This window comes from Benincasa hispida, chromosome 1 (assembly GCF_009727055.1).
Source record: "Benincasa hispida cultivar B227 chromosome 1, ASM972705v1, whole genome shotgun sequence".
Taxonomy (NCBI): domain Eukaryota; kingdom Viridiplantae; phylum Streptophyta; class Magnoliopsida; order Cucurbitales; family Cucurbitaceae; genus Benincasa; species Benincasa hispida.
The window spans coordinates 93,623,648-93,691,643 of NC_052349.1; the positions used below are offsets into that span (position 1 = coordinate 93,623,648).

Consider the following 67,996-nt stretch of genomic DNA (forward strand, 5'->3'; position numbering starts at 1 on the left):
AGGAAGCCCGTAAGCAAGACCAGAGAGATGAGGTAAACGTCGTACCAAGAAAGTTTGCCTCTGTTGTTCTAAAACCTAGATTATGTTGAGACTAGTGTCTTAAATCTCTTGTATTCTCATAGTTTGTAAACCTCTGTAAACAAATTGTTATGAATAAAATAATTTTTAATTTATGTGTATATACTCAATCCAATAAACTAAGATCACAAGTGGATCATATTTAAGTAATAACCTAAATAATCTGTAGTAGATGGATAAGGCTACGTACCTTATCCTGGTGATACTACGGACACGACCCACTTTGTAGTTATTACAAGTGGTATAAATTACTATAAATGATTTGATCCTAATCATTCATGTGGAGACATGTGAACGGGAGTATCCTATATAAAGAGTTTTATAAGACAAGACCACAAAATGAATAGTCTCTCTTTATAATACCATTGCTAGAAGAGACTTACATTTCACCAAGATGACCATAGATGACTTGACCTGAATTTTGAGTGAGTTGCGAACTCCTGCTTATGAAGGCAGTCATTTGATTTGTATAAGTGAGAGTAGCCAGTTTCGTTGACTCAATTTTCCTAACATTTTAGGGATTCGTCTGATTGGGGAGCTGAAACGCAACCATACAAAAAGGAATTCACTCATTCTCTATTGTTAAGGTAAGTAGAGAAATTACTCCTTTAAGGGCTGATTTCGAAACTTGAACAATGTGATGTCACACCCTCTCCTGATCAGAGAGGGGTTCAGTTATAGTCGGACTATAACTAATTATTCATCAGGGGAATCGGTGGTACTTAAGAAGTTAGATATAACTATAAGGGCAAAATAGTAATTTTGGCCTAACTGTACTTACTAGCAATTTATGAAGAGTCAACGTACTATTGATTCATTATATCTAATGGATGTAGAAATATATCTATAATGTGAAGGGTGTAGTTGTCGATCTTTAGTGGAGTGACCAACAGTTAATAGAAATTAATTAATTTAATTAAAGAGTTTAACTAATTAATCAAGTACCATTGAAGCTTCAATCTATAGATTCATATGATCTCCTCGTTAGCTCACTTAGGATTAATGAGAATCAAATTAATTTTGGATTAATTTGAATTTTTCAAATTAATTAAAGGAAATTAATTACATATGATATAATTAATATAATGTATATGATACATTATAACATAAAGTTTTAACGAGAGAAATGAATATTTAAATATGATTCAAATATTAATTATATGAATATGATTCATATAAGATATAATTAATATGATGTATATGATACTTTATAATGGATTCATATAAAAACTATAGGTTAAAATTAATATGAATGTGAATCATACTAGTTCTATAGGTTATATGAGAGATTAATAAACTTTAGGTTATATTATATGTGATATAGTATAAACTATAGATTATGTGTTATATGTGATATAATATATAATTTTATTAATATATAATAAAGTTTGTTATTATATATTTAGTTTAAAATTATTTTTTTTTAATTTTAGATAATTTGTGAGGAAGTTATTTTGATAACTTCCCCACCTTTTAATCTCTCGACCGATCTCTCTACGTGGGCAGTTCTACGTTTTTATAGAGAGAGGAAAATCTTCTTCTTGTTCCTACTTTTTCTCCTTAAAAAATCTCTCTGTGAAAAATTCAAAATGTGATTTCCATCATCACAAAATTCTTTTTCTCCCAAATTAATCAAAGCGAGCTCACAACTCTACTTTTGATTCTCATCCTAGAGAATAACAAGGAAGTCCTTGTGGTGGTGTCTGGTTCGTTACTGTGTCTTGTGCGTTCGTGGTGATGAGACGAGAACGTGACAGTTCATGAGATCGAGAGAGGAAAATTGAAGATGGTATATTTTACAAGGGTAAGTAGAATTTCTTTCTCTTCTCCTTTTAGCATGTTGTTTAGAGATTGTTTATCTTGTAAAATACATGTTTTCTCTGTATTTTCTATTTGGCTTCAAATTAAAATTAAAATTATACGACGTTCATGCGTTTCTGCTTGGGACTCAATTCATTCAATTGGTATCAGAGCCAAATCGTATGATTTTCATTTTTCAATGTGTTTGAAAATCAAAGTTTAGGTGGGATTTTCATTCTGCATTATGAATATATTAGAATGGTTCTATGTTTTTTTTAAGATTGTTTGTAATTCGACGTTTTTTAGTCTTTGCACCATAGATTTATCACTTTAATTTGATCAAATATGTAAAGGCCCATTGTTTTTTGACATATTTATTATTGCTATCGAGTCTGTAAAGTTCGTATCTCGAGTTTGGCAAGAGTTGTTGATCAAGATGAAAAATTGAGGATTTCAGTGCAAATTCGAAGTTGTTCCAGTGTATTATGTGATGCAGCGTCGCAATGCTATACCTTAGCGTCGCGACGCGAAGCAGAACGAAGAATTTTTTCCGTAGTGTTACAACGCTAGGGTACAGCGTCGCTACGCTCCGAAGTTGAGGGGTGCGTGCGTGGTTTTTGTTGATGAGGTGCGTGTTTAAGCCTTTCTTCTATCTTTTTGGCTGTAGTTTTCTTGTATTTTGTAATTTTATTTTGTTTTCATTAATTAGAATAATAAAAATTAGTTAGGTTAATTTAATTAATTTTAGGAATGCTTGGTCCAGTTTGTTGTTTTAATTTAATTTTTATATATGATGTATGGTTAAATTAAGCACATGTCATATTGTATGCCTTGTATGCCACATAGTAAATCTCACCTTAGGATAAACACTATTCATGCATCATATTTAATATAAGTGTTATATTATATGTTTGCATGAATTTTCAACATGTTCATATTTTTTTAATATAAGAGTTATATTATAAATGCTTGTTTTATATAGTTTCATTAATATAATATAAGAGTTATATTATTAATGAAAAGCATGATCATGCATAATTTATATAATAGTTATATGATATGATATCATGCATTAATAATATGTCCATGCATCATGTATATTATAAATGTTATAATATATAGTTTAGATGAATGGATGGATGTTATTTATTTTTCATTACTATATGATATAATTGTATGTATGTAGTAATTAAAATGGAAATGCAAGAAGCATAACACCACTTTAGTAAATTATAATTGTTATAATTTTAAAGTATATCATTAGATGCTTGTATAGGTTTTAGTTGTTTCATTAAACTTTATAATTGTTATAAGTTAAGTGAAATTAGAATTAAAATCTATGTAAAGAGTTGGATGCAAATATAGGTTAAATCATTTTAAATGGTTTAAAATTGGTTTCACCGTTAGACCTATGTTCACAATATTTCTAATATGATTAGAAATAAGTTTAATCTTTTAATTCCGTTTAACAGAATTAAATAGGATTCAAATAAAAGTTTAAATTTATAACAAATTTATCTGTAAGGGACCTTTGTCTAAGGAATGTCCTATCTAGGTTGGGGTTTTTAAGCTGACGGAAACGGAACACCCTTACCTGGGAACTAACCTGGAAGATGAATTAGATAAATTTATTATAAGTTTGCAATGAGTGATTAATGTTTACTAAAGTATTTAATAAACATAAATCAATGTTGTTAAACTGTCTAACGTAAATGTTACATTGGGTAAAGTTAACAATCACTTGGATAAATTAATTAGCCGAATTTACCTAAGTATTAAACCCTAGTTCTTTTAAATACTCAGTGGGAGGAAATAGATATATGTGATACGTCAATTTTCCATTCACTTTCTCCCTTAATATTCACACCGTGAGACTCATGCTTCGCCTTGAGGTGCCTTGAGAGTGTCCCCCTTCGGATGGTGTTTACATGGGTTAATATCAAGGTGAACAGAGAGAGTATTTATAGTAAGTGGGAGAGGTATGTGTGTCAACATGTCCTACGATCTTCTTCATTGGTTTGCATCGTGAGAACTTCTTGCACCCTTGAGGCGCCCTACGAGTGTCCCCCTTTGAATGGTTTGTGCATTAAGTCAATATCAGGGCAAACTCCAGACATGGATAAGATCACTTTAGTTTTTACCCTAATTGGTTTTTACCTTTAGTTGACTTATTAGGGTGGAACTCTAGGGTCTAAAATGGAGGGTCACACTTACAAGAAATTGTTAAGCAAGTTAATGGTTTCTTGACCAAATCAATGGTGACTAGTTGTTATAGGAATAAGAATTATTCTGATGTAATGGTTGGTTGAGAGTGTCTCAGTTCAATGAAGAGGTAACTGACTACCTTTGGTGACTTTTGTCATAAATTACTGAAGCATCATTGCAAAATTAGATGTTAAATAGGGTTTAATAAAATTTTGCTAAAATTGATTGGAATTATTAGAGTTTTGCTAAAATCTAATATAGATCAATTTGCTTCATTTCAACAATATATCATTTTCTATTTTTCCAATGTTTGCCACTACTTTTTTTTTATTGAAACTAATTATACAACTGTGAAAGATTCAATTAAAACTATCTTCGTGGTTGACGACCTTAGTTTTGTCTTAATTGAGAAATGTCCTCTAGTCCCAACCCCTGATGCAACACGAAGTATTCATGGTGCATATGAAAGGTGGACAAAGGCCAATGATAAGGCTCGATTTTACATTTTAGCAAGCATACCTGATATCTTAGTCAAAATATTGAGAGCATGGTTATTGTACTTTAGATCATGCAATCATTGCAAGAATTGTTTGAACGAGAATCCGCACAATTCAAGCAGGATGGGGTTGATTATAAAGAAACGAGTAATGTCAAGTCCCTAAATAAACTTCGGTTCATATTGAATGACAAGAGACTGGTAGAGGAGGAAAATGTTGCCAACTCTAATGAAGTTTATCAAAGAGGTTCGTTCTCTGAGATAAAACTTGGAGTTTGTGAAGAGGGGTTTCAATCTGATTCTACTACTCTCCAGAAAAGGAAGAAATCCAATGACAGTAAATCTAATCTAATTGTCTCGGAGACATTCTTAGTAGAGAATGATGATTCTACCTGGATACTTGATTCAAAGGCTACTAATCACACACGTTCTTCCCATAAGGGATTTAATTCATGGAGACAATTAGAAGATGGAGAGATGACTCTCCAAGTCGGTACTAGTGAAGTTGTTACAGTTATTGTCATAGGCAAATTCAAGTTATTTGTTAACAAGAAACAATATATGTTATTCGATAATGTATATGTAGTTCCTAATATCAAGAGGAATTTAATCTTTGTTTCTTGTTTGATTGAACAAAAGTATTCTCTTTCCTTCTTTAAAATAAGTGTTTGTTTTTAAGAAAGAAATGAAGATAGCCTTTGCTTCAATGAAAAGTAACTTATATGTACTAAGACCGTCAGTTACAAAGGCTACCTAAATACTGAAACGTTCAGAACGGCAACAACTACTAACAAACCAAGAGTTTCTCCTAAAGAAAATGTCCACCTTTGGCATCTAAGGTTAGATCACATTAATCTCAATAGGATTGAGAGGTTGGTTAAAATTGGACTTCTAAGTGGTTAAGGAAATTTTTTTACCTGTATGTGAGTCATGCCTTGAAGACAAAAGGACAAAACGACCTTTTATTGGAAAAATTTATAAACCCAATGAGACCTTGGAGCATATACATTCAGACCTCTATGGTTCGATGAATATAAGAGTAAGAGAAGGGTATGAATATATCATCTCTTTCATAGATGATTATTCAAGATTTGGGTATCTTTATCTAATGCAACATAAGTCTGAAGCACTTGAAAAGTTCAAGGAGTATAAGCTTGAGGTTGAAAACTTTAAGATAAAAACACTACGATCTAGTCATGGTGGAGAGTATATTGTCACACCCTCTCCCGAGACTTATTACCCAGACTGAAAGAGGATGTGAAGACAACCAACACCACCCTTTTATGATATCAACTATCCGACCTTATCAGTTTAAAAGCTAGGTTATTATAACTCATCAATGATTGTAAATAATTAAACATACTGTCTTACGTGCTTTAACCTAACTATCTAATGACTTCCAATTAACATGATCCGAGTCCCACCCTATAAGATAAAATTAATTCAGACCTCTAGTGGCTTTCCTAACTAATCCACTTCCACAACCTAGGGAGGGAAAAGAAAACAATACATGGAAAACGTGAGCTATAAGCCCAGTGAGTGGTGCCTTTATAAGGAATCAAACTTTGACTTCAGAAATTCATTTTTTGGGAAATACAATTCCAGAAACAAACATGAATTACATAATATAAAATGTAACCTCCTCAGCCTATCAGTTGGATATTCCTGGCATGATCATGTAACCCCAACCCTTGGGTATTCTCCATGAATAACCCACAATGACCAGTGTGGAATCAACCTCAGCACCTTATAACCTGTTGAATGTGTACATGTCGACATTTCCTATTAGACATGTTGGGTACACTAACAATCCTAGCCAGATACCCTGGAAATCCCAGCCAAGCGATCACAAAGCATGCTAACAATATCCCAGGTACAAATCCAGTTTCCAATACAACTACACATGTATTATGACAACAACATAACAACAAACAAATTCAGACAAAACACATTTTCCGATCATGCCATCATTTCAATTATAACCTATATATATATACTGTCTCTTATACACATCTAGATGTGTATAAGAGACAGTTGTAGTATAGTGGTAAGTATTCCTGCTTGTCACGCGGGTGACCCGGGTTCGATCCCCAGCAACGATGCCAAAAACTTGTTGATTGAAATTGCGGCGGACAAAACGTAATGTGATGCAATGTAATGCCTGCCACAAAGATGAAAAATGGAATGATGGTGATGACGTGTGGATGATGTGTATGCGGTGATGAATCACACTTCTCGATAATAAATGTGATACTACGTTCTAAAATAATGTATACGATGCTGATCTACGTGCATGTCACAAGTTTTCTTGCGCTGGAACCAAGTATAATTCCACCACAAGTTTCTCAGAGTGATCTGAGGTCGAACATGGGGATTGTGATGATCAATGCGATATTAATGTGATATATGCGACCGAAAACAAAATAATAATGAACTGTATTAGAAAAGTAAATGGGTTGAGGGAAAGACAACTAAGGTTCTGGTTTTCCTTGGCTTACACCTCTCAGTGATCGGCCGCATTCCCATATCTCTATGGTGAACAGGGATGAACGTGGTGAACACAAGGTGTTTCCATCTCTGGAAATACTTCTTGTTTTAGTTAAAGCACTCTATCAACCTTCTTTCGAGAGGAGGATTAACATCTTCACTTCTGCTTTCACAAGTGAAGATGTCGTTGAGCATGCGTTAGCTAAACTTAGCTAACTTCTTCAACATGGATTAACTTACTTTCTTAATCCTTCCCCCTTACCGTGGAGGATTAGTTACACATGATGAGAGAAATGGACGATGAATGTATGGTGGAGAACAGAGAGATGACGATGAATATGATAATGATATTAAAAGCTAAAGATCAGCGTTTGTTACAGATAAATTAATGGAAGATTAGAAATGAACACAGTTGATGAATAGAAAGTGAGAACAAATAAGGAAAGCGTGTCAATGTCTTGACACGGATCTCGATCGAAGTTGATTTGCTTGCCGACGTGTAGGAGGAGTGTGGTGGAAAACTTCCTTCTCAGGATAGTTTCCCAGGTAGAGATGATCTTTGCACAAAGCTTTCCTCCAGGATTGTGAATGAATTTCTGGCTCCCGAGACTTCCCTTTTGGACTTGTCTTGTCTTTCTCCTGGATTTTCTCTAAATGTCTCTTCAGACTAGCGTACTGCGAATTCTCTCTCAATGTCTCTTTATACCAGCCTTTTTTTTTTTTCTGGAATTGATATAGCTATTTATAGACCTTAGCACCTCCTTCGTCAGTGGTCTCGCTCTGAAAAGCTACTTTTTCTGCCATGGCTTGGTGGAAACGTCTGCTCTGCTCCACATTCAATTTGTCAGATCGTACAGCATGAAAGATGTACAATTTCAGAAATCCCTACAAATGCGTCGCTCTTTTCATCTATGATCAATCACCGCATGCGATGCAAATACGTTGATCGTTTGCGTCCATGATCGATCGTCGTATTCGGTGTGAATGCGTTGCTCTTTTGCGTCCACGATTGACCGTCGCATTCGTTGCGAATGCGTTGCTCTTTTTGTTCACGATCGACCGTCATATTCAGTGTGAATGCATTGATCTTTTTGTCCTCGAGCGATCGTTGCATGCGGTGACTTATTTACTACAAAACAAAGACTTAGACATCCCTTTTTTTGCCATCGCAATGGGGTTAGTAGGTGTGCTTCCGACACTTTATAACTTTTGCGTTTCTAAGCCAATTTCTATATGTTTGACGCAACTTTTTCCTTCTTTTTGCCGCATATTCTAAATAGATGATATAAATAACTTGTATTTCTACAAGTTATCACAACTTTTTGCCCCATTCCTTGGACTTTTCCTTTTTCCAAGAATTTCAAGTTAATACATTATTTCTTCAATAATCCTAATCTATCCACAATTAACCTTGAAAATCATAAAAACCAGTTTACCCACTTAAAATAGCCCAAAAATAGGTTGAGCTATTCCAAAATAGCCGTTTATAGGTTATTTTGGCAAGTTGGGAAGTGTTGGACAACAAGTGGACGCGTCTGTGCACATAGGTGGGTAAAGGGACACATTGGGCAGTTACTCCTGCACAGGAAGCAACGGGCGCTTGGACGTGCGTCTAGCTGATCGCGTGGGTAATGCGGCATGTACGATCACACTAGCGTGCGTCTGCCCGGTGATGCGTCTAGCAGAGCGCGCGCTGGGTTGGTGGGAAAGTGTGACAAGGTTATTGGGCGACAGCCTATGCGTTCAGCTAGACTACTTTACCTCTAAGGTAGGTTCCCTCTTCTTCAGCACCCCAAACTCAGTGGAAGCCCAATAACCCTCACTACACTCTTTTCTGAGTATTTTTGCTCTGATTTCACTCAAATGGCCCAACTGAGTTGTGAGAGTTCTTCATCCCATGCCTCCTATTTATAAGCGTCCAAAGTCTCCCCCAGCCCGACACCTTCTGCTTGGCTACATGACTAGTCGTCCTCTCTTCCTGTTGCCAACGCAGCTTCTTACCATAACGACACTGAAGTGTCTTCCTTCCCCTTAGCCAACGTACAAGTCCCTCCTTGCATGCCTTCTCGGCCATTCACCTCAATTGCATGAGATCTCCGACTTCCCTAGTTCGCCACATGTCCAGACGAGCTGGTACTTCCGACTTGTCCTCCAAGTTCTACTTAATCAACGTATACACCCCTTAACTTGGTCGCATGCTTGCTTGGCCGCACGGCTTTAGCCATTTATCAGCCTATAGCTCTCTTATCAACATATCACTTATGCCATACTAACCCTTAAGGCATCGCAAGTTTTTTCTTGGCCATATACCTTTCTTCTCTCGTGTGGCTTACCCTTGGCACATGCACTCAACTAGGCCTATGACTATCATAATTTTCCAACACACACTGCTTGCTCCAGCCTCGTCCTATATGCCCACATGCCCTCAGATGTCCTTGGCACATAGCATATCACTAACGCATACCAACCTTTGGGTGAAGCTAGGTCAGAACTTAACGCCTCATGTTTTATCTTAACATTGCCTGCTTCTTGCTAATACATACTTCATGGCTAATGCCCGTATGCCCTTGGTGCTTGCCAACACCTTTAGTCTTTCACTTAAGACCAACACAATCTAACCTTGCAAGCCTTATGTACCACCAGCCCCATCAACGAATGAACACTTCACTATGCGTCCACCATGGATTAGCTCATCATCTAGTTCATCGTGTAGCTCTTCCGCTCATCGCCTAACTCATCATCTAATAATCTCTCGCTCTTGCTCATCATCCAGCCCTCTCGCTGTTGCTTATCATCTAATGCATAGTCCAAATCGTATAGCACTTACGCCCCATCGTATAGCCCCATCATCTAGTGATCTCTCGTTGCTAACAATCTCGTTGTCGTTCATCATGTATCTCTCGTTGTCGCTCATCGTGTAGTGCTAACGCCTACCGTCTAATGCATCATGCCCATCGTCTAGCGCTCACGCCTATCGTATAATGCCATTGTGTAACACCTACATCTATTGCCTAATGCAACGCCCATTGTCTAGTGTGTCCGTTGATCGTCTAGTGCCCAAGCTCATCGTTTAGCGCTATCGTCCAGTGCTATCGTCTAGCACTTATGCTGATCGTGTAGCATCATCATCTATCATGTAGTGCTATCGTCTAGCACATTGTTTAGCACCGCATATGTTACACTATCGCCCGCGTGCGTGCAACACTTCAATGCACAGTGCCACAATTGCGGGCATTCTTGCTTGTGTCTATGCCATCCCTTGATGGTCTTCCTTGTTGCTTGCTTACGCACTTCTTGCCATCCCCATGCATGCGTCTTCACAAGCTTAACGCATGGTCGCTCTTGTCTTCCACACCTAACCCCCTTATAACCTTTACCAACTTGGCCAACTACAACAAGCGTACAACATAATCCTTATGTCCGCCTAGCCATTTCTCATGCATCCCTCATGGCTTTGGTTAGTCCTAATGGTTGGCCGCATGCTCCAATATTCAATCAAATTTTTTTATTGCCTACCATTTTACTTAACCCAAGCTTCAAGTTTAGTCCTTAAATTTTTTTTTTTTAAAAATTCTTAAGGAGTTCTTCTCTTCTTAACTTTACTTCTAAGTTACTTAACCACTCAAGCTTTAACTCAAGTTACCTAGATTAGGTTCAGGGTTTCACATATATGGACTTAGAATTTCATAACTATTTGATAGAACATGGAATTACGTCCCAACTCTCAGCCTCTAGTACATCTCAGCAGAATGGTGTATCAGACAGAAGAAATTGAACCCTATTGGACATGGTTCGGTCTATGATGAGCTATGCTCAACTTCCTAACTCGTTTTGGAGATATGTAGTAGAGATTGTTGTTTATATCTTGAACAACGGTTCCTTAAAGAATGTCTTTGGAACACCTTTTGAGTTATGGAGAGGTTGTAAAGGTAGTTTATGCCACTTCAGGATTTGGGGATGTCTAGCTCATGTGCTTATGAAAAACACCAAAAAGTTGGAACCTCGATTGAGAGTATGCCTATTTGTAGGCTACCCCAATGAAATGAGATGTGGGTACTTCTTTGATCCAAATGAGAATAAAATGCTTGTATTGAAAAATGCTATCTTTTTGGAAGAAGACCACATGAAGGACCACAAACCACAAAGCAAAATAGTTTTAAGTGAGATTTCTAATGATATTACTTAGGCTTTAACAAGAGTTGTTGAAGAGGCTAGTACATCAACAAGGGTTGTTAATGTCTGTTCATCTAGTAAAGCACATCCATCTCAAGAGTTGAGATTGCCTCGACGTAGTATGAGGGATATGAACCCACCTGTTCGCTACATGGGTTTAACAAAAGCCTAAGACATCAGATCTAATGATGGTATTGAGGATCCATTGTCTTACAAGCAAGCAATGGAAGATGTTGACAAGGTTGAATGGATTAAAGTCATGAATCAAGAAATGGAGTCTATGTACTTCAATTTTGTCTGGGAGCTTGTAGATCAACCTTATGGGATAAAATCTATAGGTTGCAAGTTGATCTATAAGAGAAAAAGGGTATAGATGGAAAGGTACAAACCTTTAAAGTTAGACTCGTGACAAAGGGTTATACCCAAGTCGAGGGAGTGGACTATAAAGAAACTTTTTCACCCATTGTCATGTTAAATTCTATACGAATTCTCTTTTCCATAGCCACATAGTATGATTATGAGATATGGCAAATGGACGTCAAGACAGTTTTTTTTAATGGTAATCTTGAAGAAACCATCTACATGAATCAACCAGAGGGATTCATTAAGCAAGGTCATGAGCAAAACATTTGCAAGCTTATCCATTTATAGACTAAAACAAGCATCTCAATCTTGGAATATAAGATTTGATATTGCGATCAAATCTTATGGCTTTGATCAAAATGTTGATGAGTCTTGTGTGTACAAGAAAATCATTAACAATTCAGTAGCTTTCCTTGGGTTGTATGTGAATGATATCCTATTCATTGGGAATGATGTAGCCTTTCTAACAGATGTAAAGAAATGGCTAGCCGCCCAGTTCCAAATGAAAGATTTGGATGAGGCACAATTTGTTCTAGGGATCCAGATCATCAGATATCGTAAGAACAAAACGCTAGCCTTGTCTTAGACATCGTATATTGACAAGTTTCTTGTCATATATTCGATGCACAATTCCAAGAAGGATTTATTTCCTTTCAGGCATGGAATTTTTTTGTCTAAAGAAAGTGTCCTAAGACTCCTAGAGAGGTTGAGGAAATGAGACAAGTTCCTTATGCATCAGTTGCTGGCAGCTTTATGTATCCAATGTTATGTACCAAACCTGACATTTTCTATGTAGTAAGAATTGTCAGTAGATATCAATCCAATCCAGGATTAGATCATTGGATAGCGATAAAAAAATCCTCAAGTATCTATGAAGAACGAGGGATTATATGCTTGTATATGGAGCTAAGAATTTGGTCCTTGCAAGCTAAAAAATTGGTCCTTACAGAATACACGAACTCTGGCTTTCAAACTGATCGGGATTGTAGCAAATCCACATGAGGGTCAGTGTTTACAATAAACAAAGTAACTATAGTCTGGCGAAGCATCAAGCAAAGATGCATCGCTGACTCCACTATAGAAGTTGAATATGTAGCTGCTTGCGATGCTACTAAAGAGGTTGTTTGTCTAAAGAATTTCCTAATTGATTTGGAAGTTGTTCCAAATATGTCTTTACCCATCACACTTTATTGTAATAATAGTGGTGTTGTAGCAAATTCTAAGGAGCCTAGGAGTCATAAAAAAGGAAAAAACATTGAGCGAAAATATCACTTGATTTGGGAGATTGTTCAACGAGGTGACGTGATTGTCATGAAGATTGCTTCAGAGCACAACATTGCTAATCCGTTTATCAAGGCTCTCACAATTAAAGTGTTAGAAGGTCATCTAAAAAGTTTGGATCTACAGGATATGCAACATATTGTCTAGGACAAGTGATAACTGGTAGAAATACAAGTTATTAAAGCTCAAATTATTAAAATAATGGGAGAAAGCGATGGTAAAATAGGCAATATTACGATTGAATGCGACTAACTAAAAGAAAGTTGCGATCGCTAACACTCATCGCATAAAAACAGTTAAATTGCGTTATTTTGTGCAGGTACAATGCGATGGCGCGTTTGAGTTTGCGATTCAAGGGCACAATTGGATGGTGCATTTGAGTTTCAATCCAAGGGTACCTCAAAGATGATCACGTAAAAACCTTACATAAAGGCGACAGCATAATAAAACATGATGGGACGTAAAGCTGATAACGGTCAAATCGGAAATACAGTTGACGACTGTTGAAAGACCATACCATTGCAAATACATTGAACTTTCGGTGACTATCAGACGGTGCAACAGTGTATGGAAATTAATGTTGCCCATCCACGCAATCATTAGTGAGAAGAACTGCTTTTCCTAGAAGTCTATAAATACCCAATGCTACCAAACCAAAAAAGAGAATGCGAGAGGAGGCAAGGCGAAGCCGAGGGAAGGGAATTTTTTAGAGGAAATTAATTTTCGGAGAAGTCGAGAGACTGTTGAAAACAACAAGAAGGAGAGACACCCAACCCTTACGAGAGCAAGATTCTACAATTCAAGAAAGAGTTGGAGTGATAAGAGCAGTGTAAAAAGCCAGAGGAAGTAAGACATTGCTTACCTGGCTTAATACTTCTTACACCATTTATTGCTTTGTACTCAACACTTTGTTTGCAAAAATGGAAACTTCATTTCAATTTATGATCAATCTCTCCTCACCATGCATGAGTAACTAAATTTGTGAATAGGTTGAGAAGTACTTAGTTGGCATGACTTAAGCTATGTATTTTATGCGATCATCTTGTCTTATGTATGCTTCATTCATTATTTAGAGTACTTGAGAGAGTAGTCTAAAGACAGAATCTAGGCTTGAGAGAGTCGGATTAGATCGCATAAGCAAGAGTAGAGATTTAGAAATAAGTTCTATCTGCTACATTCCATACAAATTGCATGCATCCTAGAAATAAGAAATCTAGCATTATGCATTGAGAAATGTAGTGCTTAATATTTGTGTATAGCATGATCGCATGACTTGTACAGAATCTTAAGAAATGCTAGCTAAATCTCTTCTCAAGCCCTTCATCGCATACTTATTACAACACCACCCTTTCATCGCTCCGCATTTAATTCCATCGCATTAGAAAATCTAAGTTAAATCACCATCTACTTCTTTATCACCATCGCAATAGGATCAGAGAGTCTACTGCATATCTATTTAGTAATCCCTACATTCGATCCTGGACTTACCAAGACCCTAAGAAGGCTTATACTTGGGCTTTTTTTACGAAAACTTGCATGATCCTCGCATCCACACATCCTTACATCGCATGATAAATCAACACATCAAGTTTTTGGCACCGTTGTCGGGGATTCAGTATAGATTGCGCTAACATCAAACCTCTTTGATCTTTGTAGCTTTCGACCTTTTTTGTATTGTCATTCCACCTATGAAGGAAGAAGCAAGCGTTGTATGAGCGAAGGACATACTCTTGAGATCAAGTACGACCCAGAGACCCAGAGATCGAAAGAACTTTTTGCAAAAGGCAGAGAAACAGACATAAACGGCAAGGAAGAGTTAACAAAATGGATGAACGACTTGAGGAACAAGTAGCAAATGAAAACAACATGATGGAAAATCCTATCCTACTGGCAAATGATCACAATAGACCAATCCAGGACTATACGTCACCAAACTTGTATGATTTCTCCCCAGGAACCATGAGACCAGCATTGGATGGATCAAGGTTCGAGATGAAGCTAGTAATGTTACAAATGATACAAACAACAGGACAGTTCGGAGGACGGCGTGGTGAAGATCCGCACACCCATCTATGAAGCTTCATTGAAATTTGAAACAATTTCGTGTTCCCTAATATTTACCCAGAAGAGGTTCGACTCACGTTATTTCCATTTGCACTATGCGATAAAGCAAGAAAATGGGTTTACTCTCTCGAACCAGGAGAGATAATGTCATGGGAGCAAGTTGTGGAGAAGTTTATGAAGAAATATTTTCCTCCCACAGAAAATGCCAGAAGAAGGAAATAGATCACCAATTTTGAACAAGAAGAAGATGAATCGCTCAGTGACGCATGGGCAAGGTTCAAGAGACTAGTACGCAATTGCCCACACAATGGATTGCTGGATTGCCTCCAAATGGAGATTTTTTCTCATGGACTCAACTCTGCATTGCAGACAGCTGCCAATGCGGCAGCAGCAGAAGATCTGCTAGATAAAACATATGATGAAGCAAAGAATACTCTTGATCGCATCTCGAAAAACCATGAAGATTGGCAAGAAAGCAATCAAAGAACGAAGCCCAGAAAAGGTAATGCGAGAAATGGTGCCATCGCATCATTACAAATCAGATGAATGCGATGATAAACTTAATGCAAGGCATCACAATAAATAATTCAGGAACTCGAAATGGGCAAGTCAATGCGATAGAGCAAACAAGCACCAGTTGTGTCGTATGTGAAGAATCACATTCTTTTGAGGAATGTCCACGAAATCCTCAATTAGTTTACTTTGTCAAAAATAATCCCTTTTCAAACACTTACAATCCAGGGTGGCAAAATCACCCTAATTTTTCTTAAAAGAACAACCAACAGTAAGGCAATCAGCCTGTAGCTCAAAGAGAGGGACCGTCAGGGTTTTTCCATAAAACTAATGGAAAACAGCAAGCTAACAGCTCTCAAACACCATCCCCATCATCCCTGGAAAACTTGTTGAAGGAATACATCGAAAAGAATGAAACAGTCCTTCAAAACCAAGCTACATCCATCTATAATTTGGAAATTCAAATGGGACAAATTACAGAAGAGCTAAAGAACAGACCCCAAGGGACATTGCCTAACTCAACCGAGCTTCCACGCAATCCAGGGAATATAGGGAAAGAACACTTCCAAGCAATCACCCTAAGAAATGGAAAGGCGGCGATAGAAATCAGAAAGAAGCCTCGCAAAACCAAGTCAAAAGAGCAACCTGTGATTGAATCAAAGAAACCTCTATCGCAGACAAAATTAAAGGAGTCCGAAACTAGGGAACCAGAAGATGCGATCACTCTAAGCCTCCACCATGAAACATTGAAAGTACAGCTAACTCCATTTCCTTAAAGATTGAAAAAGAAACAAAACGATGAAGGCTAGTATCAGCGCTTCCTGAAAATATTGAAACAATTGCACAATATTCCATTCATAGAAGCGATAGAGCAGTTGTCGGTGTATGTGAAATTTTTTAAGGACATTTTCTCGAAGAAGAAAAGTACGGGAAGATTCAACCCGGTAGCTTTGACACAAGAATCCAATACTATAATCCCACCAAAGATGCGCGGTCCAGGCGGTTTCACAATACCCTGCTCAATAGTAGGAATCTATATTGGTCAAGCATTATGCGATCTTGGGGCAAGCATAAACTTAATGCCCCTTTCAATCTTCAAAAGATTGAATGTAGGACCGCTAACGCTGATGACTTGTAGAAATACAAGTTATTTATACTGTTTTATTTAGATATTGCGGCCAAAAGAAAGGAAAGTTGCGTCGATTGTATAGAAATTGGCTAAGAAATGCGAGAATTATAAATTGTCGTCAATACACCCACTAACATCATTGTGATGGTAGAAAAGATATTTCAAGTCTGTTTTGCAGGAAATCAAGTCACCGCATGCGTTCATGGCTCAAGATAAAAGAACAACGCATCTACGTCGCATTGCCCCCATTATTCAGAAATGAATAGACGATTAATGCAATGACGGCGCATGCGACAATCGATCAAGAGTTTTATGATCAACGCAACTTCAACCGCATGCGGTAATAAAAAACAACATCACATGCGGGAAAATGATCGAAGATGTAAAGAGCAACGCAAATGCGGAGGATTCTGACGCGTGTACAGCTGATTGTTGTACATTTTGAACGGGATTGATTGCGTAACAGAAGGAATATTCACTCCACCATTTCAGGAACTGCCATAACAATAAAGTGGGGACCATAAGTCAGAGAGTCAAAGTTTAGCCTATAAATAGCTCCGGCCATTCCACTGAAAAAGGATGTTTGAATACAGAGAAAAGTGTATATACTAATCTGAGGGAGAGATTGGTTGAGCGACTAATCAGAGTAGATCCGGGAAGAATTAAGAGACAAGGCCGAGAGGTGAGTCTCCAGGCAAAGAATCCTTTCGATCCCCACCGTTTAAGCTCTGTACGAAGGTCACCTCTACCAGACGAGCAAGCCTGAGAGGGAAGCTCTTCTATTCATCCATTCCACATGCCGACAAGCAAAACCACCGTCTAGATCTGTGTCAAGACATTGACACTCTTCTGTATTTGTTTCTATCTATTTATCATCACTTGTACTCATCTTCTTAATCTCTATCATTCACATCATGTATCAGACGCTTAATTCTATAATTAAATGTTATGATCATTTCCATCTCCATCTTTCTATCTATTTTCGTTCATCCATAATCCTCTATGACGTTTTCTTAATCTCATGGGTAATTAGCAAGAATTAAGCAAGTAATTAATTGGGTTAAAGAAATAGTTATGTTTAGTCAAAACATGCTAGACGGCATCTTCACCTGTGAAAGCAGAAGTGAAGATGTCATTTTGCCTATCGAGAGAGGGTTGGAAGAATGCGTTAACTAAAGCGAGAAGTACTTCCAGAGATGGAAGCAACCTTGCGTTCATCACGTTCATCCTTGTTTCACTATAGAGATATGGGAACGCGGCCGATCACCGTGAGATGTCCGCCAAGGGAAATCGGAACCTTAGTTATATCTTTAATGCAATTAACAACCTTGCGATGTTTGTACTAATTATTCCTTCCCATTTCTGATTCATACATAAAAACTTGCCATCGCATACCACGATCCTTTGTATAAACTTTACAGTCGGTCTCGAACTCAGCATCATGTATATCATGTATCTTGTATCTTGCATCACATTAGCTTAGGTTTATTTTCATCGCAATTTATTTTATTAACTAAATTTTAGTTTAACTGCACAATTTTACTTTACTGTAATTTAATTTCCTATACAAACACACACTTTATTAATTGTAAAAACACCGGTCACATATATCATAAATGTAACACACTAACGACAACAATCTCTGTGTTCAACCTCAGATTACTCTAAGAAACTTGCGTTAGAATTATACTTGGTTTCAGCTCAAGGAAACTTGTGACAACGCATAGCATACTACAAGCATTTCATTAATAACGCATACATCTAGAAGTAGTATCGCATAAAGTGTGCATGAGCAACAACACAGCATAAAATTACATTTTGTGTAACAAGTTTATGGCAACATGAGCTTGTAGCACATCATCATGCATGCACATTACATTCACCAATTTCAATTCATCAAGTTTATGGCGTCGTTATCGAGGATTGGTAACAGTTAGTGTTGAGTACATTTGTGATATTTTGCAGGACAGATCTCTTTGTACTGTCTGTTTATCGCGAAGAGCAAGCTGACGGTTTATGAGTACTGGAGTGATCTAGAAATTCTAAGTTGACCCAGAGATCAGGTGTATTTTTTGTGCAGAAGCACATCAGAACCAGATTAAGAGTCAAAATTTCTAGACCTACGGTTGTGGAGAATGCAAGGTTTGAGAAATGTGAAACACATTCTCCATACCTGGTGTGACTCCCGAAGGAATTAGATTGATCTCTTCCCGTACACACGGCGGGATAAGGCAAGGAGGTGAACAATGTCCTTGATGACATTGTGCAGGCAAGCTTGACTGCTTGCAGGGGATGCTATTGCGGTAACTCGGAAAAACTCTTTCAACTAGCATCCCTATATCTATGTTTAATTGCTTTCCTTACAGCTTTTATTTAATGCTTTCTAAAAGTATGTTATTTACTGTTTATTAGAATTAGCCTTTAATGCTTTCTATATTTACCTTCAGTTTAATTCATTTGTGTATTTCCATGTCATGTTTAATATGCATTAGTAGCGCTGTTCTTAGAATTTCTGTGAATGACTGAATAAAACAATGAACACCGCAACGTCCGTTTGACTTACGTTATTGATGAATTAAAAAGGAAAAATAATAAAGTAAAATTTGGTATGCAACGCAATGATGAGTGTATTTTGTGATAACAAGGTACACTTTACGTCCATTCTACCCAAACGCATTACGTTGAGGGGTGTGTTGCGCTTATATGTATTGTTAGCCCGTCCTTAGTGAAAACGCACTATGTTGAGGTAGTGTTGCGCTGGTAGAAATATCATGTGCCCGTCCTCCAGAAATGCGTTGAGTTAAGGGGTGTGTTGCAATGATACATGCGTTGTTGCCCGTCCTCAGCAAAAATCTATTTGCATTAATGGAAGCATGGTGTTAATTTTTAATCATACACCCGTCTGAATCAAAAACAAAAGATAATTTCATTTATTATTTTCTAGGTAAAGAAGCTGATTCTTTGATTCTTTGTACATTATAAAAAAATTTGTATTGCGTTAATTGTAATTCCTTGTATATTTAGTTAATTTTTAATACAACTAAGTAACAATTCTTTCAAGTACGCAATATCCTCTTCTTTATCATCCTTTGTCATTATCGTGCTCAGATAGATGTGCACAAGGGAGAAATCACAATGAGCATCAACAGAAAGAAGCTCAAGTTCAATATTATCAAGGCAATGAAGTTCCCAGATGAGGAAGGCTTATCAGATTCCGATGATGAACACACTTGCATTGAAAATTGGGAGTCCGAGGAAGAGAATGAAGAAAGAGAGGATGCGGCAGCATCCATAGAGACTTTCCATGCGATAACAGAGATATTGAAGGATGAGAAAATGCAGAATTTGGATGAAGAAAGAAAAGCATAGAAGCCCTCTTTAAAGCAACCACCTACACTTGAACTAAAAATTCTACCAACCCACTTGAAGTACGTATTTCTCGGCTAGAATGAAACCTTACCAGTCATCGTATCCTCTACGTTACCTGAAGAAAAAGAAACTGCACTGCTTAGTGTTCTAAAGAAATATATTAGAGCAATTGGATGGACGCTCGTAGACATCAGAGGTATTAGCCCAACGTATTGTATGCATCGAATACAGCTTGAAGAAAACTAGAAGGGTTCAATAAAACCTCAATGTAGACTGAACCCTGCAATAAAGGAGGCTGTCAAAAAAGAAATCATCAAATGGTTAGATGCCGACATTATCTATCCTATCGCAGATAGCACGTGGGTCAGCCTCATGCAGTGTGTTCCCAAGAAGGGTGGGACGACAGTAGTTCCTAACGCAAACAACAAATTGATCCCCATGAGAACCGTCACGAGTTGGTGAATTTGTATGGACTACAGGAAACTCAATGCAGCGACAAAGGAAGATCATTTCCCCTTGCCTTTCATTAATCAAATGCTTGACCGATTAGTAGGGAATGATTATTTCTGCTTCATTGATGGGTACGCAGGCTATAACCAAATTATGATCGCACCAGAGGATCAAGAAAATACCACGTTCACATGTCCATATGGAATGTTCGCCTTTCGATGCATGCCTTTTGGATTATACAATGCTCCCAGTACGTTTCAAAGGTGTATGATGACGATCTTCTCCAAGTACCTTGAAGACTCAGTCGAAATCTTTATGGATGATTTCTCAGTCTATAGGCAAACATATGAAATCTGCCTGCAAAACCTGGAGAGAATACTGAAAAGATGTGAAGAAACTAATCTGGTGTTGAACTGGGAGAAGTGCCATTTTATGGTCAAAGAAGGAATTGTGCTTGGGCACAAGGTTTCAAAGAATGTGTTAGAGGTGGACAAAACAAAAATTGAAGCAATAGAAAAACTTTCACCTCCAGCGAATGTAAAAGCTTTGAGGAGTTTCCTAGGACATGCGGGGTTTTACAGAAGGTTTGTGAGGGACTTTTCCAAAATCGCTCGACCTTTGAATGTGTTGTTGGAAGCTGATAGACCCTTTGATTTTGATAAATACTACCTCACTGTATTCAAAACACTAAAGGACGCTTTAACTACAGCGCCAATTCTGATCGTTCCCGATTGGGCAAAGCCATTCGAAATGATGTGCGATGCTAGTGGATATGCGATGGGGGTAGTCTTGGCACAAAATGTAAAGACAATGCTACACCCCATCGTATATGCTAGCAAAACATTAAACTCCACGCAGGCGAATTACACCACCACCGAGAAAGAACTTTTAGCGGTAATTTTTGTGATTGAAAAATTCAGACCTTACTTGTTGGGGTCATAAATGATAATCCACACAGACGACTCTGTGATAAGATATTTGATGACCAAAAAATATACAAAGCCTAGACTAATCCGATGGGTTCTCTTACTCCAAGAATTTAATATGGAAATAATCGATCGAAAGGGAACAGAGAACTAGGTCGCTGACCATTTATCGCAATTAGAGAATCCAGAAGTGGATCGCATCCAGTCGGTGGTGAATGCCTCATTTCCTGATGAGCAATTGCTTAAGATTGAAGAACTACCCTAGTATGTAGATATTGTCAACTTCTTGGTCTACAAACAATTCCTTGAAAACTACACACCCCATCAAAAGAAAAGGCTCATTCATGAATGCAAATTTTACTACTGGGACGATCCGAATCTCTATAAAAGAGGACCAAACCAGATATTGAGACTCTATATTCCAGAAACTTCTTTCCATCGCATATTGTTTGAATGTCATGAATCACCCTATGGAGGGCATTTCGGTGGATAGTGTGATACCTGGCAGAAATGCACGTTATTACAGTGCTAAGTTATAAAAAAATGCAAGTTTGCATTGATAAAAATATACAAGATTACGTCCAAAAGCATTAAGTTCACAATATTGTGGCCGCATGCGTCAATCGCACCAAAACAGTTAACTTATGTATTTTTGTGTAAAATATGCGTTGACGCAAGACAAAAAATGCGATCTAAAGAAATCAACGGCCGAGCACATCAAAAGATTGCGTTAACGCAAGGCTATGCGGTCATTTACGCTCACAAATATCTGCTCAAGAAGGTTGCCGCATAGAGCCAGCACAACTTGGTGGGCGCATTCGGGTGAAAAGCGTAATAAATCACAATGGGACAGAAAGCTAATGACAGTCAATTCCAAATTAAGTTGACAAGCCGTTAACGAACTACTATAGCAAGTATACTCAACTTTTTGGTGACAAATATTCAGCACATCAGACAAAGAATTAATGTTATCCCATCACTGCAATCATAAGAGAGAAGAAGCCTTTCACCCTAAAGCTCTATAAATATCAGAGGGCATCTTCAGTGAAGGAGTTCGTTTAGTTAGATAATTTTTCCCTTTAGATAGAAGTAGCTTTGTTCTTATTTTTTCTTTTATTTAGAAGGCGGAAGTGAGGGAAGTGAGATTGTACCGAGAGATCATTCTGATGAACTTGAAGAATACAAGAAGCGTCGAGATCAGAGACAGGGCCAACTCCTGCGGAAGCAAGAACATCTTTTGAGCAGAATAGAGTTAACAATGTAAAAGCCTTGGGAAGCAAGGAATTGCTATCAGGCTCTCTACCCTTATCTTCCATTGTCATTTTGTACTCTAAACTTATCTATAGAAATGGAATTTACATCTTTATATCTGTTTACTCTCTGTACATTACGCATGAGTAGCTAAATCTGTCGAATGGGTTGAGAAGCACTTAGCTAGCATAACTGGGGATCGTCATTCTATGTGATTATCTTGTATTATGTATGCATCATTCATCCATTCGAGATACTCGAGAGGGTAGTCTAGGGATAGAATCTAGGCTTGAAAAAGTCGAGTTAGAATCTAGGCTCGGGAGAGTCAGATTAAAAATGTATAATCAAAAGATAGGAGCTTAGAAATAAGCATTGTTTGCTATTAACTCATCGCATGCATCCTAGAGATAGGTTATGATTGTATGCGGTCACCTTGACTTTGTGTGCATCTTGCATCATCGCATAGGCAAGAAGTAGAGACTTAGAAATAAGCTCTATGGACATTATCGCATTCATTGCATACGTCCTAGAATTAGGAGTTACTGCATTTGCATTGGAAAATGATTTGTTGTCGCATGAGTGTAGCATGATCGCATAGTTTGAACGCATTCTCAGGAAACGCTAGCTAAAAACCTTCTCAACCCGTTCCTCCGCATACTCAGTGTATTTGTCGCATAATCAATCTTTTCTCAAATCCATCACAAACTTTTTATACTGTAAACAACAACCCAACAACTCTTTGATTTATTGGTTACCGCAAAGTCATCTTAAAAATTATTACCGCATATTGTTTTCCTTAGTCCCTGAGTTCGACCCTGGACATACCTGGAAACTCAGTAGAATTTATACTTGGGTTCTACTGAGAAAACTTGTTGCACAACGCATTTTCCATCACCGCAATTCCTTTCATAAATTCACGGCATAAAACAACGCATCACATCGCACAGCAAAAAAAGTTTTGCAATGTGGGTATTACTGGCCCACTCTATTTAAGAACGCACGAGAATACTCCATGAAATGCAATAAGTGCCAATGCACTGGAAGCATTTCAGAAAAAAAAAATGTTATGCCAATGAACATCATATTGGAGGTAGAGCTATTCGACGTCTGGGGAATAGATTTCATGGGACCATTTCCATCGTCAAATAGTCATAAATATATTCTATTGGCTGTCAACTATGTTTCCAAATGGATTGAAGTTGTTTCAAGCGTTGCAAACGATGCGGCAACAGTCTCTAAGTTCTTACAGAAAAACACCTTCACTCGTTTTCGCACCCCACGTGCCATAATAAGTGACGAATTGACCCACTTTGTGAATCGCATTGTTAGTAAATTGTTGATCAAATATAATGTCCACCATAAGATCGCCACTGCATATCACCCTCAAAAATATGAGCAAGCAAAGGTTTCTAACAGAGAAATCAAGTCAATCTTAGAGAAGGTGGTGAACCCATCGCGAAAAGATTGGGCCATGAAATTGGATGATGCCTTGTGGGCATATCGGACTGCTTATAAGACACCCATAGGCATGACACCATATGCATTGGTATTTGGAAAGGATTGTCATCTGTCGTTGGAACTGGAATATAAGGCGATGTGGGCAGTTAAGAAACTTAACTTTGATCTTAAGGCTGTAGGAGAAGAAAGAAAACTTCAGCTACTATTGCTGGACGAGTGTAGATTACAGGTGTATGAGAATTCCAAAATTTACAAAGAACGCACTAAGCAATGACATGATAAGCATCTTTGTAAGAAAAACCTCAAGGCAAGTCAAAGGGTATTACTATTCAACTCTAGGTTGCGTCTCTTTCCTAGAAAACTAAAGTTGTGTTGGTCCGGGCCTTTCATAATCAAGGAAGTATTCCCGCATGGACCGGTGGAATTGACCAAAAAAGATGGGACCAACGCATTTAAAGTGAATGGACAAAGAGTAAAGATGTATCATGGAGGAGATTTCCAACGCGAGAAAACCTCCATTGACTTGGGTAAGCCAGAATAAAGAAGAAATACTCAGTCCCTGCGATGATAAGCGACATACATTCATCTGGGATGAAGTATATCCTTTTGGTTTGAGTTTCCTTTTTGTTTTTCTTTCAAGAATCTATTTTACTTTCTACATATTTACTATTCTTTATGATTGTCAACTCTTTTTTCGGTACTTCTAATCTTTTTTATTTCATCATTTTGATCGCAATAAACGAATGCAACGAAGTAATGAGATGGGCTTAAAACATGCGATCGGTGGATCTTTCAATTTAAAAAAAAAAAAAATTATCAACCCATCGCAATCAAAATATCAGCTCATCACAAAGAAGGATGCGATCACAATGATGCGGGCGAAAAATTAAATTTGGGGGATGTGTCCTTCCTTGCCTCATCTTATTTAAATTTTTGTACTTCTCACTTTCAATTTAAATATTGTTGAATTCTACTATTGCATTCTCTCTCGTTTGGCTCAATTTTGAATTTTTTATTACTTAATTGGTCGCCGCATTCATCCTTTGCCCATTATGACTTCAATGATGAAATATATGCTTCTTTTCTTATCACATGAACTAGGTCAGATAAATTTCAAGACAATCGATTCACAAAACATTTCTAAAATTTAGTGGTCTACCAGCTTTACTTCAAGTTTTTTTTACAAAATTTTATGAGTCCATCGCATGAATTATTTCATCTTCAGCAATAAGGACATTGCTACGTGTGAAATTTAGGGGGAGTGTTATTTTTAGCCTCGTTATTTTCAGAACTTCATTTCATTTACCAAAAAAAAATTGTTGAGATCGGATCCCACTCGTAGTTGGAAGTCCGCATGACACCCATGGGGGCAAGCTAAAACGAAGATGGGAATCGTGATTAACGCAGAAGCTAAGTAATCATAACTCCGCTGTCAAATAAAGAGATGGGCATGAGTTTTGACTGAAAAGAGCACCTCGCTCGTAGTTAGATGTCCGTATGACACCCGTGAGGGCAAGCCAAAATGAAGGTTGGGTACTCAGATCTGCGCAAGATCACAAAACGAATATCTGAATCATGCAAAGGCCGAAACCGCTTGAACACCCTGGTTTGATAAAATTTGAAATAAATCATGTGATGTCCTGGGAAATGAGTAAAGATTTTTTTGAAGATTAAGCTCGCGGTCCCTAAAGGTTAGAAATATTTTAGGAAGAGATTAGGATAGAAATTAATAAGGCATTGGTTCAGTGATTTGAATAAGGCATCATGAGAAGCCTAGGCAGGGTGAAGACAATTGAAATTTTGAGAAATTTTTAGTTTATGCTTGAGGGCAAGCATTGTTTTAAATTTAGGGGTGTGATAACTGGTAGAAATACAAGTTATTAAAGCTCAAATTATTAAAACAATGGGAGAAAGTGATGGTAAAATAGGCAATATTACGATTCAATGCGACAAACTAAAAGAAAGTTGTGATCGCTAACGCTCATTTAAAATTTCGTTATTCTGTGCAGGTACAATGTGATGGCGCGCTTGAGTTTGCGATCCAAGGGCACAATGCGATGGCGCATTTGAGTTGGCGATCCAAGGGTACCTCAAAGATGATGGCGTAAAAACCTTACATAAAGGCGACAACATAATAAAACATGATGGGATGTAAAGCTAATAACGGTCAATTCGGAAATACAGTTGACGGCTGTTGAAACACTATACCATTGCAAATACATTGAACTTCTGGTGACTATCATACGGCGCAACAGGGTATGAAAATTAATGTTGCACATCCACGCAATCATTAGTGAGAAGAACTGCTTTACCTAGAAGTCTATAAATACCCAATGCTACCAAACCAAAAAGGAGAATGCGAGAGGAGGCAAGGCGAAGCCGAGGGAAGGGAATTCTTGAGAGGAAATTAATTTTCTGAGAGGTCGAGAGACTGCTAAAAACAACAAGAAGGAGAGACACCCAACCCTTACAAGAGCAAGATTCTACAATTTGAAAAAGAGTTTGAGTGATAAGAATAGTGTAAAAAACCAGAGGAAGCAAGACATTGCTTACCTGGCTCAATACTTCTTACACCATTTATTACTTTGTACTCAACACTTTTTTTGAAAAAATGGAAACTTCATTTCAATTTATGATCAGTCTCTCCCCACCATGCATGAGTAACTAAATTTGTGAATGGGTTGAGAAGTACTTAGCTAGCATGACTTAAACTATGTACTTTATGCGATCATCTTGTCTTATGTATGCTTCATTCATCATTTGGAGTACTTGAGAGAGTAGTCTAAAGACAGAATCTAAGCTTGAGAGAGTCGGATTAGATCGCATAAGTAAGAGTAGAGACTTAGAAATAAGTTCTATCTGCTACATTCCATACACATTGCATGCATCCTAGAAATAGGAAATGTGGCATTATGCATTGAGAAAGTAGTGCATAATATTTGTGTATAGCATGATCCCATGACTTGTACAAAATCTTAAGAAATGCTAGCTAAATCTCTTCTCAACCCCTTCATCGCATACTTGTTACAACACCACCCTTTCATCGCTTCGCATTTAATTCCATCGCATTAGAAAATCTAAGTTAAATCACCGTCTACTTCTTTATCACCATCGCAATAAGATAAAAGAGTCTGTCACATATCTATTTAGTAATCCCTACGTTCGACCCTAGACTTACCAAGACCCTAAGAAGGCTTATACTTGGGCTTTTTTAGGAAAACTTGCATGATTATCGTATCCACACATCCTTACATCGCATGATAAATCAACACATCAGCAAGTGATAGATGTTACTGGGGCATAGTGTATGCCCTAGTTTATTGTATTTTGTACTTTATTTGTATTGTACACCTCACTCTCTTAACTTTAGGACAAGTGAGAGATTGTTGGGATTGGTGTCCTAAATCTCTTGTATTCTCGTGGTTTATAAACCTCTATAAACAAAATGTTATCAATAAAATAATTGATATTATATATGTATATATCCAATCCAATAAAACTAAGATCCTAGGTTATTTTATGTAACTTAAACGTGTATGTGGAGACATACAGGTGGATCATGTTTAAATAATAACCTAAACGATCTGTAGTAGATGGATAAGATTAGGTACCTAATCCTGGTGACACTACGGATACGGGTTGCTTTGTTACAAGTGTTGTAAAGTGCTACAAATTATCTGATCCTGATCATTCATCTGGAGACATGTGAGTAGTGGTATCTTATACAAAGAATTTGTATAAGTTCAAACCACAAAATGAAAATTCTTTCTTTATAATACCATTGCTAGAAGAAACTCACATTTCATCGGGATGACCATAGATGACTTGAATTGAATCTTGAGTGAGTTGTGAACTCCTGTCTATAAAGGCGGTCCTTTGATTTGCATGGGTGAGAGTGGTTGGTTTTTCCGACTCAATATGTCAACCATTTTTAGGATTCATCTAATTGGGGAGCTAAAAAAATTAACTACACAAGAAGAAATTCACTCCTTCCCTATTGTTAAGGTAAGTAGAAAAATTGTTTCCTTAAGGATTGATTCCAAGAATTGAACAATGTGGCGCCACACCCTCTCCTGATCAGAGAAAGGTTCAGTTATAATTGTATTATAACTAATTGTTTATTAGAAGAATCAGTGGTACTTAAGGAGTTAGATGTAACTACAAAGGCAAAATGATTATTTTATCTAGCTGTATTTACGAGCAATTTGTGAAGGGTCAACGCACTATCGATTTGTTATATCCAATGGACATAGAAATATATCTATAGTGCAAAGAGTGCAGGTGTAGATCTTTAGTAGAGTGAGTGACAGTTAATGGAAGTTTATTGATTTAATTAAAGAGTTTGATTAATTAATCAGGTACCATTGACGCTTCAATCTATATGTCCATAAGATCCTCTCGTTAGTTCAATTAGGATTAATGAGAAACAAATTAATTTTGGATTAATTTGAATTGCTTAAATTAATTATATATGATATAATTAATATACTATAAAGTTTTAAGGAGAGATGAATATTTGAATATGAATCATATAAAGATATAATTAATACAATATATATGACACATTATAATGAGAGAAATAAATATTTGAATATAATTTAAATATTAATTATATGAATATGATTCATATAAAAACTATAGGTTAAAATTAATATAAATATGATTCATATTAATTCTATAAGTTATATGAGAGATTAATAAACTACAGGTTATATTATATTAATATAATATAAAGTATAGATTGTGTGTTATATGTGATATAACATTATATAATAAAGTTGGTTAATATATATTAAATTTTTATTTTTTTATTTTTTGAATTTTAGATAATTTGTGAGGAAATTATTTTGGTAACCCCCCTTCCCCCTAATCTCTCCATCGATCTCTTTACGAAGGGCAATTCCACGTTTTTACAGAGGAAAATCTTGTTGTTTCTACGTTCTCTTCCTGAAAAAGTTCTTTCTTTATGAAAAATTCACAGTGTGATAGATTTTTTATTTTTTTTAAATGACAAAACGATGACAGACATTTAATATCAGACAACTACTTACAAAAAGTAAGTGAAAAACGACCTTCAATGTTCAATGTCGATTGAAAACCGACATTGAAAATAGTATTCAATATCAATTGAAAACCAACGTGGAAGATAATGTCAAATCTTGGTCATCTATAATGTCGGTTTAAAACCGACATTAAAGACCTTTTATAACACGATCATTGATGTCGGTTGTCATTGTAACCTTATAATGTTAGTTTTAAACCGAAATTAAAGCCCAGTTTTGTAGTAGTGAGTAATTTCTTCCCCCCAAGATTACAACAAAAATTTGCTTTAGGTTCTCATTTTCACAACAATCTACAAATGGTTAAACATGTAAACAAAACAGATATTATGTTAACTCGTCAATCAATGTCATATCAAATTACACTGTTTAAAATTACATAACTGTGGAATCAAACATATGACATTACAATTTGTATCATTGGAGCAGCGCGTCTCCATGGTTGATGTATGTGGGCAGTATAAATATGTATTTTTTAATCCTTTTCTTCCAAAATTACCTTAAAAGTTCTTGTCAACGAACGCCAGCCTCAGCGACCCGTCTTTGCTCTCGAGCAACTAGCACTTCATAGTCCTACAATATGCGTACAATGAACAGATATAATCAATATTTCTTCCTTTTTCATGATATCAATGATAGAATAATATTGCTAAGTGAACATAGTTCAACTATCATCTATCATGTGTTAGTGATCTAAAAGTTTATGGTTCGAATCAAAAAAAGAAAAAAAAATGAAGAAACAAATAATATCACTAAGATTATTTCTCTAGAGAGACACAGTAACAGAAAGTCTGCAAGTAAATTATTAAATGATTTTCTTTTACTGCTACAAACTTCATGATACTCATTCCAACATCCACATCCTTGATAAAATTTTCACAGGAGAAAAAATCAACCACTCAGATTTGGACATTGTTTTAATTTTTCTTGTCCTTGTCTGAGTTCCAAACACCGTTAGACACTGAATAACAGCTACACTACACAATAAAAAGTAGTTGCAGGGAATTCCAAACAATACTATATAAGACTTCCATTTCACTTTTAAAAAGGGTTGTTATTTTCTGTTTTTTTTCTTCTTCCTCGTACTCCAAGGGGAGAGGGTCAAGGAGATTAAAAAAGTTTCGCCTATGAATAGCACTTCCATTAGAGACCAGGTGATATATACATTCAGCACATGATTATCAAAAAAATTTTGGGTGTCATGAAAAATCATATTGTTTCTTTGTAACCACAAGGCCAGAGCAAGGTCCCAGTGACCTTTCATAAGTAACAGCATTTCACAAAATTGTGACATTTCATAACAGCATTTCACAAAATTATAGCTTTGTCTTTGACCCACCAAACCTGAGAACACCTCCAAAAAACCAATCCACAATGTCTTTTGAAGACAAATATTCCGGCCAAAAATCTATCATCACAATGAAAGAGAAGATGATTCACAGTTTCCACATCCTTACTACACAAATCATAGGTTTAAGGAGAAATGAAAATAGAAGGATTCTTCTTCGCATTCTACCTTGAGTATGAACACTTGAAGCTGGAAGCTGTAGACCATAAATGAAACTTCCAACATTTTTAGGGAATTTACATCCCAAATTAGCAAGGTCAATTGAGTTAAGCTTGAAAGTAGCCGATAAACAAGAAAAGAGTTAAAGAAACCACTTCCTTCAACCCACGATTCTATCTTTGTCAATACCTAGCCTAATAGAAGCAAGTTGATTCACTATTCTACTTCTCCAAAGTCTCCTCCTCGAGCCTCCCGACCTTGAGTCTTCACCTTTCACATATGCCCGTGGCAACTTTGTTGGAGATGCAACTTTGAAAAGGTCTTGGTTTTGATTATGAGGGGCCAAAGACTGTCACTGTAGCCATGGCCTCCGCTTGTAGGCTAACAGAGAGGAACCATACGTACACAAGAATAGAACTATGAAGGAGATGATACTGGTATTGATTTGAAGGATGAGTTAACTCACAGACATTCAAGAAGAATGTGCGTTCAAATCTAGAAATGGCTAGAAAATACTCCCTAGGGAAAGGATACAAGAGACTCAGATATTTGAAAGGTATGCCTTCTCAAATCACCAATTGACCCAAAAACTTAAGCTAATAGGTGAAGGTAAATTTAACTTTATAATATCTAACACTCCCCCTCACTTGTGGGCTCGAAATATGAAGAAGACCCAACAAGTAGAAATCAATATTAAATAGGGAGGAAACAACATTGTAGGGGCTTGAACCTAAGACATCCTGAAGCAACCTGCTCTGAAACCATCTTAAATCACCAATTGACCCAAAAGCTTAAGCTAATGGGTGAAGGTAAATTTAATTTTATAATATCTAACACATCTCCCCTAGTGGAAGGTAAGTTCATTTGTCCACGAAGTAAAATAATGAAACCTTCCTTCATCTTCCATAGCACAGAAAGACAAAATGCATAATTCGATCATAGAAGTATTCATCTAACTAATCTTCAACAACGTAGGTTAAAACTAACATCAACTATCTGTATCATGCATTTAAATGTAAGTTTCTCTATAACAAGGTTATCAGGGAAATTACCTTCACAATAGCCTGTGCACAAAGCTTTCCCGAAAGAACAGCACCTTCCATAGAAGCTAAATACTTTTGTTTCGTGTAGTCACCAGCTAAATAAAATCCCTCAACAGGAGATCGTTGTAAGGGACGACAGGGTTCACAGTCGGGCACAGTCTTGTAAACAGACCTGAAACCAATATCAAATTAGGGTGTCAATCAACATCTGAAGAAACAATTTCTTTTTCTTAAAAAACTATTCAATAACTATAGGTTTCCAAGTTGTTTTTATTTAATTTTATAATTAGAAACAATACAAAATTTATTGATCAAAAGAGAAGAAACAACTTAAAGACCTTAGAGATGAGAGGTCCTAAGCCTAAGTTGAGGGATTGGCTCCCACAGGTAGGAAGGCGGGTTGGGGGGGTTCCGAATTCTAAACTTTTTAAATTATTTATTTTTTTATAACCAAGAGCTGGGGTTCTTGTAATTTTGTTTTGTTTTTGTGTCGTCGCTCTTGGTCAGCCATGTTTGGTAGACCTTTTTGTACTTTCTTTGGTCTTGATGAAAGTTTACTTCTCATTTGAATACGAAACAATAGAATATGTATGCCAATCACTGTGTCAAGCTTTTAATGCAGACTACATTACCTATATTCATAATTCATCTGCAAATGGAGCCTCAAGACTCATCTATCAAATGTTAGCTTTTCCATTCAGTTGTTCATACAAATGCTTGCTTTTTGTTGAAGTTCTCATAATTTAGCGTAGAGATTGACAATGTTTAATTTTGTTGATAGAAATAACCAATTTTTCTAGAAAAGCGTGAACAGACTATAAGTTAATGTTTACCTTGGGGTTTTAACAACGTGGTACTTCACAATCTTAGCTTTGCTCTGATCAGCAGAAATTTCATCAGGAAATAGTTTAGCTAGTTCCATCATTGTGGCATCAATAATTTCCGAGTCACTCCGGGAAATCCACTCTTCTGCAGGTGCAAAAACTAGTTCCAACATGGATTGGTTTGGGTTGTAATATTCCTGCATCAGAAAAGCATGGGGGAATATCACTGCTCAGAATACTAAACTACTAGTCAAAAGCTCTGAAAGACATGGTCAATTAAAAAGTAATGAGCAACAAGTTGATCTAAGCATCCCAATTTAAGGTTCTTCAAATTCCAATTAATTGATTATGCGCCAAATGTGGGAATTAAATAACCCCCCTAGCTAAAAGCAAGTGGAGTTGATGAAGCAGGTAATGGACCCTCGGTAAACAAAGAGTGAAGTGATGGAAAATGGCAGAGGTAAGAAATCCTTAAACTGAAAACACCCAGAAAGATATGCTGATTGAGGTATGTAAGCCTATGTGATGGTATAGACCCTTGGTAGCACTACACTCTACAATTGCTGATTAGAAGAGCTCCAGGAACCAAAGTTGAGAGCGCAAGGAGACCAAAAGTTCCGAAGCTCAATCCCATAATATGACAAGGAGAATGAGAAATTTAAAGTCTGGGACAATGATTAACCAAATGCATTCTTGATTGCATTTTAATTTCATTCTCATACACCATAAATCAAATTTAATAACTTTTTTGTAATTTTCAAAAGATGGAAATAAGAGAAACAACAAATCCTGAACAGAACAATCGGAAACCTGGTATTGATATGCTTACAGTAAAGGAATTGCATATATCTTGCTCGAATGACAAAAATAGAGATCAACAATCTGGCCATATTTACATAAGTTCTAAAGAAGAAGACAAGGGGAAAAACTTAAAGGCCCTTGGGTTGAAGACTTAAATGAAAGATAAAATAGTAAAATAATCACTCTTGGAGATCAGATTCCCTGATATTAAAAATGGAAACATAAAATGATTACGGGTATGCTCATAAGTCATGGATCAAAAGCCACCGAATAGAAACAGCCTCAGCTGTAATTATACCTTACATGTAACTGACATGTCAGCATAAACACTAAGAAGCGGACTCCTGCATATTGAGGTAAAGAAATAGAAAATATTTAGTGATAAGTTCGAAGCCAATAAAAGCATCTAAATCTTACCACCCAAGATATTAAATTTAACATGCTTTCGAACTACCTTTCTGGTTTCGCTTGATCATTTTTCTCTCTTTCCTTAATATTATTATAATTATTTTGGTGGAGGAGGGGGTTATATAGTTTGCCCAAGAACCACCTTTTATCGAATAACAAAAATGCATTATGTGATACAAAAACTGTTCTATCACCGAAAACAGAACATGTTAAACATGAACAAACAACAGACCTGCTAAAAAGTAAGTGATCATATGTATTCTTCAATTTCCTGTCAAACCTGCAAAGAAAAATAATATCACCAAATTACTGATTATAAAAAGGCACATATATTTGGTTACATTAATATTGAGATACACATGCCCCATGTTTATGCCTCGAAACACTCATAAATTAAATGCCACAAGATCACGTGTCCTCAATAATCTCAGGAAGCTAGTCCACCACTTAGATTTTTCATAGCCATCCAAGCCATGATGTAGCATATCCTCCCACAGTTTTCAGGCCATATTTTCACAACACTTCCTTTTCTACATGAAGTTACTCTACAAAAAACAATTACCTATCCGATCTTGAGTCTTTAGGAGTATCTAAGTGATGAAAGTTCGAACAAAATTGCAAAGATTTATATCTATCAATTACTGCATTGATAATTCTTTCACCTTTGAACTTTTTAACTGACCAGACTACAAGAGCTGTTTCCAATGTGACAAAACAACAAGGAAGAGCATGATCAATCATTGGAACCATATGGTAAACTTAATGAGAAACTCCCTAACCAGACTTAAGAGGATGAGAAGCAACAAATGACAAGATAGAAAAGAGGAAAGAGGGAGCACGAGGGACTAGGAAGTAGAGAAAGAGAAGCCATTGTGTAGATTCTATGGTACAGTCTTTACCTAAAATTCAAAAATTTTAAAATCATATATCTTCTAGAATCATTCTTTAAATAATTTAAATATCATTTAAGATAATTATCCAAATAACCAATTTATTAATAAAAAAAATTTAAAAAATCATATCTAAACACACATCATAAAACATGTTGTCATTTAAATATGAATCACAAAATGAAATGAACCATATGAAAATTGAAAAGTTGAAGTGAGAGAGTTCCTTAATGATAAAAAAAAATCATATGTAACACCCAATTCAAATTTCCAACAAAAGTATGAATTGAAAAGGACTACTCATGCTTTGTCTCATCATATAATCACAGATGACATTCTTCCGAACAATCAAAAACTGCTTCTACCACTTGAGTCAACTAGTCAATCTGGCATACATATTTTCAGGGAAAGAAACGTGCACATAACTCATAGGAAAAGAACTTTAGATATGAAACGAAAGAGTATTTAAAAAGATAGGGACCGTCACACAGTTAGCATGAATAATCTCCGGGAGAGGAAGGGTACTACTACCATATGTGGACATTGATAACTGGAACTCCAACTAATTTTTCCAGCTTTTTGAAGTATGGGATCGCTTTCCAGTCGTTAGGCAGAAGAAGCTTCAGGATATCAACTGCGTGGGATAGATGCATTACAATTTAAGTGAAATATAAAAAATATGATAAAATTATGTATAAGATTTCACCAAAAATTATGTTACTTACCAGGAGTAGCAAATACATAAGCATCTCCTTCAATTACATTCCCATCATTTAACAAGAACCTTTTCACTGTTCCATCATTGTTTAACTCAATTTTTTGTATCCTTGAATTAAGTCGTACTTCACCACCCAATGACTGAATATGCTCGACAATTGGCTCACAAAGTCTCTCTGGTGGATTTCCATCTAAGAAAGCCATCTTAGAGCCATGCTTCTCCTATAGGAGTTACATGTAAACTATAGTAAGGCTTGGATCATAAGAAAAATCCATTATTCAATTCTCGAAGACTTGCCATGATTTAAATGACAGCCAACATAAGAATTGCTGAAACTATAGTAGAGGTAATAAGATAGTAATTAATATAAGGGTAATACTTAGGTGCATCCCAAGATGAACCCATCTCTAAGCTTCCCACTCCCATCACTCACACCAAAAAATAATTAAATTATTTTAAAAAATAAATGAGAATAATTTACCACATGCCAAATTATGATAGAACAATTTGGTGGGATGCACAAAGCTCCCCAAGATGCGCCTAAGTATTTTTCTTCCTCGAATTTATTTTGAAAACCAAAGAGTTAAGAAAAATGCATTTCCTAGTTCCTACTAGGAATAATTATCTCCCATAACAGTAGCACAGAGGGTGTGGAAACTGAAATTAATTGGACGGTTAAGCCATCCAATTATAGACCTACAACGGAAGGGGGAAAACCTCAAATGGCTTCAAACATAAACCATGGTGTGCACATGTTAGAAAATCCTTAGGAAGTAAATGGGTTGTTTTTTAACACACGCACACACATTTTTTCTTTTTATTTTTTCCAAAAGAAGAAACTTCTCATTACATCAATGAAAATGAATAAATGTTCAAAGGTTATAAACTTCCAACTTTTATATACACACACATATATAAGGCAGGTACACGTGTATAAAATGGTAAAGCAAAGAACAGTCTTAAAATAAATTATATACCGAAGAAAAAGTTCATTTTTAAGTTCAACTTAATCAAAAGAATAAGGTTCATTAAAAGTCTTTTAAGATTGTTGAAATTAGGGTTTTGTACTCTAGGGCTTTTTTGTCTTTTTCATTGTACCCTAGGGTTTCCCTTTTTTCTATTTAAGCTGGTGGTTTGTTGTATTTCTTTGTATCAGTCTTCTAATAAGAATCCTTTTATCCCGTGGTTTTTTTCTCCCTGATTAGGGTTTTCCACGTAAAATCTTGGCGTGTTTTTCTTCTTTCTCTACTCTGTTTTTCATCATGGTATCAGAGCATAGAGACGAGACCCTGGCCACCATTGAGGAAAATCCAATAGGAGAATCCCAAACCAATAACCCAGATATAATCAGTATTATCCATAAAGCCATTGACAGATATTTTCAGTATCTTCTTCCCCACTTTTGTGACGATCACCCAACCCATTCCAACCAGATCCGGACCGACCAGCCGCCGCCGCCCTACCACTTGCCGACCGGTTCATTCGAAGAAGGAATGACCAGCCGCCAGACCAATCGCGATCCGGTTCTATCTCGGTCAGACGGAGACAAACGAAGCTGCCCAGCCGCGATCAGGTCCGGTCGCTATCAGACAGAGCCGAACGGCGCCGCCTAATCGAGATCAGCGATGCCCAGTGCTTCACCATGCGAGATTGGCGCTGCCCAGCGCTTCCCACCTGTTGCCGTCACAGCCGGTCTTCCTCCCTCAACCACTGTCACACCAAAAGACCGATGGAAGATGTGTAGGTGTCTCTCAGCCGAATATGAGCAATCGAATGGGGCAGTTTTCGCCAATCATGGGTGAGTTTGGAGGGGAAGATTCTTCATCATACCACCAAGACCAAGGGAGTATAATCCAAGATCAAGTTACCCAGCTGCAGTTGCAGATTAAACGACAGAACGAGATGTTCCAGCAGCAGATAGCTGCTATTGAGGAAGCCCTGGGATCGACATCCAAGATCCAACCAGATCTAAACCCATATCCTGAAAACTCGGTAACTTCGTTCCCTACTTACCCTTTAAATTTATGTTCTGGAGCTATAGGCAATTCTTCTAGCTTTATTATAGGAGAAAAGTTAAATGGTGATAATTACTTTTCTTGGTCCCAATCTATTAAAATGGCCCTTGAGGGCCGTCACAAATTTGGATACCTGACAAGTGAAATACCAAAACCAAGGATCGATGATCCCCAAGAGCGAATTTGGAAAGGAGAGGATTCTTTGTTGAGATCGATTTTGATTGGAATTATGGAACCTCAGGTTGGAAAACCATTATTGTATGCAGCCACAGCCCGTGATATTTGGGAGGCAACCCAAAAACTCTACTCCAGGAGATAGAATGCCTCTAGTTTATATACCCTATGTAAGCAGGTCCATGAACGTAAACAGGGAACAATGGACGTTACTGCTTACTTTAACAAGCTGTCTCTCTTGTGGCAAGAGATGGATTTGCGCCGTGAAATGATTTGGAACTGTCCTTGTAGAGGAGTGTTACATTATCAGTCTGAGGAAACGGACCGCGTGTATGACTTTCTTGCCGGACTCAACTCTAAATTTGATACAGTGCGAAGTCGTATATTGGGGACCAGACCTATACCATCCCCAATGGAAGTCTGTTCTGAAGTTTGCCTGGAGGAAGATAGGTCGAGGGCCATGAACAGTACACCTATAACACCAATTAATTCCGCTGCTTTCAAAACATCTGGCCCTGTCCAAGATAAACAAAACGGTAAGCCGCCCCCAGTGTGTGAACATTACAAGAAACCTGGCACACTAAAGATCAGTGCTAGAAGCTTCACGGCCGACTGCCAAATGGTAAGAAACAACAGCCAAGCCGAACTCTTGTTGTTGAATCTGTTACTGGAGATACTCAGCCTCAGTATCAGGAAACCACTCCGAGCACTACTACTACAGTTGGAGTAAGTGCTATCGCTCAATCAAGTACTTTTCACTCCTTTGTACTTGTGAGTATAACTGATAATAAACCTTGAATATTTGATTCAGGAGCCACAGACCACTTAACTGGTTTCTCTGATCAATTTTTTCTTATCAACCCGGTGCTAGAAATGAAATGATCAGAATTGCAGATGGGTCCTTTGCCCCCGTCGCTGGAAAAGGACGGGTGTCGCCCTTTGCATGCTTAATCCTCCAAGATGTATTACATGTGCCAAAAGTTTCTTATAATCTGTTATCTATTAGTAAAATTACAAGGGATTTGAAGTGTCGTATTATCTTCTTACCTAATGTTGTTGTTTTTCAGGATTTGAACTCGGGGATGACGATTGGCACTGCCCGGCATGACAGGGGACTCTATTTCCTTACTGAAGAAGCCTCCTTTAGGATATGTGATAGGACTAGTTTGTTTTCTTCCCATTTTTCTGTTTCTGAAACTGATTATATGTTATGGCATTATCGCCTAGGCCATCCTCATTTCCAATATATGAATTATTTGTTTCTTTTTCACAATATTAATATTTCTAAGTTGAAATGCGATGTGCGTGTCCAAGCCAAACAGCCTCGTGTTTCTTTCTCTTCTCAGCCTTATAAGCCCTCTAAACCATTCACCCTGTTCTATAGCGATGTTTGGAGTCCGTCACTTGTTACTACCATAACTGGGAAGCGTTGGTTTGTAACCTTTATTGACGATCATACTAGACTAACCTGGGTCTTCCTTCTGACAGACAAATCAAAAGTTACTTCGGTTTTCCAACAATTTTACAATTCTATAGAAACCCAGTTCAACGCCAAAATCGCTATTCTCCAGAGTGATAATGGTCGAGAGTACCTTAATAACATCTTACGAGAATTCCTAGTCTCAAAAGGAGTTGTCTATCAGAGTTCCTGTGTGTACACCCCTCAACAAAATGGAGTGGCCGAACGAAAAAACCGTCACCTAGTTGAAGTTGCCCGATCTCTTATGTTGTCAACTTCCCTTCCTTCTTATTTATGAGGTGATGCTATCTTGACAGCAGCCCATCTAATAAATCGCATGCCATCCCGGGTCCTAAAATTCCAAACCCCTTAGATTTCTTCAAAGAGTCTTACTCAAATACCAGACTTCTTTCTGATGTACCCCTTCGTGTCTTTGGCTGTGTGGTGTTCGTCCATACACACGGCCCTAACCGTACCAAGTTTACCCCTTGGACACAAAAATGTGTTTTTGTGGGGTATCCTCTACATCAGCGTGGGTACAAGTGTTATCATCCCCCTTCCAGAAAATACTTTATCTTTATGGATGTGACATTCTTTGAAGATCATCCATTCTTTCCCAATGGTTCTCTTTAGGGGGAGCATACTAGTGAAGAAACCAATTGAGGTCTCAGTCTTTCTGCCTTACCTGAACCTGAACACATCCTTTAAGTCAGTATCAGTACCAATGCACCTATCCTCCCGACCAAACAAGTCCCTTGAATCCCATATTATAGGAAGAATCTCAGGAAGGAAATAGCGCTACCTGTTATCTCTCCGGCTCCAGTCCATGAGTCTGAACAGAGATCAATTCCAAGATCAGTTCCAGATACTAATAGTTCTATCCCTGATCATGATAATAAATGTGATAAAACTGATGCTTCTGTTGAAAATGTTGAGAGCAAAAGCAGGGAAGACAATGACAGTAAAGATGTTATTGAGGTCGATGATGGTGCAGAGACAGATGATTGTGTGACTCTTGAGAACATGGTAGAACCTGGAAAAGAAGCGTCTCTTACTCTCACTGAAAAAACCGTTGAAAGTGGAAAAATAACAGAACCGAAGAGTGAGTGCAGTATGTCAGAAGAAAGTAAAGACAAAGATGAATCCCTTGATTTTCCGATTGCCCTAAGGAAATGTACTAGATTATGTACAAAATATCCATTGCAGAGTTACTTGTCCTATAGTAATCTGTCTCCTGAGTTCAAGGCCCTCACTACAATTCTAGACACAGTGGTGATACCAAACAGTATACACACAACTGTGGAAAGTCCTGAATGGAAAGCCGCATTCATGGAAGAAATGAGAACTCTCGAGAAAAATCATACGTGGGATCAAGTCAATCTTCCATGTGGTCATAAAGTAGTCGGATGTAAATGGGTGTTCACAATAAAGTATAGGCCCGATGGAACAGTTGACAGATAAAACCAGATTAGTTGCCAGGGGATTTACTCAGACTTTCAGGGTTGATTATTCCGAGACTTTTTCGCCAGTTGCAAAGCTAAATACAGTTCGGGTCCTCCTTTCTATTGCAGTTAATAAGGATTGGCCCCTTCACCAACTTGATGTGAAGAATGTCTTCTTTAACGGAGAGTTAGAGGAAGAAATCTATATGAGTCCTCCCCCAGGATTCAAGAAACAGTTTAATCACCGAGTTTGCAGATTAAGAAAGACCTTATATAGGTTAAAACAGTCACCAAGGGCTTGGTTTAGCAGGTTTACTATGTTTGTAGAGTCACAAGGATATAAAGAAAGTCATTCTGATCATACTCTTTTTACTAAAAGGTCAGTATCTGGGAAAATTGCAGTTTTGATTGTTTATGCTGATGACATTGTTATTTCAGGCGATGATACCTCAGAGATTGACCGATTGAAGGCAAAGATGGCTGAGAAATTCAAAATCAAGGACCTTGGAAAACTAAGATACTTCCTTGGAATGGAAGTAGCTCGATCGAAAGAAGGAATTTCAGTTTCCCAATGGAAGTATACTCTGGACTTGCTTAAGGGAACAGGTATGACAGGTTGTAAACCAGTTGATACTCCTATAGAAGCAAATGCAAAGTTAAGTAATATGGGTAAAGGTGTTCCAGTTAGTAAAGAAAGATATCAGCGACTTGTTCGGAAATTAATATCTCTCTCACATACTAGACCCAACATCTCTTATGCAGTAAATATGGTAAGTCGGTTCATGCAGTCTCCATACAAAGAACACATGAGGGCAGTGGAGCGCATTTTGAGATATCTGAAAACCTCTCCAGGGAAAAGCTTGATGTTCAGGAAAACTGAAAGGCGATGCATCGAAGCTTATACCGATGCTGATTGGGTAGGATCTGTAGTAGACAGAAAATCAACATTAGGGTATTGTACCTTTGTGGGGGCAACCTTGTTACATGGAGAAGCAAAAAGCAAGGTATTGTTGCCAGAAGTAGTGCCGAGGCAAAATACAGGGCCATGAGTCTAGGAATCTGTGAAGAGATTTGGCTTGAAAAAGTTTTGAAAGACCTTGATCAAGAGCATACCGGTCCAATGAAACTCTACTGTGATAATAAAGCTGCAATAAGCATAGCAAATAACCCTGTTCAACATGACAGAACAAAGCATATGGAGATTGATCGGTATTTCATCAAGGAAAGACTTGATAGTAGCAACATTTGTGTTCCTTATATTCCTTCCAATCAGCAGATTGCAGATGTCCTAACAAAGGGACTGCTCAGACAACTGTTTGACGCATGTGTAAGCAAGTTGGGTCTTATTGACATCTACGCCCCAACTTGAGAGGGAGTGTTGAAATTAGGGTTTTGTACTCTAGGGGCTTTTTTGTATTTTTCATTGTACCCTAGGGTTTCCCTTTTTTCTATTTAAGCTGGTCGTCTGTTGTATTTTTTTGTATCAGTCTTCTAATAAGAATCTTTTTATCCCGTGGTTTTTTTCTCCCTGATTAGGGTTTTCCACGTACTGTTGTTTAGATTCAATTCCTCAATCTAATAATCTTATCTTTTGAAGAGGAAACACTAGGAATTACATTGGTGAATGAAATGTACAAAAAGGGAGATAAAAAGATCCCCATCACCAACAGTAGATAACGGAATCTCTGACTAAATCATGTGATTAATTGATAACAAAGGGGCATATGAAGGTTTTCTAGTTGGCCAAGACAATTTTCACATCTCAATCCTCCAATTCGCTTACAACACAATTATTGCAAGGATGATGATGGTATGCATAATAAATTAATTCAAGCAGTTGAATTATTTGAATTATGATGGTATGCATAATAAATTAATTCAGGCTAAAGGTAAATTAGGAGAAATCAGCATTATGTGGCATTAATATGGATGAATCAAAGATTGTTCAATTAATGACAAAATTAAATTGTAAATTCCAAGCAAAGTTGCTTTGGATTAATGCGGCGAAAGGCTGAAAGCTATATAATCATAATTGTTCCGGAAAGAAATCAAAGAATTTTCCATGACAAGTAAATTCCTTGGGTCCATCGTTTTGAATTAGCTCGTTCGAAAGGCTTCATCTTGGTGTTCCCTATCAAAGTCAATCGTGGGGCTTTCACTACAGGAAATTTGCCTAGAGTGCTTTTATATTTTCTTTGTAGGGTTTTATGCTTTTTTTTTTTCTTTTTTTGCTTACTCCCGTGTAAAGTTTAGTAATTTTTGAGTATTAGTCTATTTTCATTACATCAATGAAAAGTTTTGTTTCTTGTTAAAAAAAAATCTACAACTAGTGACTAAAATAGAAAGACTATATTGTTTCTCATAAAGAAAAAGTCGAAAGACTATAAACTTGACAAGGCTATGAACATTTACAATAGTAAGGGTGTGAACATGTACACCAATGAAGAGCTAAAAAGAACCAATTCCATAAAGCTATCAAAAGAAATTAACCCAATAATCTTATTGTGCAAAGAAATAATCAAACCTGAAGAAATCGATTCAAGGCAATCAAAATGCATTGCATAGAAAGTTCATCGGGGTTAATGAAGTTCAGAGCCTTTGACATAGCAATAAACACCTCTGTTGTTACACGATCAGGTACTCCCTGGATAACAGAAAAAATCAATGCCAAAAGAAGGCATTTTAAACCAAACTAGTAATTTATTGACAAGAGAAGCCCATGAATACACGTATTTTTTAACTACCTTAAATTATCAATTGTAATAAATTGGATGAAATAAACAAATAAAACAATTAGTTAGTACACCAAATAATTAACAAATGAAAAGTTTTCCCCTGTAATATTTTTCTGACTATAATTTAAAATATTTATCATTTTAAAAACATAAATATTATAACAACAAAAAAATGGGAAATGGGGTGTTCTGTAGCAAATTTTGGTCAACAGCCTAATTCACTTCTGGCATCCTGTTGTTGGTGATGATGTAAAGATCAAAAACTGGATTTTTTTTTTTTTTCTTGGAACTTTATCCCACTGTAAAATCAACATTATCGATAGAATCCAGGGAAAGAACCCTTCTTTACAATTTTCTTCTCATAATTTATCATGTGCAATGAGGCCATGGAAACTTGAGTACTTCTACATCGAGCACAAGCTGCCTACCATAATTTGAAATTCTGCTTTTGGAGATTTCCAATGGCAATTGTATCACCTAGAATCTGAGATTTTCTTTCAGTGTATGCTGCTCAGAGATTCAATAAAAGATTATGGCATGTTAATCATACCCGACTTCTCATCCACTCTTGCACAGTTAAATTATCTTGAGCCTCAACATAAGATTGCCCACCAAGCATTGCCGGCAGGAGCCCAATTGCAAATTTAATTTTCTCTGGCCAAGTAAGCATCTCGTTGTTCCTTAAAATAGCCCATATCCCTGTCAGTAATTCTCAAAGTTTTAGGAAAGCTACATTTCTGGTAAGATAAAATACTTCCAGAGAAAAAAGGGAACAATATGATGATTTAGCAAATAAAGAAATGCATACAACCAGCTCATCGGCAGGCAGTGTGACTCACATTCAGAATGCACAAGGAGTTGACACCAATTCAGGCATTTCATTGCCATAGGGAGAAATAAAGAATTTAACAGAATGAACCCAAGTAACCATTATAGCCGTGTGGCATATACTTACACAAGAATTTTGTTAGGTAACTGAACAAACAAATCTAAAAATTAATTCCAACAGACTAACAAACTAGCTGAATGAACCAGGCTACACTATGCATAACAAGAAACATCATCGCAAATCATGATTAGCCCTCTCAAGAGCATAAAGCTTGCTTCAGTCACATTCCAACAAAGTATGCAGTATTAATAAACTTTTTGCCCATGCCTACCATTTATGGGTGCAGGAAGTTCTTCAGGGAAATCAAATCGACTGAACTCCCCTGGCTTATTTGGCATAGCAAATATCATTGAATGTTCCTTCCACTGCAATCGGTCATTGATTCCAAGTTCTCCAAACAAGTTCTGCACATTGGGATAAGCCCCAACTTTCCAACAAGAATAGAAAAAGAAAGGATCAGAAATTAGCATCTCATGCAAACGAGATATAAAATATCTAGAGGTTTGTAAATAGATGAATGCATAATTGACCTTAGTTTTTCATCAGGTAGAAGACAGTTCTAGAAATAGAAATGGAACTGTGGTAAAATATTAATTTACGTACAAGTGGAGTCTATTGTAGATTATAGAACATAATGATTGAAGGTTAACCTCATATCTGAATTCTCAAAGAAGAAGAAGACTAGGAAGCTCCATCATGCAACAGTTTTGATGATGGTAGGAAAAAAATATATGAAAAATACTTGTGATCCCATACTATACAGCGGGGACAGATTAGAAAAAGGGAACCGAATTGAATTGTACTGATAGTTCGGGAATCAAATGCAAACAATAATATATTCTAACATCAACTGATCATAGCACTAGGAAAATTGACTATCTCAAGAATACTTACAAAATATATGCAAACCAGTCTCATACCAGTCTCCATCATCATCTTTCCAAGCAGCCACCTATAAAGAAAGAGGAAACAAAATTTTATAGGAAAAATCAAGATTCCTTAAGGCCTATGAAAATGATCAAGTATGGTTAAAGAGTTACTCTTACAATAAAATCCATACAACTGCCTCCATGATAAATTTAAACTATTGTCATGTTATATAACAAGTTAACCATTGTTTTTCTAAATAAGAAACAATATACACATTTTTGTAGCTTAAGAAAAGCAAACTTGTTTAGGCTTGAGAAAAAGATAGAAGTGTGGGAGTAGGATACAGAGACAGTATGGTTGTCAAAATATATATGTTGAAAATAAGGGGCTGTTATGTGTTTAGCCCCAAGGGCGACATTTTAGTCTTTTTACTTTGCCCTAATTTTTTCCTTTTCTGTATTAGGGCTTTCTAGAACCTATTTATATCTCTATCATCTCTTGTATGTAGTGTGCAGAAAATAATAAAAAGTATCCTTCTATCGTGGTTTTTTCTTCCTGTACTAGGATTTTCCACATAAATCTTGTGTTCTTTTCTTCTATCTTTTAATATGGTATCAGAGCATGGTGATGAAACCCTAACCATCATTGACGAAAATCAACCACCGCTTCTGCAACCAAACCCAACCAGCGATGCCACCTTCACCAAAGCCAACATCGTCGTTGCTGCTATCACTTCAGCCGCAGTTGACCGCTACCTTCAGACCTTCCATCTCGGTCCGACGCCGATGCTGCCGCTCGTATTGCTGCCACTCACTTCCAGTGTGGCCTACCCCATCGCAGTCTATCTAGCGTCGGCCACCCGATCAGCACCGACACCAACGTTGACAACCGCCACCCATATGTGTTTGAAATGGGTGAGTCAACATCCTATCATGGTGGACAGCAACCAGCCGTGTCGGCCACAACCAATCACGTGCAGCCACATCCGAGCCTCCCTTAACATGCGTCGGCCAGCCATGGTGCTTCGGGTTCAATGGGTCTATCTCCAATGGTGGTCCAACAACAATTAGCTAATCTTCAACAACAGATTGCTACACTTGGGGCAGCCCTTGGGGCTACCACAAACCTCCAATCGAATTCCGTTAATTCAGATTTATCTTCCAGTCTACCAATGTATTCAGAGAATCCGGTTACCGCCTTTCCTACTTTACCTACAACACATGTTTTGTCTGGATCTATGGGAAACTTTGCAAGTTTCATTACAGGGGAGAAGTTGAATGGTCAGAATTATTTCTTTTGGTCTCAATCAAGATGGCCCTTGAGGGGCGACACAAGTTTGGGTATCTAACTGGTGAGATACCAAGACCTAGACCAGGGGATCCTCAAGAGCGCATTTGGAAAGGGAAAGACTCCTTGATTCGATCTTTGTTGGTTAACAGTATGGAACCACAGATAGGAAAACCCTTACTATATGTTGCAACTGCTCGAGATATCTGGAATGCAGTACAGAAATTGTACTCTAAGAGGCAGAATGCGTCTCGTTTGTACACTTTGCGTAAATAGATTCATGAGTGCAAACAGGGAATAATGGATGTTATTTCCTATTTTAATAGACTGTCTTTAATCTGGTAGGAGATGGATCTATGTCGTGAAATTGTCTGGGATTTTCCATGTAGTGGAGTTCAGTATTCAAAAATTGAGGAAGTTGATTGAGTTCATGACTTTCTTGCTAGTTTGAATTCCAAGTTTGATGCAATGCGCAGTCGAATACTGGGACAGAGGCCGATACCTTCTCTTATGGAAGTATGCTCTGAGGTTCGTTTAGAGGAAGATAGACCGAGCGTTATGAACAACCCTTGTTTCTGCTAATGATTTTGCTGCGTTTAGTGCAAAGTCATCTAGGGTTGATGGTGACAAACAGAATGAAAAACCACCTCCAGTTTGTGAAGATTGCAAGCAACCTAGGCATACAAAGGATCAGTGTTGGAAGTTACATGGTCAACCTCCGAATGGCAGATGTCGTCCTCCAAACGACAAGTCAAACCCTGGCCGAGCACTTGCGAGTGATTCTACGAATGGTGCTTCACAATCTCAATCTCAGGTGAAGAACAAGAATGACCCTAGTGTTGTTGGGGTCGGTGCTATTGTCCAATCAAGTACTTCTCAGTCCTTAAGTCTCCTCAGTATTAATGGTAAGAAACCATGAATGTTAGATTTAGGAACTACGGATCATTTAACTGGTTCATCTAATCTTTTTCTCTCATATTTTCCAAGCGTTGGTAATGAGAAAATTCGGATTGCAGACGAGTCTTTTGCTCCTTATGCGAGAAAGGGACATCTTTCTCCTTTAAGGGTTTAACTTTACAGAATGTGTTGCATGTCCCTAAAATATCTTACAATTTACTATCTATTAGTAAGATAACTAGAGATCTGAACTGTCAAGTCGCTTTCTCACCTGATAATGTTTTCTTTCAGGACTTGAGCTCGGGAACGACGATTGACACTGCCCAGCATAATAGGAGATTCTATTTCCTTAACGATAATGCTTCCTCTAGGAATAGTTATAGGACTAGTTTGTTATCTTCTTGTTTTTCAACTTCTGAAAAAAATTATATGTTATGGCACTTTCGTCTTGGTCACCCGAATTTTCAATATATGAAGTATTTATTTCCCCATTTATTTCATAATGTTGATATCTCCTCTTTGTCTTGTGACGTGTGTATTCGTGCAAAACAGCATCAAGTCACCTTTCTATCTCAGCCCTACAGACCTTCCCAGCCATGTACTCTTATCCATAGTGATGTTTGGGGTCCCTCAAACATCACTACTTCTTCCGAGAAACATTGGTTTGTGACATTTATTGATGATCACACTCATCTTACATGGGTGTTTCTTCTCACTGATAAATCGGAGGTACCATCGATATTCCAACAATTTTATACTACTGTGGAAACTCAGTTTAACACTAAAATTGTCATCCTTCGTAGTGATAATAGTCGTGAGTTCTTTAACAACACCCTTCATGAGTTTCTGACTTCTAAAGGCATTGTCCATCAAAGCTCCTGTGCTTATACCCCTCAACAGAAAGGAGTGGCTGAATGAAAAAATCGTCACCTTATTGAGGTTACACAGTTTCTCATGCTATCCACTTCTCTCCCTTCTTACCTATGGGGAGATGTTCTGACTGCAGCCCATCTTATCAATCAGATGCCTCCCTGTTCTCCAATTCCAAACTCCTCTTGAATGCTTTAAAGAGTCATACCTAACAACGCGTCTTATTCCTGATGTTCCTTTTTGGGTGTTTGGGTGCACTGCCTTTGTCCATAGTCATGGTCCTAATCGCACTAAATTTACCCCTCGTGCTCATAAATGTGTCTTTGTTGGGTATCCTCTTCACCAGCGAGGTTATAAGTGTTTTCATCCATCTTCACGAAAGTGCTTTGTTTCTATGGATGTAACGTTCCTTGAGGATAAACCTTTCTTCCCTATTAGTCATTTTCAGGGGGAGAATACTAGTGAAAAGGCTAACTGGTCCATATCTTTGGTTCCTATTAATCTTCTTCCCAACCCATCTTGCGTACGGATGATACTGTCCTACCTACTAAACAATTCCAATAGATAACATACTACAGGAAGAATCTCAAAAAGGAAATAGTGTCACTTGTTGCTCCACCGGCTCCGATCCATGAATCGGAACCAGCACCAGCTCAAGGTACTCTTATTCCTGATAATACTGATGTATGTGTTGATGGTGATATGTGTGATATGGTTGAGAGTGACAGAACTAATATGATAGTTTCAGAGAATGACAGAGTTGCAGGCAGTGATGAGTCATTAGGAGAAAATGCAAGAGGGTGAGGCTTTGCCTTAGGTAACAGAGTGTGACCACCATCCATTACTATGAGAAAAGGCACCAGGTCATGCACTAAGTATCACATGCATAGCTTTCTATCTTACAGTAATTTGTCTTCTAAGTTTAAGGCATTCACTACTAACTTGGGTACAATAACAATAACATTGGTTCTTCCTAAAGGGCATAAAACTGTTGGGTGCAAATGGGTGTTCACTATAAAGTATAAGTCTAATGGAACTCTTGACAGGTACAAGGCCAGATTGGTGGCTAAAGGGTTTACACAGACCTATGGAATACACTAAAACTTTCTCTCCTGTAACGAAGCTAAATACAGTTCGAGTCCTACTTAGACTAGCCTCTCCATCAACTTGATGTAAAAAATGTTTTTCTAAATGGTGAATTGGAAGAAGAGGTTTATATGAGTCCTCCCCCTGGTTTTGTAGCTCAATTTGACCATCAGGTTTGTAAACTCAGGAAGTCTTTGTATGGTTTGAAACAGTCTCCGAGAGCTTGGTCTGACAAGTTTACTATCTTTGTTAAGTCCCAAGGTTTTACTCATGGGTACTTTGATCACACTTTGTTCACAAAAGGTCAGAATCAGGGAAAATTGTTGTTTTAACTATGTTCGTAGATGATAATGTTTTGTCAGGAGATGATGCTGCTGAGATTATCAGACTTAAAGAAAATGGCTTATGAATTTGAGATTAAGGACCTTAGGAGTCTAAGGTATTTCCTTGGAATGGAGGTAGCGAGATCAAGAGAAGGGATTTCTGTCTCTCAACGGAAATACACCTTTGACTTGTTGAAAGAAACGAGTATGACTAAATGTAGGCCTGCCAACACCTCTGTAGAATTCAATGCTAAGCTAGGAGATTCCGTTGACAAAGTTCTTGTTAATAAAGAATGATACCGGCGTCTAGTGGGAAAATTGATTTACTTATCTCACTCTAGACCAGATATATCATACGCTGTCAGTGTGGTAAGTCAGTTTTTCCAGGCACGCTACGAGGGACATATGGAAGATGTGAATCGGATTCTGAGATACTTAAGAACAACTCCAGGTAAAGGGCTTATGTTCAGGAAAACTGACAGAAAATGCATTAATGCTTACACCGACTTTGATTGGACAGGATCTGTTATAGACAGAAAATCTACCTCTGGGTACTGTACGTTTGTGTGGGGTAGTCTTATTACTTGGAGAAGTAAGAAGCAAGGTGTTGTTGTTAGAAGCAGTGCTGAAGCATAATACAGAGCTATGAATTTGGGAATCTATGAAGAAATCTGGTTGAAGAAAGTTTTGTCGAATCTTCACTAAGACAATAATCTACCTATGAAGCTCTATTGTGATAACAAAGCGGTTATAAGCATAGCCAACAATTCTGTGCAGCATGATAGGACAAAATATATGGAGATCGATAGACACTTTATCAAAGAAAAACTGGACAGTGGCAGTATTTGTATTCCTTACATCCCTTCTAGTCAACAAGTTGTTGATATTCTCACCAAAGGATTATTCAGGCAAAGTTTTGATTCTTGTATTAGCAAGTTAGGTCTAATTAATATCTACGTCCCAACTTGAGGGAGAGAGTTGAAAATAAGGGTCTGTTATGTGTTTAGCCCCAAGGGAATTTTAGTCTTTTTACTTTGCCCTAATTTTTTCCTTTTCTGTATTGGGGTTTTCTAGAGCCTATTTATATCTCTGTCATCTCTTGTATGTAGTGTGCAGAAAATAATAAAAAGTATCCTCATACCATGGTTTTTTTTCCCTGTACTAAGGTTCACGTCAATCCTATGTTCTTTTCTTCTATCTTTTAATAATATATATTAAATAAATTACATAAGATGGTTCCCAACAACAGCATCTTCATAGGCCTGCACAAACCACCTTTTTTACCCACCACTTTGCATCTTGAAACGTGTCCTTGCCTCTCAAAAAGATAGACACCCTAAACTCCAAGTCTATATAGATGGAGAAGAAAAAGGTGCAATAGTGGTAATTATAATTCGAGCATGGAATGACAGGACCCGTGTAACTAATAAGTACAACTATTAGTACAGCTACATAGGGGAGGGGTTAGGAAGTATACAATTGATGATGTGAACACTCAAGATATTAGATTTCAGATTGTTCTACTCATAGACATGGAAAGTCTACATTTCTTGGCTACACATTGAGACATAACTTCACTCTTGTATCCATGCTTCTTTTGGGGAATCCTCTCCAAAAGGATAAAAAGATCCTTTGGCTTAATCATCTTCGAGCTTTTTATTGGAACCTTTGGCTGGAACACAATGCTCACATCTTCACAAATAAAAACAGCAACAAAAACTAGTTTTTTCAATCCACTTCAATCCACTTCTCTTTTGGCACTTACTTGGAACCTTTAGTTGGAACACAATGCCCACGTTTTCACAAATAAGAACTGCAACATAAACTGTGTTTTGGAACTAATCTCTTTTGGCACTTACTTGGAACCTTTAGTTGGAACACAATGCCCACGTTTTCACAAATAAGAACTGCAACATAAACTGTGTTTTGGAACTAATCTCTTTTGGCACTTACTTGGAGCAAATTGTCTCCCCTATAATTATTATCAGATAGGACATCTTTTGTATTCCATTTCATAATATCAATAAAAGTCTTCGTTTCCTATCGAAGAGAGAGAGAGAGCTTGAGTTTAAAAGTTTAGAGGTGAATGGATTTTATTCAAACCAAAAGGGTAGGATCCAAACTTACTTTGCGGTGGTACACCACCCTTTTTCCTTCTGTTAACGCCCCTTTGTAGCTCCTATGTATTTCTTCAAGAGATCCTACCCCTTCCAAAGTTTCCTTATAGCATTATTCTTTGCTGGGATAACAATTTTACTAGCGTATTTTTAAGAGATCCTTTATAGCTCCTATGTATTTCTTCAAGAGAACCTGTGCAATTTTAGGGTGGTGGGAGGAGGGATGTTCACATTTGGAGTCCAAATCCTAGTGAAGGATTTTTTTGTAAATCCTTTTTCGGATTGTTGTTGAATCCTTCGCCCATTTGGGAGTCTATTTTTATGTAGTTTGAAGGATTGAGATTCCTAAGAAAGTTAGATTCTTTACTTGGCAAGTTTTGCTAGGTCGAGTGAACACTTTATAAAGGCTTGCTAGGAGGATGACCTTGCTTGTGGGGCTTATCTACTGTATTCTCTGTCGGAAGGTGGAAGAAGACCTGGATCATCTTCTTCGGACCTATCAATACAAGCGAGTTGTGTGGAGTTGCTTTCTGTAGAAGTTCGATGTACGGATTGCCGGTCAAAGGGACGTTTATGCGACGATCGGAGAGTTCCTCCTTCATCCGCCTTTCGGAGAGAAATGTTGTTTTTTTGTGGTTTGCAGAATTGTGTGCAGTGTTATGGGATATTTGGGGAAAGAGGAACAATAGAGTGTTCAAAGATAGGGATAGGGACCCTTGTGATGTTGGTCCTTAGTGAGGTTTCATGTGTCCCTTTAGGCGTCAATTTCAAAGCTTTTTTGTAAATATTAACTTGGTAACATTTTACTTAGTTGAACCTCTTCCTTTTGTAGGGGTGTTTTCGTGGCCTTACTTTTTTCGTATGCCCTTGTATTTTTTTTCATTTTCTCTCAATGAAAGTTATTGTTTATACCAGAAAAATGGGGGGAAAAGAGGAGGGGGCGTTAAGAAGAAATTAAAAAAGAGCATTACTCCAAATGGATTGACAAACAAATGTCATAAATACATGATTGGAAACTTACCTACATTACTACACTTCTCTCGAGCACAATCCGTTCAAGTTTTTTATAGCAGACCTCAACTTCTTCTTAATCCACATGCTTGAGGTGAGTCAAATACACACCTATGATAGAAATGCTATGACAAGTGAGTTGAAAGAACATTTGAATTGTCCCTAGCAGAAAATGGTGCCTACGTAGACAAGAAACACTCACGTCCAGTTTATGGTGGGAGAAATGCTTACGTCCAAGTAACTCTTGTTAGATGCTGAAAACTATGGTAACAACAAGATTCTTTAGCCTATCTTTGGTGGTGGAACATTAGTCTAGTGGCTTACAAGTTGATTCTACATAACTACACCACCATTCATCTGATAATTTGTATCTCCCAACTACACCAGGCCATGGGTAATTGAAGTAAACTCAAAATAGAAGTTTATTAATTGCAAAATTTTTACTTTCCAACATGAGCTGAGTGGTCAAGGCATCCCTACCTAAGAGGTTTTAGGTTTAAATCTCCCACCCCATATATGATGTAATATTCTCAAATAAAGTTGCAAAACCTATATTTACAAGCTGTAGCAGCCACTAATTTATCTAGGCACAAAAGGAGAATGGGAAAATTATTTCATAGTAAAAACAATACCAGCCCAAGACAAAACCCCAAAGCACATTTACTTTTTCCACATTTTATTATATAAATTAAATAAAAGCAATAAAAATATTTAGTAAGTTCAATAATACACATAATATCACTCCTTTGCCAAAGGAGCTCACAGTTGAGAATAATTCTAGGGACAACCCAACTCATTCTGTTACGAAATTGAGAATTAAAGAATATAAAAGAACGTAAAAAAATAGAGAAAATTGACACATAGATGTACATGGTTCACTAACAATATGTTAGTTACGTCCATGGGCAAAGGGAGAACAATTTTATTAGGGAGAATGTTACAGAAAATATGATATCTGTCAAATAATGTCTATAGGGTTGGAGAGTTTAAATAGTGCACTTCTCTAAACTTTAAGTGAAGGAAAAGAATTAAATAATTAAATATATCAAATACCAATTCTAATTAGGTCTAGGATTCAATGCATTCCAACAAATCCCAATTCTAATTAGGTTTAGGATTCAAGGCATTCTAATAAATCTCCACCTTGACTTCAATTCTCCCACAAATAACAGATGTACTAGATGCAACATAAAACACATTGTCAAATGCACTCAGACTTCTTCCTCATGCCTCAAAATGTCCCATAAGGAACCATTAACAATTCAAAACATTCAGCAAGGCAGTCCAACAAATCTCCACCTTGACTTGAATTCTCTCACAAATAACAAATGTACCAAATACAACATAAAACATATTGTCAGATGTACTCAAACTTCTCCCTCAAACTCAAGGTGGTAGAATGACGAATAACTTAAGTTTGCAAAGAAAAACTTCCAAATCAAATTAGCAGATCTGGCCAGGAAACAGAAACCTATAATGAAGGGAAACAAGAATTTCTAGGCTAGAAACAAAGATCCTTATAGGGAGATCTAAAACAAAACCCACGAACAGCCAATTGGGAGCCACAACCACGAACGGTGCTGGCAAACACCCACAGCAGAAAAAAGAGGTTCCACGAGTTCCAAGAACAAACCACAACGGTAGGAAACTTTCAAATGGCGGCAACCGCGTGGACAGAAAAAACCTTGTATGGGCAACAGGTTTCCTCCGTCGGTTGACGGAGGCAAATAATGCAAAAGGGCTTGGCGGAAATTGTCCCTGAAAAACCGAACTACACTGCAGTTCTATAGATTCTGTTCAGTAGCGACTACGGACAAAACCAAAGCTCAAAAGAACGACCCAACTGTTCAAAACAAGACCCTATATGTTCCCAACAGGCTGACCAAAATTCAACACAATCCAGTAGTTGAAACTTTGGAAATCGACAACTTTGTGGAAGTTGTCCCTGAAAAAAACCGAACTATACTGCAATATTACAGATTCTGTTCAGCAGCGACTACGGACAAAACCAAACATCAAAACAGCGATCCAACCATTGAAAATGAGACCCCATGTGTCCCCAAGAGGCTTCCCAAAATTCAACACGATCCAATGGTTGGAAATCTGGCAATCGACAACTTTGTAGAAGCTGTCCCTGAAAAAATCGAACTACACGGCAGTTTTACAGATTCTGTTCAGCAGCGACTATAGACAAAATCAGAGCTCAAAATGATGATCCAACCGTTCAAAACGAGACCCTATGTGTCCCCAAAAGGCTGGCCAAAATTCAGCACAATCCAATGATTGAAACTCTGGCAGTCGACAATTTTGTGGAAGTTATCCCTGAAAAACCCGTACTGCACTGCTCTCCCGATGAATTTGTCAATTTTTACATTCAAGCGATACATCTTTAATTTTTGAACAAATGCGGAATTTTGAAACCCTAACAAATAGGCTCTGACACCAGTTTGTTACAAAATCGACAATTAAAGAACACAAAAAAACGTTAAAAAAATAGAAAAAGTCGACATACGGATTTACGTGGTTCACTAACAATATGTTAACTACGTCCACAAGGCAAAGGAAGAACAATTTTATTAGAGAGAATGTTACAGAAAATAAAGAATTTGTCAAATAATGTCTATAAGGTTAGAGAGTTTATATAGTGAACTTCTCTAAACCCTAAGTGGAGAAGGAAAAGATTAAATAATTAAATATATGAAATACCAATTCTAATTAGGTTTAGGGTTCAAGGCATACTAACACATTCTTATTGTCATGAAAGTTCTGATGCAACAGGCAGACTCCTTTTTTTTATGCTCCATTTTTTTATGAGAGACTCTTGGTCCGTGATCGTATGAAATTGCAAAAAGACCGAAATAGCCATGAGAGATTACAAATAGCATTTCATTGTCATATGAGGGAAGTAAGGTAAGAAAAACTCTACAAGAACTTCCTCTGGACTGTGACAAGGATAAAAAGGGCATTCATCTGATTAATTGGCAGAAAGTAAAACTTCCAATACATGAAGGGTGTCTCGGACTAACTGATCTCAAGATCAAAAACCAAGGGTCAAAATGGATTTAAAGATTTCACAGGGAAAAGAATGCTCTATGGAGGCGCCTAATCACTGCTAAATATGATTCATCTCTCCTTCCAGAACGAAGCGTTCTAAAGCAATCCAAAGGCGCATGGAAATATATTGTGCAACAGCTGGATTTTATCTTTGATGATGTTGTCAGCATTATTGGAAATGGAGAATCCACTTCCTTTTGGAAAGATAGTTGGGTTCGCATTTCTTCCCTAAAGGAAGCCTTCCTAAGACGTTATGCTTTCTCTAATCACAAGGAAGCATCTATTGCCATTTATGGAGCAGAGAAAATGCTTCATGGAACCTTGGTTTGAGACATCACCTAAATGAACCCAAGATCATTTGAGTGGTCTATTTTATCTCTACCTTGTTACAACCCCAACTAGGCCCATCCTTGGTGGAAGATAATGGAAATGGAACCTTGACAAATTGGGTAACTACAAAGCAAAATCTCTATCACAGCATCTAGCCTCTGAAGGCAGTTTACACAATGCAGACTTGTACAAGAACATTTGGGGGGACCCAATTCCTAAAAATATCAAATTCTATCCCTGAGAAGTTAGCCAAGGAAGCATAAATACAGCTGACATTTTGCTCAAAAAAGCCCCATGGATTGTGTCTGCCCCTAGTTGGTGCGCTTTCTGCCATAAGAGCTGTAAATCCCTCCTACACATCCTGATCACTTGTGATTATGCACAATACTTTTGGACAAGGATCCTGGCAGCCTTCAATTATCACATGGTCTTCCCAAATGATCTTCTCATTCTTCTTCAAATGCTGCTCAATGGCAGCCCATTCAAGAAGGAAAAGGAAATTTTATGGACTTTCATCATCAAAGCCTACCATTAGCTAATTTGGATTGAACAAAACAACTGCATCTTTGAAGACAAAGATTCAGACTTCCCATGTTTTTCTGAATACGTGTTATATATTTCTCTTTCCTGGTGTAAATTCACTCCCTATTTATGTGATTACCACTTTTTTTATGCTACATAGGAACTCACAATCATATTTCCACTCTGCTTTCCAACATCCACCTTGAGGACAATGCAGCTCTTTGGGGATTAAGATAATGATAAACCTCCTACTCCAAGTCTATCATATGCGCTAATTTAGGCATTAATTAACCTTTTACAACTAATTATGGTAACTGAACAGGGGGTGATGTGAGGGGCAATTGTATGATGGGGGTGTGCAAGTCAGGATAGCAGATTTGGGTATTTCATGTACTATAGAAGATCTTAGTAGACCCTCAAATAACCCTATTTTTCTTAGTGAAAAAAATCATATTTTCTTGGAGGAGAGAAAAAAAGAATATAAGAGGCCTCACCTAATGGCCTAGGAAAGGGCTCTGCTCCAAGATACCCTAGTGTATTCTTCACTATTTTGTTAAACAAAATACAAATTCCTAAAACATAACTGAAGAGTCAATGATGCATATGCCATTAAAATGATTAACAAGATAAGAGACTCAACTGTTCAGAAAGATTAATAGTTTGAAAGTATAGCTAGATTCAAATTTGACTAAAGTACAGTGGATAAGAAATGAAACACTTGAAGACTCTGCGCATACATATACAAGTTCTATACAAAATATTCAGAGAAATACACTATGCAACTAATTCTGGCAAAATAGATAGTCATAGTCTATAATAGAATTAATAAGCAAACAATATTACATCTGCCAAGCATACCTTTCCACCTAAAACATCTCGAGCTTCTAGTAAAACAGGTTTGTGGCCAGCATCTGCTAAATATTTTGCTGCCGATAAACCAGCCAATCCTATAGAGTTTAAAAAACATGATTGTACCATTATATATAAAGAAAAGACATAACACATTTTGTAATCGGCATTATCTATCTCATTGTCAATAAGAAGTTAAGTCAAGCTAGGCAAGGAGAGTTCCCGACCTGCACCAGCAATCACTATTTTCAATGGTTTACTGGGACGTGCAGAAGCGCGAAAACTAGCAGATAAGGAAGCTGCTTCAATGAAATTAACAGTATCATCTATCCATGGTCTAGGGTAATCCACGCAAACTACCTGTTCATGAAAAATGATGACAATAACTAATTCCATTCAACAACTACACAAGAAAAAAACATTTTGGACTCTCAACGAAGACAAACCTTTAGTGGTAGGTTTCCCTTAGATAGTTTCCTACTAACATGTCTGCCAGATGCTTTCAAGCCATCGCCCACAATCTCACTACCCCAAAACGCTAAAGCATTGCTTTTCTTACAACTTAATGGAGAAAAGCATCTCGAGGTTGCTTTTGAATTACCTTTTTCCCACCTCAAGTTCAGAGCAGAGACAGACCCACATAGTGACATTTCACCAAAATCCCACTTCCCACAACTAAATCTTAGCTCCAATCCTTTCAATACACAAGCTCAGAAACAGAAGAAGACAACCATTAATCCCTCCACCAAATTACGACCAGAAATCACTTGTAGGCTTCTAGAATGGTCTATTTCCTCAGTGTCAGGCCTGAATATCAACCCAATTCCAACTCCAAAGACACTAGAAGCACATAAACGGTATACCCCAGAGCAATAACTCCAATTCTCCAGTCACCTCGGTTCTAAAATACAACCAGAACAAAAAATTACAATAAAAACAACAAAGTTCATCAATTCCACGAAAAGGGTATATGAATTATCCAAAGTAAACATTGAAATTGAAGTGGGGAAGAAAGAAGAAAAGGGGTATGACCAAAACCCATGAAAAAAAATTCTCACTTACCTGCGGAGAAATGGATTAGAGGAGTACGCAAGCACTGGAATTGTGCTCAATGGAGAGTGGTAGTTATAGTGGCGTATATGGGCAAAGCACTTTTTCTTTCACATACTGAAAATGGGGAGTTTCCATTTTTGCCTCTTATCTACCATTGTGATGAAAGGCTGTTTGGTCGTTTCCCAACTACGTGGCTTTTGCCTGCCTTGAAGAATATTCTCGTTAGTTGTTTTCTTTATGGAGAAAAATTAAAAAGATGACCTTATAACTTTTAATATTTTAAATCCACGCTTTCTGTTACACCATACATATTATGTGTCGTATGTAACAATGTTAGTCAAAAAAATCGCAAAAGCAATGAGGTTAGCATGAACTCATTCTCTTGAAGTTAGAAGTTTAAGTTATCGTTTTGTACTATAATAAAGTAAGAGAGACCCAAACTTACGTGTTGTTATAACAATTGAGCTAAAATATTCAAGTTGACTTGTATTCGTTGTAGATTTATATTATAGATATATCTAAAATTTTATTTTTAATTAGTACTAATATATTGTTGATACATTGATGTTATATTTTAAAAGAACTTGACTGATTGTCGTTAGAGTATTAAATTTATATTGACATATCGACATTTTCTTGATATATTTCTCATGTTTATGGAGTCGCCATCGACATAAGAGTGAACCGATATTTCTATAATATTGTAAAAAAAACATCTATGAAACATAAGAAAATAAGCAACAAATATTACGAATGTGAGTATAATATAAATAATAGATATTTTAACTTATTTAAAAAGTGTAAAATGCGGCAAAGTGAGCATACCTCACATGGTGTATGACTTAGCGACCAAAAGATTGGGTGTTCAAATTTCTCAACCTCGATTGTACTAAAATAGTGTAACATGTTAATCTATTTTTTAAAATCTTTTACTTTGTTGCAACTTTTTTAGAAATTTTTATTGATAACATTTTATCGGTATTTTTTAAAAATTAACTGAGACTTCAATATTTTTATCGATATCGACATGTTACGTCTTGGTTACTTGAAATTTAGTTTCAAATGAGTATTGATATATATTACTTATGATATACTTCCATTCATATATCATCTATAACATCATTTATACACTACTATTCATATCAATGAATTACATATATTTGATACATAATTGATACGCTTCTCTTTTATATATTTTATATTGAGTATATCAATGTCGTATGTTCCTCATTGATAGACTACAATTTATTATGTAGCTGATATATGTACATATAACATTATTGACGCAGTTTATAGCCTTCTTTATACAACACAAGCTATTAGTAAATATGTCAACAGTTTTTTTAAGATGACAATTAATTAAATACAATTTATTGACATACATGGTTACATTACAATTAACTAACGAACCTATCATTAATAGGTACATCAAATGAGTTTAAGACACATCATTGATATACCTCACTTTATGTATCATATTGATACATCGTATTGATATATCTATATCAAATAGACATAAGGCTACCATTGATGTATTTTATATTTAATATATATATATAAATTAACAAATGTTGACTTTTTGGCCTTTAATTTTAATTAATTAATTAATATTTTGATGATAACAAATCTTCTCTTATTCACTAACAACTTTGGTGTTTTGAAGTGTCCATTGCGTAGAGGTCGGAACAATGATTCCAATGCAATTTGAATCACTTAAATCGGAGCTCAAACGAAGAAGATATAGGTGAAATAAGCTTAACGGAAACAACTGAGTTGATGACGTGGTAGATTATTTTTCATCAAAGTGAACCAATTGAAAGGTGCCACTTTGAGCAATTGATGAGTGATGCATGGTGGACTTTTGATTTTTGGATTGGTTTTAAAAAGAAAATGAATTTAATATTATTTTATGTTTATGTCTAATATGGGTGTTTAAAAAACCCGATGACTTGAAAAAACCAATCAATCCAACCCAATCTATGTGGTTTTGGTTGGGTTATCACATCTTTTGGGTTGGATTGGATTCAAAAAACGAAATTTTATAGTTTGGGTTGGTTCCTGGATTCACCTAATATAACCCAAACGAATCTAAACCTTATTATTAACTTTAAAAAAAATTGTAACTTATAATATAATTATTTATACATATGTTAATTTTAATTTTATTTGATTTGATGATTTTCTTTTAATAATTTATTCTCCAACAACTCTTAAAGATGGTTTCTTAATACTTTATAAAGAAAATTTTCATTATATAAATTGAAACTGAGTTGTTAATATTAATTCAATCTATGAAAATAATTCAATCAGATTTTTGCGTATTTATATTTTACTTCTTTTTAGAACAAAATTTTAAATAAATGACTCGAGGAACCCAAACCAACCCAACCCAAATATTTCATGGTTGGGTTAGGATTATTTTTTTTAATAAGAGTTATTTGGGTTGAAGAAATTCACATCTCGCACAATTGAGTTGAGACTAAAAAGTCTTTAAACTTAACCCAACCCAACCTGCGAACACCCCTAATGTCTAATGGCTAGTTTTAGACATATAATGTACCTTTGGTTTTTGTTGGATTTTTAAAAAGAAAATAAATTTAATGTTATTTTTTATTTGGGTGGCTAGTTGTTAAAAAAAAAAAAAAAAAAAAAAAAAAACTTCACTATTGATTTTTCTTTTTGATCAAGATTTAAAGACTCAAATTGAATTTGGTTTCTCCTCTTCCCTCTCTTTTTAAACTTATCTTCTTCTCTAAAATTACATAACAGAATGTCATGATTTTCAATTCTATCAAAAAACATAAAGCCTCCATTGTTGCTCTCTCCAAGCTTCAATATTTCTTCTTTTCATCTTTTTCTTGAGAGAGATATTTTATGTTGTGAAGATTAATTTGTTGTGTGCTACAACTTGTAAATCCACACCATTGAGAGAGTTGTAAATGTACTCTTTAATTTTTTTTTTCAAACTTTTGTAAAGGTTGCTCTTGATCCCGGAAAAAGAGTTGTTGTAACGGTTTGATCGTCAACTATGGAAATGATCGAGTTTGTTCTTGTGTCTATAAAAAGAACGTTATAGCAGTTCAACTCTAAGCTTTGGAAAGAGTCAAAAACTTCTAATGAGTGCCCAAGATGAGCTTGAGAAATTGATGTAAGCCGGTTGTGCCGAACCACTATAAAATTTCTGGTGTTAATTTTTCTATCTCTCTTCTACTTGAACTTTGCAACTAATTTGTTGTTATACTTTAATGCATGAAATTTAACTGTTTTTTGTACAAATGAGCCCTTTTTGGGGGGCAAACGAAAAATGGGTACCCTTTTGAAAACTATGAATTTTGGCCTTCTGCTTATGTCATCACTATATAAAATTATCACTTTAACCCTAAATGCATTCTTCTTCTATTTTCTTCGTTTTGCAGCATTTTTTTTCTTTTTCCTTTTTTTTAGTTTCTTCTTCTTCCCTTTTCCTTTTTTTTCAACGATTCTTTTTTTTTTTTTCTTTTTTTGCATTTTTCTCTATGCATTTCTTCTTTCTTTTTTTTTTTTTTTAACTTTGGTTCTTTCTTCTACATTTGTTCTTTTTTTCCCTTTTTTCTGCGTTTTTTTTTCTTTTTTTTTTTTTTTGTTTCTTTGCATCAAACATCAAACATAGAGTATATAGCATTAGAGCATCAAGCATCAAGTGAACTTCTAAATCGAGCATAGAGCATACAATATAGAGCGTGGAGTGTCAAGGATCGAGTAGCATATAGCTAGTATATAGCATGAAGCATTTAACATAGAGCATAGAGCTTAATGCATCAAGCATCTAATATCGAGGATCGAGGATCGAGTTGCATGTAGTTAATATATAACATAAAGCATAGAGCATCAAACATCGAGCATCAAGCATCAAGTATCGAGGATCGAGGATCGAGTATCAAGTATCAAGAAAATATATGAATCACCACGATGTTGAGTTGTATGTTCTAAAACTTGCAGTTTGTAATCTTTGAACATACTCTATTTTGCAATAAAGTTGTTATTAAGGTTTATTCAATAAAATTGTTATTGAACATGTAAAGCCTAAATCGAATAAATTAAACAAACCCCTACTCATGCTTAAACTTTATGTGGAGACATAAAAGAGGATCGAGTTTGAGTATATAGCCAAAACGGTCTATAAATAAGGATAGCATTGGGTACCCTGTCTCTGGGACACTATGGATGCGACCCGCTTTGTATTTGATACAAACGATATGATCCCAAAATCGTTCATGTGGAAAGACATGCGAGTGGGGGCATTCTATGCAAAAGATGTTTTCATAAAACTGGACCACGAAATAGTCACTTTTCCTTATAATGTCGTTTACTGTTAAAACTAACTATTTCAACCTAGTGACCTAAGGTAACTTGATCTTAATCCTAAGCTAACTATAAACTTCTATTTATTTGGAATTATCCTTTAATTTGCATGAGTGAGAGTGGCTCTACATCGCCGCTCAATAAGCCTCCTATTTTAGGGGTAAGACCAAGTAGATAGTTGGGGACATAGTCCTGCAAAATGGAATTCGCTCTTACCCGTTTTAGGGATAGTAAATAGGTTTTTCCCTTAAGTACCGACTTCTAATCTTAAACAAGGGGCCCCTGCCCTCTCTATGACTAAGAGTGATTCAGTTTATTAGTAGAATCATAAATCAATTGTTCATTAATAGATCAATGGAGACTTAAGGAGCAAAAAGTATTACAAGGGTAAAACGGTAATTTTGACCAAACTGTTAATACGAATGACTTGTGAAGGATTGACTTACTAATTATGGTTAAATTAAGTGGATAGAAATATATCTACAATGAGGAGAGTGCAACTACTTAGTTATAGTGGAGTGTCTCGGTAGTTAACAAACATAGATTAATTCGGTTAAAGAAGTTTAGCTAATTGATCTCAAATTGTTGGAGCTCATGATCTGTAGGTCCATTAGGTCCATCTACTAGCTCGTAAATTGATTAAACATTAGAATAACGTGTTGAGGGAATTTGAAATGTCCAAATTCATATTAGGGTTTGGATTATTATATGCGATATAATTAGCATTTAATTATCTAATTAAGCGTAAGTGGAGAGTTAAAAATATTTTAATTTGATTTAAATATTATACATACATATATATATATATATATATATTGATTCATATTTTGATTAGATGTTTTATTAATTTAATATTTGATATTAAATTAATTTTAAACTAATTAATTAAATTATTTAATTATTTTTAAATGGAAAGTGGGTTTTCTCATATGTTCCATTCTTCTTCCGCCTAATCAATCTTTTTAGTGCATTATTAAGTGTCATTTTATGTCTAATCTCACTTGCATGTTATTATTTTATAAAAGAATAAGTTTTAATAAGATTAATTCTTCATGCAATTTCACAAAATTGAGAAGAAATATTATGGTTTTGAGATTTCTGCACTTTTCACTCTCCAACTCCAAATTTCACCTCTAATCCATCTCAATTTGAGTTCTATAATGTAAATTTTGATAGGTATGATTGATGATGTTCTATGCTCGAAATGATGCGATACTACCGCTAGATATGCGTTAATGATGGATGTTCACGTAGTATGTCATGCATTGTCACAAGTTTCCTTACGATAGAACCAAGTGTAATTCCAACACAAGTTTCTTGGTATGATCCAAGGTCGAACACGGGGACCGATTTAGGTTATTGTGGTTTGTTCATGATATATGCAACCAGGTTTTCAATCTTTAAAAATGTGTTTGTACAGGTATATAAATTGCGATAAAATAAAGTAAAGCAGTAAAGATGCGATAATAAAATGAAATACAATAAACCTAAGCTAGATGATACAAGATACAGGCTTCATATTACAAGATGCTGGGGTCAAGGCTGGATGTGAAAGTTGTGCAAAGACGTGGAATGCGGCGGCAAGTCTTATGAACAGAACAGAAAGAAAAAGACAAAGAATATAACAACGCAAGTTCTCAATTGCGTTGAAGCTACAAATGTTGTTCCGCTCTTCTCTTGGCATACACCTTTCAGTGATTGGCCGCGCTCCCACATGTCTGTGGTGAAACAGAGACTAACGTAATGAACGCAAGGTTGCTTCCATGTCTAGAAGTACTACTCGCTTTAGTTAACGCATTCTTCTAACCTTCTCTCGTAGGTGGAATGGTATCTTCACTTTTGTTCTCACATGTGAAGATGTCGTCTAGCATGTCTTAGCTAAACACATTTTATATCTTTAACACAGACTAAGTACTTGGTTAATTCATATTGCTTATCAGGGAACTAGGAAGACATCATGGAGAAAATGATTAATTATGAAACCCGGATTTCTATTTTCCTTACTTTAAGCAAGTGTTAAAAGGAAATTAACTAAGTGAAAAGTTAAATCCTAAGTTAAGGGGAGGGAAATTTCTAAGTATTAAGTAGATTTTCTTTAAATAAATTTAAGTTGAGCTTTAATTGGTAAAATTATGATGAATTTGAATAATAAGTAGTGTTGATGAGAAGTTAGTGTGGAATGGTGTAAGTAGAATGGGGATTTGAAAAAGAAAATATGGATTAAAGTTTGAAAACATTTGGGAATAATTTGGCCCAAGGAGAAATTTTATCGTGATATATGCGTGTTGTGCAATTCAAGCACTAGAAGGCAGTGACTAGTGGACAAATTCGTGTTAGAAAATTGCAACGGAGACAACAAATGTTGCAGTAAAAGTCTAGAGCGACGATCAATTGAGAGTGAGATCAGCGAAGATCGTTGAGAGCAAAGATCATGAGATCGAGACACCTAGCAAGAAAGCTGGAGAAGAGCGAGACTAAGCGAGAAAGCTGGAGAGAGCGAGTAGTGGAAGAGAAAATTTGGAAGTTAGAAAGCTGGAGGAGTTGTAGATTGGGAGTAGAGCAAGACCACGCGAGATTTGCTTGGAATAGAGGAGATGTGAAGAGAGCGAATTTTGAGCGAGAAAGTGGGAGAGATGTGATGAAGAGCATGCAGAAGATGGACGCAGAGGCAGCGAGATGTTAAAGCACCTACTCTGTGGAGAGCAGATATAGAGCGAGAAGTGCCTATGCGTTAGCCTTGTTTGTCCAATTCGATTACGTCATGCCCACGCTCTCGCATATTGCATTGAACGGTCCGACGTAAGTCTCTGGGCGATTGTATTTTTGGACGGCGTTGGGTTGTGGATTAATGCAATTAAAAACTCTAATTTGAATTACCTAAACAAAGCCTTTATAAGAGCTAAGATAGAAGAACGTAAATTAAAATCTAAGGTGTCCCGATTAAGAGAAATTCTTTAACCCTATAGTAAAATTGTGTTGGAAAAAAAAATAAAATAGAATTGTGTGTTTTTTTGGGATAGAGACATTCATTGACCAGTTGGTATAGTCAGCTTAATGTTGATAAAAGGGAGATAATTTGGCCATAGCAGCCCAAGTAGGTGCTGTATCGTCCACGAGACATTGAAATCACCTATAAATTAGGGTATGTTGGGATTCATTTCAATCACACAAAAGTCATAAATTTGTAAGAGAAGGTGAGAGGGCAGGAGGGTTCAGAGAATGTGTCGAACTTTCGGACGGGAGATTCTTCCAATCTACTCATTTGAATGTTCGTTTTGGAGTGGATCTAAATTCATCTGAAATTTTCTTAGAAGTCTTAGTTTTTTCAGATAGTAGTGGTTACGGTAGTGAATAAGGCTCAAAGTGATACTGGGCTGGAGGTTGAGAAGAAGGTCTAGAAGTGGTCAAGACTGTTAGGATCAGTCTGAGCTAGTCTTGAACATTTTGAGATTCCCGGCCATAACATCTTAAGAAATTCTGAGGTTGAAAATTTAGAATGAAGATTCTTATAGAACAATTTTAGAATAATGTTTGTTAGAAGAAAGTATTTCCAATAAGGTACGAAACTATGAGTTAATTCTTAAGTTGTAGTTGATATCTGGAGTTCTTAGGGGTGAAAAAGGGACCCGAGGAGCTACTAGATGTGAAAATTCTAAAGAGTTTAAGTGTGAGTGGCCTATAAATGTTTCCGAAGCTTAAAACATTTTTATTAACTATTTTGATTACAACTATTTAACAAAAAGCATGTTTAACGAAAATAATTCTCATGCCTATCTAGTTTTATATAAGTGGTTTGTTCTCAAGCAAGTTTGAATTGTGATTTGAACGGCATGCAATATTGTTGAAAAAACTATTTACATATTGTATATGTAATTGATTTTTATCCAGCAATGGCATTACCATTCGTTTAAAAAGTTCATGTTTGTTATATGTGTTATATGTCTTGTATCATTTGCTTTAAAGAGAAAAGTTGTTTATAAATATTTTGGTAATTTGCGATGCCGTTAAGTGACATAGGAGATAGGCATCCACTTTCCAACTAGTATTAACTGAATGTACATAGGGAAAAGGTTAATCTTATTGGTAACTTGTTGGGAAGTTACGTTTGAGAAGGTACTTGAAGCACGGGATAACTGAAGTATTCGTTTTGGAGAAGGTATCCTAGTAGCTCGATACTGAAGTACAAGGAGAAGGTATCTGAGCAGTAGTACCTAATGTGGCCACAGGTGAATAAAGTCAGAGATTGAGCAAAAGGATGTTGGGATTATTTTACCAGTTATACAGTACTTTGATTTGAGAAATTATTTTACTGTTTTATATTTAAAACAGCTTTATATAATTTATGCTTGGAAAATATTTATACTGCAAAAGTTTATATTTCAGATAAAACTATTTTCTGAAATTATGCATGAGAATTTACTATGTCTATTAAGGGTTTGATACATTACTATGTCTATTAAGGGTTTGATACATGGTGGGTGAATGAAAAGACAGAGAATGGTATATGAAAGCTATCGAAACATTTAATATGTCTATTAAGGGTTTGATACATGGTGGGTGAATGAAAAGAGAATGAGAAAGTGAAATACAATGATGAAAGAAATAGAACAGATAAAAACAAGTGTCAATGTCGTGGCACTAATTCGATGGAGATCTGCTTGCCAGATAGGATGGATTTGATGGTAGGAAGAGCTTCCCTCTCAGGCTTGCTCCACCAGTAGCAGGGATCTTTGCACAGAGCTTTCAATCAGGTGTTTGACAAATTGGTTCTAAGATTCACCTCTCGGCCTTATCTCGTCTTCTTCCCGGATTTCTTCACTTAAGCACTCAGCTCAGTCTTTTCTCTCAACAGTTTTGCAGCATTTACCCCGTATCCCGTAGCATTCGTTTTCTCTAAAATCTATGGGGTATTTATAGGTGCAGGTCTTTGACTCCGGCCTTGTGGTCCCCATTGATGGTTATGGTAATTTCGAAGATGGAGGGATATTATTCCTTCTGTTATGCAATCAGACCGTCAATTCTGCACAACCGTTAGTTGTACACATGTCTCAATCCTCCGCTTTTGCATTGCTCAACTGCATCTTTCGATAATAGATTCGCATGCGGTGTTGTTTTTATTACCTCATGCGGTTGCACACAGCTCTAGATCGACTATCGCATTGCACCGTCATTGCGGTAATCGTCTCTTCCTTGTTGACTGACGGGCGCAATGTGACAGAGATGCGTTGATCAGTTTCTCATGAGCCTTGAGCACAAGCGGTGACTTGGTCTCCTGCAAAACAGAGTAAAATTCGGCTTGTCTTCCATCTTTATGGTGTTAGTGGGTGTAATTGCAAACATTTATAATTATTGTAATACTAGGCTAATTTTCATACAAT

General features: G+C 36.7%; 1 protein-coding gene and 1 non-coding gene across 2 annotated transcripts; both read right to left on the reverse strand.

The window, feature by feature from the left end:
• Nucleotides 1-15,154: 15,154 nt before the first annotated feature.
• Nucleotides 15,155-15,261, reverse strand: LOC120070461. Its single transcript, XR_005479956.1, has one exon. It is a non-coding gene; the product is annotated as a small nucleolar RNA R71 (small nucleolar RNA).
• A 14,122-nt stretch (nt 15,262-29,383) lies between these two features.
• Nucleotides 29,384-58,482, reverse strand: LOC120085447 (15-cis-phytoene desaturase, chloroplastic/chromoplastic). Its single transcript, XM_039041409.1, has 15 exons — nt 58,287-58,482; nt 57,671-58,125; nt 57,452-57,584; nt 57,234-57,322; nt 44,903-44,960; nt 44,280-44,435; nt 43,670-43,818; nt 42,909-43,028; nt 35,302-35,515; nt 35,108-35,210; nt 33,919-33,966; nt 33,577-33,622; nt 32,487-32,674; nt 31,663-31,825; nt 29,384-29,676 (listed from the first exon to the last, which is right to left on the reverse strand). The coding sequence occupies exons 2-15, from the start codon at nt 57,872-57,874 to the stop codon at nt 29,617-29,619; spliced, it is 1,731 nt and encodes a 576-aa protein (XP_038897337.1). The 5' UTR covers nt 57,875-58,125; nt 58,287-58,482; the 3' UTR covers nt 29,384-29,616.
• Nucleotides 58,483-67,996: the final 9,514 nt, after the last annotated feature.

Coding starts and splice junctions, on each gene's coding strand:
- LOC120085447 (XM_039041409.1), bottom strand. CDS start 57,874: ATGTCACTATGTGGGTCTGTCTCTGCTCTGAACTTGAGGTGGGAAAAA. Junction 57,323..57,451: donor AATAGTGATTGCTGGTGCAG/GTCGGGAACTCT, acceptor TAAACTCTATAG/GATTGGCTGGTTTATCGGCA. Junction 35,211..35,301: donor TTATGTATTTGCTACTCCTG/GTAAGTAACATA, acceptor TATCCCACGCAG/TTGATATCCTGAAGCTTCTT.